This window comes from Colossoma macropomum, unplaced genomic scaffold (assembly GCF_904425465.1).
Source record: "Colossoma macropomum unplaced genomic scaffold, Colossoma_macropomum, whole genome shotgun sequence".
Classification (NCBI taxonomy): domain Eukaryota; kingdom Metazoa; phylum Chordata; class Actinopteri; order Characiformes; family Serrasalmidae; genus Colossoma; species Colossoma macropomum.
The window spans coordinates 267,553-339,641 of NW_023495514.1; the positions used below are offsets into that span (position 1 = coordinate 267,553).

Sequence of the window (72,089 nt, forward strand, 5' to 3'; positions counted from 1 at the left end):
TTGTACTCACACGCCTGCAGAGGGAGACAGTGAGTCAGCTTTTTTACAGCGTCTGCTAGGTTGGTCACATGCCGCAGCAATCTTTTTTATTCGGCTTCAGCAAAAAGCCATTATGTTGCATTCTAAAGCAGCTTTATAATAAAGAAAGTGACTGAGACATATGACTGTTGTTTTGCTGTAGTGCTAGTATTGTCGCTGAGGGGCTGACCCCAGAAAGAAGGCATTCAAAGAGAAGATGATGGCAAAAAGGTCAGTCATTAAAACTGTCTTCATGATCATTTATAGTCGCACTGGACCACACAATTGAGAGACCGAGATGTACAAAATGTATCAGAATTTTTTAAAATACATTTGAATCACTTACATAAATGTCAATATGATGATCGATGTACTCATGGGTGATGCAAATAATGCTATATGTCATATTCTGATGGTGTTATTTAAATGACAGTGACACTGTCTACACACATACCTGAGTACATGTGCCAGTACATTATTGCTTAGTGATTTAAGCCTATCGCAACAAATATATAAAGACAAATTATATCAATAATTGTACATTTCTAAAAAAAAAAAAGACTTTCAAACATATAGTACTATGCAAACATCAGACACCTTTTCATTTATTGTATTTTCAGTCAAAATGGCTGTTGTATTTAACAGAAAACTTGTCTCAAAAACTAAATACAATATTACTTCAGTATTTAATGTGTCCACACTTTGCCTTCATTACAGTTTTCATTGTTCTCATAACAACTTGCTTTCAGAGTTTCAAAGAAATCTGCGGAGATATTTTTCCACACCTTTAAAGTTCAGTCTTAGAGGTTGTTTGCACCGTCTGATTCTCATTATATATTATAAATTTTGACTACTCAGTCCATAAAACCTAATGACACATCTCAGATTGGAGCCCTATTGCAATTTTTCTTTCTTTTTTGTCTATTTCTTTTTCTTAGTAAGGGCTTCCTTTCAGACCCATAGCGTTTAGTTGTCTTCTCACAGTGGAAGAATGGACAGAAACACCTGTGGGTTTTTTCAGATCTGAAGCAAGAGTGGAGCTTGATTTTCTCCTCTCTCTCAAAGATGAAAGCTTAAGCTCTCTTATCTGATGGTGACAGTTATGATGGTCTACCAGGTCTTCCACAATTGTTAGGAGCCCCATTTTCTCTGTGTCTTGAAATCATTTTTTCCCAGTTTTGAAAACTCCTCTGTTTTCCCACTTGTTTTCCTTTGACTTCTCCATTCTTTTTCGAAATGTGTTATCTTTTGTCTAATCTCTCAACTACTCATATTTAATAGCCATTTCAACCAGACATTAATTCAATAAAGGGTGGTCTCTGACATCGTCTTACCGGATTAATCTTATAGTCTAATTATAGTTTACACCTCACATGCTGGTTGTTTCTGAACTCTCTTTTGGAAATTTTGGAAACTTTTGATTTTCACATATTTTCTTGACTTTCCGGTTCTTATGCAAGTAGAACATCTTATATTTCCTTTTGCCATTTTAGGTGCACATGAGAAAGAAATTTGCTAGGCAGCTAAGGTGTTTTTGGGTAGTTGCTTTTGTGACTGTTAGTGTCTCTTTTAAGGAGAACAAAGTGTTACTGAGAGCTTTGGGAACAGCTTTTGTTATGTGGACACAACTGTAACTGGTTGGTTTTAAGATTGGAAGGATAGAGGAGTTAAGTTTGCAGAAGGTGCACAAAAGTAAGAGGTGGACAAATGAAATACTGAAAGATTTGATATAATCACTGTTGGAGCCTTTTGTGTAACCTTTTGTATGTAACCTATATGATTCCTGCTTGTACTTTATGGCGGTTTTGACTGAAAAAAAAATGTGGTCTCTGACTTTTACTGTATATGGACAGCCAATATTTTGTATATATAATTTTTATATAGGGTGCAGTCATAGCTACAAAAACAAATAATGTAAAAATCAAATGGCAAGCCAGTCTAACTGTACTGTTCTGTACAGCATGGAAGGAAAAGCTACCTCTCTCCAGGCCAGCTCCCATCACAGAGCGTCCTCTGAAACTCGCCTCGCATTTGATCCACTGCGGAGGTGATGGAGGGACAGGCCTGGAGGAGAGCGATGAAAAGGATCCGAGTGAAAATTAAATGGCTGTGTCTGGCCGTCAGCTCAGCAGGGGCTTGGGGTTAATCAGAGAGGGAGAGCGAGAAAGACAGAGAGAGAGAGAGAGAGAGAGGGAGAGAGAGAGAGGGGGAGAGAGAGAGAGAGAGAGAAATCTATTCATACTGAAGGACACAGGGACATCAGAGCTGGGTAAAGTGGCCTGGTTGCTCGGAGTTTGGGGAGACCTTTTGAACCACAATTCATCTATGAGTCAGCACCACGGAGCAAGTGCCAAAATGTATGTGCGGGTGCTGGTGACTGTAGGGCAGGATTCAATACCAATCTCCCCTGAACCGGAATCACTACTGTGTCAATGAAACTACAGCACTTCACTACATCACTAATTAGGTCTTCCCTGTTTGCCAATTTATCAACAGAAGGACAGTGTGCACATTTATTGAGCCACAGAACGCCATCACAAATATGCACAAATGTGTGATCAATGTGCCCATCTATTGAGCCTACACAGCACCATGAAAATGCCATGGATCATTTGGAGTAATGGTGTACTTTGGTTAAAAATGACATTACCAGGCAATAGTTTGAAGAAAAAAATGCCTCAAGCATGAAAATATAGAGCTCAAGCATGTGAGCCAGAAAGTGTATGTAAATATTCGTAACTTATACTTTACTGCCCTCTTGTGGCAAGAGCACAAAACGCAGGGAATGTGTCATTCCAAGCTCATGATATGTCCTGTCAATGGGAATCTTGGCACATTTTGCGTCTTTTTTTTTTCATAAATGTAATATATACTGAATGGTTCTAATGCAATTTACATATATTGATAATATTGATTCCCAGAACCTAAAAGAACAAAAATCTCATTTGCAAATTGATTCTGATCACTCACAATATTTATTGTTCATAAATTGATTATATCAGTGCACAGAGATTCCATTCATAACACTTTATCTCGACATCCCACTATAGATGCTTTGTAGATGCTAAATTTGATGCTTAACATTTAACATACATTCAACCAAATACCTATTAAATTCACTTTCATTTTACTTAACATTAATCCTGGTACAAACCCTAATGCTAATCCTAACCTCACCATAAAACCTAAACCTAATCCTAGTATAATCCTATACTAAACTTTGGACCTAATATTAACCCTATCCCTAACACTGTGGAAAACCGATTGTCAGTAAGATGAACATCTATAGATAATATATTGGGGGCTATCCAAATAAAGTGGAACCATTATATTTGGGGAAAGGCATCTCAAATAATTATATATGCTGCAATCATAATTCTCCCCAGTGCTTTCTGTTTAGAACAGTTCAGACTCCCATATCAGAGTGAGAAGCAGAGAATGCCACCAACTTCTAAGACTGAAATGAGGTGTGGAAAATATCTCTGTTGATTTCTTTGAAAAACCTAAAAAAAAGTCCTCTGAATTGACATTAGCTGACCACAAAATTTCTGAAGAAATATCTAAAACAATCTATCATTTCAACCTACTCCCAGTTATCATAACCAGTTTTAAACTTGATCCACATTTCCTAAAATCATCTCTTTTGTTCTATTAACACTCAAAACAAAACTGTTGGTAGCGCACCATTCAACTAAACCCTAGATCTCTTCCCTGTACTTATTTTGGTTCTTCAAAATAGCCAGCTTCATAAACAGGAAGCTGCAGCACTCCCCTACCACAGGAAAGACACTGTGAAAGTTGAAGAAGGGTACTTTGTAAAAAAAAAAAGTACTGAAGGCCAAAAGAACCTCTGCCCTGCTCCAAAGTCGTTTGGGTGTGCTCTATAATGGTGCTCTTACCAAGCACTAATGGTGCTTGTGTATAAATATACAGTAGAAATAAATTGAAGTAGTTGCAATGAGCTGGAAAAACATCTAGTTGTGCAGGCGTACTTCAGGACCAAGCTGGAAACCACTGTCTATATGTCCAAAAGCTTGTAGACATGCTTTCTTCTGATATCAATTTCTATAATAGAGAGACTCATCACTACTGTTCTGGAAAGAGTAGGCAAAACTCTTCTTTACCCCAGAAGAGAAGATAAACTCTTGTCTACACTTCTGGGAAGGCTTCACAATAGATGTAGAGCAATGCTAATTTGAACTGATTTAATTGCATTCACAAGAGCATTATTGAGGTCAGGTACTGGTCTTGGATGATTACTTCTGGATCACAAACCTCACTTCAACACATCCCATAGGTTTAGAATGACGTTCCATAGAATGACGTTCCAAAACCCCACAGGCCAAAACTGGGGACTATTATCACACCAGCAAATACATTATTAGTAATGACCATAAACCAGAGCAGTGTGGCTTTGTCTTGCCCCTGCGTAGACCTTGTCACTGTCTCAGGGAAATGTAGAAGGCATGAAAGGAAGTTCTTCATGTCAAGGAGTTCTTCATATCTGCAGACTAAACCAAAGAGCAACTAGCAGGGACCCTACCATCAATCCATTCATACCCCAATGTCAATGATCTTCACTCAGGTATCACAGGTTGGAGCAAGGCACCTCATCTGGGGAAACTGAAGTGTGAAGATGGGGACATAATCCATGTAAGCTTGCAACTTGGAAAAACCTTCTAGGCTCAGTGGTCAGAGAGGGAGGGGTTCCCAGGCCTAAACAAGCCAGGGCTGGTTACATAGAGAGGATGTTTCCCACCTGATGCAGCGCAGGGTGAGCCAAAGAAGCATACGCTGGGTGTGTGGAGCCAAGCAGTGAAGCAACAAGAGTCTCCCTTAGAGTGTCCAAGTTAATCTGTTGCAGCTGCAGAAAGGCACCAGCGCCAAAGGGATTTTCATCCAGTTAAGGCAGGGGTGCCCAATCCTGGTCCTGGAGATCTACCACCCTGCAGAGTTTAGCTCCATCCCTAAACCAACACACCTAATCCAGTTCTTCTTGATTTGAAATGGCTGTAAAGAGCTGGAAAAAAAACATCAACATATGTAGGGCAGGTGTACTTCAGGACCAGGTTGGAAACACTCTGACATAGTTTCTTCTGAAACCGATGGTGTTAACAGGGAGTTTGTTTTTCCTTCACTGCAGTAACAGCATCGACTCTTCTGGGAAAGCATTACGCAAGATGTTGGAAAATTGTTGTGAGGATTTGATTACATTCAGTTGCTAGCGAGATCAGGTCCTGATGTTGAATGATTAGTTCTGAAAACATCACTCCAAGTCATCCCAGTGGTGTTAAGTTCCACAGCTCCACAGGCCAGTACTGGGTACAGAGCTAAATGCAGAGTTTAGCTCTATCCCTAAACGAGCACATTTGATCCAGGTAATGAAGGTCTATCGCCAGCTGTGTTGGATCTGAATGTTCAAGGGATCCCAGGATAAGGATTGAGTACCCCTGTGTTAAGGTGTTGCCATTGGAATAACCTGACCATTTACATTTACAACATTTGGCAGACAGACTTACAATGGTAAGTACAATAGTCCTTTGTTGTCTACTTGGAAAATGTAGCCTTTGCTTTGTTGTCCACTTGGGAAAAGTCCAAAGGTACTCCTGAGCTAAGACACTACCAGAGACCCCTAAAACCATTATACCTCACTCAATCCATGAGATGATGTTAGGCATCACAGTTCTACTAGTGCAGCGAGGGTAGTGGTACTTCCTATGCAGCAAGGAATGCAATACAGTGCTGTGAAAAAGTATTTCTGATTTCTTTTATTTTGGCATATTTGTTACCTTAAATGGCTTTACATCGCATACAAAATGTGATATAATACAAGGAGAAAATGAGGAAATACAAAACACAATTTTCAAATGATCATTTCATTTATTGAACAAAAACATTTTTCCAACACCTATGTCGCCCATGTGAAAAAAGTAATTGCCCCCCAACCTTAACTTAATAACTGGCTGCAGCTGCTTAAGCAGCAATAACTGAAGCCAAACACTTCCTATAAGTGGAGATCAGTCATTCATATCACTGTGGAGGAATTTCAGCCCACTCTTCTTTGCAGAATTGTTTTAATTGGATGGCCTTTGAGCATGAACTGCCTGTTTATGGTCTTGCCACAGCATGGGAGTCCAAGTTAAGATATTGACTTTTGCTGCACTGTTTCTAGTGGTCAACAAAATACAAAGTAAAAGAATAAAAAAGAAGTTAGCTATGTGGGCTAAATGTTTGCGACCAGTGTTGGTCTAGTTATGCGCTCTTTCACTATTACAGCCGTATTTTTATTATAACAGTGACCTCTCTGTTATTCATAAATTGTCAGAAATGACTTGCACTGCTTCACTATTACTCTCTATGTAGCTTAGCTTACATTAATGCAGCTCTTGTAGATAGTTAGGTAGCTTATACTTTTTTGGCATTATAGTGCACATGCATGTAAAAAGGCACCCTTTTTTGAGCACCCTCAGGAAGGTTCTGCCTTGATTCTAAGTGCTGTACATATAGACTTTAAAATCAAAATCCAGGTTGGATAGTAGAATGAAGCAGAAAAGATGTGGGGAAAACAACGGGTCTTCAGCTAGTATGATGGTACCAGGACTCTGTCTTTTGCTGGAGAGGCAAAGTATGTTTGTTGTCCACTAGGTGGCAGATATCAGCCACAGAGTCTGTAGAGGTAAATCACTGCGAATGAAGTGGTTTTGATAGAACATTTGGTAACACTTTAATGGAGGCCTGCTACATAACATTGACATAACCATGCCATAAATTTGTCATGGAAAATTGTGTCCACTGTCATCTGAAGTGCCATGACAGATGTCATACTGTTGGATGTCATGATGGCTAACTAACACAAATTAGGTTAGTAAACTGCTGTAATAGTCCTGTAATTGCCAAGTATATGATGTTACAATAGCAGTGTCCTACAGAATTGGACTTAAGGAGATGGGCTGGCTTTGTTGCGTCCATGATGGTTCCAAAGTTGATGAACAGACCTCTTTCACTGCCCCCAGACAAACCAAAGAAGCCTCAGATTACTCTCCTTGGCCTCTTCCTGTCTCACATGGGTCAGGAAGAGGGTAATTTACCCTGTTTCATCAGAAAGCTAGCCAGTAGCATCTTGCTGTCTTAAAGTTATAGTTTCAGCATCTGGAAACTGAGGCTTGAGATTATTTCTGGAGGAGCCTGGGGTTAAATGCTTTACACAACAGCTGTGCACAGTATCTTAACTATTTCTTTCTCCAGTGGGACCTCTTAGCATTTCTTGTCCTTTCCAGGGCACAGTGCTGAGTAGAGGCTTGAAAGAACACCCCTGGGGTTAAGTGCCTTGGACAGGAATATGACAGCGGTAGTTCAAGAAGTGACCACTAAACCTTCAGTACCAGGTCAATACTCCTGCTGCCCAGTATGAAATCAAACAAAGACCCCTCTGACTCCACTGTGTTCCGATTTCTGGTGTGAAGCCCTAACCCACCGAGCCACTGCTGCCTGTTTTGAACATTTTACTCAGAGTCAGTCGCTAAGATATAATAATATGCTTGTGTTTGAAATGCCTCCCCTCTGCTCTCCGCTGTGGCCCATTTAGTGGTGCTCAAAATTGAAGCCACTTTGAGCCAGAGTAAGACCACTAGCCTCTCTTTCCACATTTTTCCTGTGGAAATAGGCTGTTTCATGTGTTCAAGTCTTTTTCTTTTTTGTGGTAATCTATAAAGTGTCCTATTAGCATGAAAGAGCAAACAAGGAATAAGAGTGGACATATTTTGGTATTTTACACTGAAGTTAGTTTCTCATCAAACATTGACGTACAGTACTATGCAAAAGTCCGAGACCAACCTGAAATTTGGAAAGAATTTCCACACAATTATACAGCTTTCAATTGGAATAAAGCAATTTTGTTGCTCCAACCTGTTTTACACAAATTGGCTGAACTTTGTCTGCTGTAACATTTCAAGCTCAAACATTTGTTGAACTTAGTATGCAAGAGCTAATTTAACTTATGTTGGTCCAACTTATTTTACTAGAGTTGGTTTTAAAGTCATCACTGCAATGTCCAAGCAATTTAGAACCCCTCCCACAATAGAGAATATGATAACAAGCTCTAATAGCCAACATTAACAAGACAATTAACTAAAATATAGAATGTAAGCATGCACTCAGGAGATGCCAGGGACGAACATAGAAGTAAATGAAGGAGAAAGACATAGTCAACATGCAAATAGATGGAGCCAAGAGCCAATAAAATCTTGTTTCCAGTCTGTCCAGCTGCTAATGGCAATAAACTTAACTAAATTTCAATACACTGATTGAAGATCCTATTTGAATAAATGAAATCATCACTTTTTTAAAAAAGTTTATTTAATTTCAAATCTTTATTTGCACAGTAAAAATAATTATTAGGGCCCAGACACATCAAGCTGACAAGTTTTTTCATTGGTAATGTTTTGTAGAGTGTTTGGCACAGTGGTGCACCCACTATCAGGGTTGCCAACTTCACAGTTTTCCCACCAACTTCACAAAATTATGAAGTTTTAACTGCCAGTGAGTGGCTTTTAAGCCAATTTTAGGCTGGAGATTTTTGCCAGACCTGGCATCCCAGCCCACTGAAGTGGTCACTTAAATACAGCAAAATCCGTTGGTCCAACTTATCTTACTAGAGGTTTTAAGGTAGGCACTATGATGCCCAGTCAATTTAGAACCACACCCACAATAGAGAATATGATAACAAGCTGTAACAGCCAACAATAATGAGGGTAAGCAATTAACCAAAATATAGTATGTAAGCATGCACTCAAGAAATGCCAGGGAGGAAAGAGAACATAGAAGTAAATGAAGGAGAAAGGCACACCCAACATGCAAATTGATGGAGCCAAAACCCAATAAAATCTTGTCTCCAGTCCTTCTAGCCACAACAAACATAGCTGAATTTCAATACATTGATTCAACTCAAAGATCCTATTTGAATAAATGAAATCATCAAAAAAGTTTGCCTAACTCAAAATAGCTGAGTAACGTGGAATATGTCCCATTTTCAGGACAACAGACATTTATTTTGGGTATGCATCTTGTGATAGCAGGTGGAAAAACATAATTCGTGCTGTTCTACTTGATTTACTTCGAGCAGTTTGGCATTTTGGATAATTACATTCTTTCAATGCTAATATTTTAAGTACATTTAAAAAATGAATTTGAATAATGTCAACTTGATTTGTTTGCAGGTACTTGAGCCAGTTCTACCTTTTTAAAAAGATTTTTATTTAATTTCCAATTAATTTCCCATCAAAATTACCATCAGGGCCCAAAAACGCCAACAAGGTTTTTTTATTGGTTGTGTTTGGTACAGTACATGGTACAGGGTGGGCAAGGGTTGTCCACCTTGTACCATGTACTGTACCAAACTGTTTCCCCACCAGCTTGACAAAATTATGAAGTTTTAACTTCTGATGAGTGGCTTTTAAGCAAAATTTGGGCTGGAGATTTTTACCAGACCTGGCATCCCTGCCCACTGAAGGGATCACTAAAATACAGCAAAATCTGTGAAAAAACAGGTATAATACTCATCGTTAACCAATGAGAGATGTTAGAAGTTAATTCAACTGAAAGTTTTATCTTACAATCTTTGGGGATTATCTTAACATTTATTTAAATGAAAAGCAAATCTAACATAAAAAGGGCAGGACTGCCCACTGCATGTCCAGAATGAGAAGTGCTGCAATGTTGCTAACTTGCTAACACTACGGAGATGGGTGTTTACATCATGATAATCTGAATGCTGTTAAATGCACCATCACCACTCTGGTCAGATGAACCCCCCTAAATCAATGTGTGAGAGAGAATGTTTGTGTGTTAAACAGTAGAAAAAATAACTGGTTGGCTTCTAAATTGCACTATATCGACAAACGTTTGTGGACACCTGACTGTCACACCTATTCAAGTTTTTGGATTTTTTTCCAAAACTATGGGGCATTAACATGGAGTTGCCTCCCACCTTTCCAGCTATAACAGCCTCTACTCTTCTGGGAAGACTTTTCACAAGGTTTTGGAGTGTGTCTGAAGAAAGTCGTGCCCAGTCAGTAAAAAGAACACCTGTGAGGTCAGGCGCTGATGTTGGATGAGAAGGCCTGGCTTGCAATCAATGGGTTGAGGTCAGGGCTCTGTGCAGGCCACCAGAGTTCCTCCACACTAAACTAGTCAGGCCATGTCTTCATGGACCCTGCTTTGTGCACAGGCATGATGGAACAGGAAAGGGCTTTCTCCATGCTGTAATGCTATAGCCTCAGCATTACCCTTCACTGGACCGAAGGGGCACAAAACCTGAAAAAGAGTCCCTCTTCCACAAAACATTACTGTCAGCACTATGCATTGCTGTAGGTAGCTTTCTCCTGGCATCCCCAAACCCAGATTTATGCATCAGGTGGCCAAATAATGAACCATGATTCGTCACTTCAGAGATCACACGTCCACTATTCCAATGGTAGCATTCTTTATCCACTCCAGCCGACACATGGCATTATGCATAGTGATCTTAGGCTTATGTGCAGCTGCTCAGCCATGGAAATCCATTTCATGAAGCTTCAATGCACAGTTATGCTGATGTTGCTTCCAGAGGCAGGCTGGAACTCTATGTTGACTGATGCAACACTCACTATAGGTAATTTGTATCCATTACACATTTCAGCCCTCTGCGACCTCACTCTATGAGGTTGTGTCTATCATTTCGTGGCTGGCCTCTCCATGATAACATTTCACAATAATAGCACTTACAGTTGACCGGGGTAGATCTGGCAGGGTAGAAATTTCACAAACTGACTTGTGGCAAGGGTGCCATCCTATGACAGAGTCATGTTTTAAGTCACTGAGCTCTTCAGTATGACCTGTTCTACTGCCAGTGTTTGTTTACAGAGATTGCATGGCTATGTGCTTGATTTCATATACATGTTAGCAATGATTGTGGTGGAAACACCTGTTATTAGGACACCTTCAGAGGTCTTATGTGCTCATATGTAATATTAAATACATTATATAGACAAAAGTTTTGGGAGACACCTCCTAATTATTGAGTTCAGGTGTGTCAGCCACACCTGTTGCTAGCAGGTGGATAAAATTAAGCACATAGCCGTGCAGTCCTGAGGCCTGAATGCATTGTGCCACCTCTAAAATTTGGTGGAGGAGGGATGATGTTGTTTTTCAGGGGTTGGCCTAGGCCCCTTAATTCCAGTGAAGGGAAATCTCAATGCTTCAGCAGACCAAGACATTTTGGACAATTGCATGCTTTCAACTTTGTGGGAACAGTTTGGGGAAGAACCTTTTCTGTTCCAGCATGACTGAGCCGCAGTGCACAAAGCAAGGTCCATAAAGGCGTGGCTGGGTGAGTTTGGTGTGGAAGAACTTGACTGGCCCACACAGAGCCCTGACCTCATCCCCACTGAACGCCTTTGGGATGAACTAGAACAGAGATTGCGAGCCAGGCCCTCTCAGTCCAGCATCAGTGTCTGACCTCACAAATGCTCTTCGGATGAACAGGCAACAATTCCCACAGACACTCTCCAAAATCTTGTAGAAAGCTTCCCAGAAGAGGGGAAGTTGTTGTAGCTGCAAAGTAGGGACCAACTCCAAGTTATTCCTGATGGATTTAGACCAGGATGTCATAAAAGTTCCTGTGGGTGTAATGTGAAGGTGTCCCAATACTTTTGTCCATACAGTGTATTTTGTCTTTGGGAATTTGCCATTCAAATACTGTCAAAATAGTTCAAATGTTCCCATCAGTACTTGCACTGGAGTTTAAATATGACAACCTGCGGGCCAGAGTCTGCCATTGATGTTTACTTCAAGCCTGGCTGCATCCGACAGCCGATAGCCAGCTTCATATCAGGGCCCTTAAGTACAAGTTCATTTTTCAAGAGATCTTTTTGAGAAGATCAGATATAGGATAATCCACATGCATGGAGAAGGGAAAAGTTAAAGTGTGAGTTCTTAAAACAGGAGTTCTAAAATTGATTAAATCAGATACAGAGATTTTTTTCTTAAATTGTAAGAAGCAGAAAATGCAACCAACTTTGAAACTACTTGGAAGATGCTGAAAGCAAGTCTCCTGAAAATAATGACAGCTATAACAAAGACAAAAGGTGGGCACACTGCTTGTGATATTTAGTAATTTAGGCTGTAAAATTGTTGGTTAAATAAATGATTTTTGCTTGTTGTTTTGTAGCACTGAAAAATGGATACCTTGTATTTAATGATAATGTTGCATCGGAAATTAAATAAAATTAAAAAAATGTAAAAAATTAAATAAAATGAAGGGCAATTTCTAGCTTTTTCACATTACTGTACACTTCTCTGTCTCCAATTGAGCCCAGTAGAGCAGTGATAGCCTTTCTGTATTGGCTTTCTGACTGACTTTGCCACGACTTTCTACCCTTGAAAGTTCATCTAAGCAAAGCATAAAAGATGCATCGCTGAACTACATCTTACCTCTGTCAGAGGATATGACTTTCCTACCCAACTTAAAGGCTTAGCTGATGCTTTCAAAAGCACACAACTTTTTTCATCAGTGAGAGAAATGGTCACGTCAAAAGCTCTTAACAAAATCCAGAGCTGCTGTTGAAAACCCTTTTCATTTCTGCATTGAACGCATTTGTTAAATCGCTTACAGTCATCATCCACTTAACCTTTCTTCTTCAAACACAATAATCACAATAGGCGTAGGAGCACAGAGATACAGCTGGAAAGTCCTGAATATCTTCATGATGACTAGCAAGCTCTGGGCTATTTTGTCCAATATGAAAATGACAGTTCATAGCTACAGGCAACTCATCATGTGTTCATATGTATGCACGCAAACACCAACGTAAACACATTCTAACTGTCCTAAAAGCGAGGCGAGTCCTAACATGACTGTAATATCTGACTCGAGGAGTGAGGTTTCCACCAGATTTGCATCCACTCTAGTCTTACAGTAAACAAGTAAAGCGTTTTTAATTGACTTTTTATTTATTTAACTGTTTATTTGAACAACCCACTTCTTTTAAACATTCAGAACCCATTTGATGGTTGAAATGAGGTTTAATCTCAATTAGGCCACTATAACCCATTTATCAAAATACATTTAAAACTAAGTCCATATTTAAAGGCCCTATAACTGATTTATGACCTGAAATAGAAGAGTTGAAATGAATGGCTGAATGCTGAGAAAATTCTAATCTAATTGCCGCAACTCACATACGTATTAGCACACAGATTAGCAACCTCTTAGGATACCATAGCACTGGCATGGTAATGCCTTAGCAACCACCTGGGATACTATAGCCTAAAAACACCTTAGCAGCCACCAGGGATTCTATGGCCTAGCAATGACCTAGCAACACCTTAGCAACCACCTGGGATAACAGTAACATTTTAGCAACCACCTGGGATTCCATAATAACAGCTTTCTCAAGCCAACTTGATTCAAATTTCTTCTAATTAACATAAACAGTATTTTACTGTGTGAAAAACACTGAATTATAAAAGAGTTACTTCCACATGTGAATATAAAGAGCAATAAAACATCTTTCTCAAGATATAGCATCATGTTTACCACATATTTGCAGCCTATTACAACTTTATAACATATTTGTCAGGTTTTTATGTCCTATTCTATTGCTATTTTTATTTTGAACTTGATAAATGATCTGCCAGTTGTCTAAAAGACTGCTAAAATGTCAGACTTGCTGAAATAGCAGAAAAAAGAGCCTGTGCAGATGAAATGCAGTCTACTATATACCAGCAAAATGACCACTATGGTCTTTCATACTAGCATTCAAAATGTTATTTGTCATGGTATGTATTCTGCAGGGCAGCACTGCATCCCTCAACCTCATACGTTTGACAGAATTCATGATTTTGTATCCTCTTTGTGTTTATGTTCAGTGTTCTTTCACTACAATTCCCAGCATGCATTACACAAGTACGTCATACGAGTAGTTTTAACCCCCCACACTGCAATAAAGAAGTCCACTAATGTACCACAGTGGCTATTAAATACAGATGTGATATCTGACTTCCTTCCAGATTTGCCAGCTAGTAAAAAACTTCAAACAGCCAGCCCACAGAAATCCACCAAGCAGTTGTATTTTTTTTTTTTTTTCAAAATTTCATCCACCTTCAAGATACATCATCAGAAGGTGGTTTTCCTAGTCTTTAAACTGGAAAACCTCATTCCTGAGTCTAATGTTTAACCACTGTAGGAGGCAAGTAGGCATGTTTACAACAGATGCCGCAACTGTTACATTTTTCATTTTTGCCGGCGCAGAAAAAGGCACAGAAACAAAAGCAGCATGTTTGGTACGCACTTGGTTGATGGTCCTTCAAGGGTCCTTTGGTGAGACAAGTTTATTTATATAGCACCTTTCACAAACTGCAGCCATTCCACGTGCTTTACAAATAAGAAAATACAAAGAAAATTCTAATTAAAATTTAAAAAGAGTCAAGGCACTGGTTCTATTTAGAACCATGAGTTATATATAGAACAATTTTATGCTTGAATGATTCTTTGCATGGTGAAATCGTTCTTCAGATTGATGGAGAATGTATTGTATGTGGTTCTATATAGAACCCTTTTGAGTTCTATATAGCTCCAAAAAGCGTTCTTCTATTGTTACAAGCATTGTCATTGTAACAATAGCAGAAGTCTTTTTAGTGTTATATGGAACCATTCTGGCGCAGTGGGTAGCGCTGTCGCCTCACAGCAAGAAGGGCCTGGGTTCAATTCCCGGCCGGGTGACCAGGGGTCCTTTCTGTGTGGAGTTTGCATGTTCTCCCCGTGTCTGTGTGAGTTTCCTCCGGGTACTCCGGTTTCCTCCCACAGTCCAAAGACATGCAGTCAGGCCAATTGGACGTGCTAAATTGCCCCTAGGTGTGAGTGTGTATGTGTATGTCTGTCTGTCTGTCTGTCTGCCCTGCAATGGATTGGCGACCTGTCCAGGGTGTATCCTGCCTTCTGCCCTATGACAGCTGGGATAGGCTCCAGCACCCCACCGCAACCCAGAAGGATAAGCGGTTTAGATGATGGATGGATGGATGATGGATGGAACCATTCATAAAAATGTTCTGTGTGGAACCATGTACAATAATTCTCCATCAATCTGAAGAACCATTTCAGAATCATTGAAATACATCAAGTCAAGGCACTGGTTCTATTTAGAACCATGAGTTATATATAGAACCATTTGCATGTTTAAATGGTTCTTTGCATGGTGAAATGGTTCTTCAGATTGATGGGGAATGTATTGTATTTGGTTCTATATAAAACCATTTTGAGAATGGTCGTATATAGCACCAGAAAAGATTCTGCCATTGTTACAAGTTTTGACATTATAATAATAGCAGAACCCTTTTATGGTGCTATACAGAACCACTCTCAAAAAGGTTATCAAAATGTTCTATATAGAACCATGTACAACAGTTCTCCATCAATCTGAAGAACCATTTTAGAACCATTGAAATATATCAAGTCTAGGCACTGGTCCAATTTAGAACCTTAAGATCTATAGAACCATTTCATGCTTAAATGGTTGTTTGCATGGTGAAATGGTTCTTCAGATTGATGGTGATCGATTCAATATATAGAACCATTGTAAATGGTTCCATATATTTACCGTGGTTAATTTACAATGGTTCTCCATCAATCTGAAGAACTATTTCAGAACTATAGAAATGTATCAAGTCAAAGCACTGGTTCTACTTAGAACCATGAGTTCTATATAGAACTATTTCAGAAATGGTTCTTTGATGGTGAAATGGTTCTTCAGATTGTTGGAGAATGTATAGTATGTAGTTCTTTGATTGTTACAAGCATTGACATTGTAATAATAGCAGAACTCTTTTAGGTACTATGTAAAGCCACTCTCAAAAAGGTTCTTAAAAATATTTTAAATAGAACAATGTACAACGATTCTCCATCAATCTAAAGAACCATTTCAGAACTACTGAAATGTATTAAGTCAAGGCACTAGTTCTATTTAGAACCATTATACACCTAAATGGTTCTTTGGATGGTGAAATCATTCTTCAGACTGATTTAGAATGTATTGCATACGGTTCTATATGGAACCTGTATGAGATTGGTTCTATATAGCACCAAAAAGTGTTCTTTAGTTGTTACAAGCATTGACATTGCAATAATAGCATAACACTTTTTGGCACTATATAGAACCATTCTCAAAAAGGTTCTCAAAAATGTTCTATACAGAAACATGTACAATGAACCATGTCAGAAATGTTTCCATTTCACAATGTTTCTAAATAACACAGAACAATTGAAGAACCTTCTTTTTAAAGCATAGTAGAAACTGGTCATGAACAAAATGAATTATGGCTGCTTTTCTTACATAAAATAACAGACATCATAAGTGGACAAGTATAGAATATGGACTCGTTAAAGTGACCAAAGTGAGTTTAAACTGAGACACTATTGACCAGTTTTAAAAAGTTTTAAACTAAGTTTTGAGAACCGTTGGAATTCGACATCGCGCGTTGATAGAGCCGTTCGCGCGAAACATCAAAGCCAAAGGTGGAACGAGCGACAGTAAACAGCAGAGCAGACCAAAGCGGCGCGAGGGCGAGACACGCCGCCTCACTTCAAAGGCATCAAAAAGCGCAAGTCACGACAGTTCCACCGACAGGAGGAAGAGCTTGTTCTTTTTCCCCGTGGCTGCGCGCGAAGGGACAGCAGTCGCCTCTGATGCGCTCGAGCTGGCTGGACGCGCGGCTTCATGCGGCCAAAGCGCCTTGGTCTTCTCTCGGTTTCACTTCGGACGGGGCGACTTACTTTCCTTAACATGCGCGAGAAGGGGCTTTTCGGCGCTGCGGTGTTGCTCGCGACCCTGCTCTGCTCGGGGAGGTCTCGAGGACACGGGTTCGAGCACTCCGCCGCCTTGGACGCCGGTGGGAGATACGTAGTGAAGTGGAAGTTTGATGAGACGAGCATCACGTTTGAAATCGAGGCGGAAACGATGGGCTACATAGGCTTTGGCTTGTCTCCAAACGGCGCCATGGCTTCAGCTGATCTTGTGATTGGAGGTGTTGCCAATGGGATACCTTACCTCCATGTAAGTCCGCTCGCTGACCACTCTTAACTTATGTTATTAACTTCTGTGCGGCACTGACCATCACTACCATCAACAGTACGACAATTGGCATCTAATATTAACTCTAAACTCTATACTATTACTATAATAATAATAGGTAATAAGAATAACACAGTCTTATGGTAAATATGGTAAATGGTTAATATGGCGTTTTGTCACTTTAATGCACATTATCAATGTAATAATTAAGATCAATCAATTAGAGATTGACCCTCATGAAAAAAATATGCTCTTCTTCATCTTCATTCGTTCTAATAATCTGTAATCACACAAAGCACATTTTTGGTTGAACTGACATATTTTTTACATTGTATGCATATTTCTTATGTTATTGTATGGGAATTCCATTGTTGTTTCCAAATTTCTGCCTAATTTAATCTTTAAGATGTAAATAAAGTAATTCAGATTTGTTTGATAGGTTGAAGTGTAGCATTTTGGAGAAATTACCAGCTCTGAATTCTTTACAGTGGTGGTGATAGGAACCAGTGTCAATGTCTACAACACAAATATAACTATTTATTTACATTCATTTACTTCAGTTTTTATGTTGATAAAATCTCAAAAAAGGAAAAAGGAAGGAAAGAATGTCTTAGCTGTTGATGTAAGTTAACGTAACTTAAAAAAAATATTTTGCAATTTCTTTTGGTCTATTCGTCACACAGTGAGATTTGTAATGTCGGCATCTGGCATGAAAAAAGGCTCTGATAAAAAAAAAAAAGTTTTTTGTTTTTTTGGGGGGGGGATGGGGGGGGGTATTTTGCCTTACAGCACCCTGCATGCACCTCTCTGCCATGATTTTAAAAATACATTTTAGGCAAATAAATAAATACATTCTCAGGCAACATATTCCTAACCATTTCAAGTAATCATTAGTGATTGCAACACTATTGTTTTCTGATTTATATTCATCTTCTTCTTTTTTTCTGCCAGATTTTTGTCCACTAACTCATGCAGCAGTTTTAGAGGTATCAACACCATTTTAAATGTGGAATGTTCGGTCTGATCAGGATTGTTATGCTTGTATATAGCTTTTGGATCAGACGTATGATTTTTGTACAAACTTTGTTAAATTATGAATTTTTCTCATAGAAGCAAATGGCAAGAATTTGTGCACCCAACTTATTTCATCCATTAGTAGCATCCTATCAACCAAGTTGGGAACTATAGCAACTGCCTAACAAAACCCTAGCAACCACCTAGCATACCAATCATAGCAACCACCTAGTAACACCCTAGCAACCACCTACCACCACCCTAGCAACCATCTGGGATACCCTAGCAATCACCTAGCAACCATCTGGGATACCCTAGCAATCACCTAGCAACCATCTAAAGTACGATAGTAACCATTCTGCAACACCCTAGCAATCACTTGGGAACTGCTTAAGCTGCACAGCCACTCTGCCTTTTTATATAGAAAATGCACTTTTCTAATTTTCTGTGAGTTTTCCGTGATGTAGCTTTTAAAGGCATTAAACTTTTCAGATGTCTGGTCACTATCACCACCACTGTAAACAGTTCTGACTTGATACGTTTCTCATGTCAAACCACTCTGATTGACTTAATTTACATCTTAATGATGTAATTGTGCAGAAATTTTGAAAAATCAGTGGGATTCCCTTTAAAAGGCCCATATCCTTCTTTCTTGCATTTTATTTTTTCCCTTGAGGTCTTATGACATTTTTGTGGTTTTATGCACCCAAAATGACCGTTTTCCAACCTTATCATTTATTCATTAGAATTAAACAGGCTGTTTTTGTTACCGTGTAACAAAAGACAGATATATGTGAACGACCTCAGTTCTATTGGCTGCCCTGAACTGTGCGTCATTCAAAACACTTAGAACTTCAATATGAATGCACAAGGCTTCTATAGGCTGACTAGGTGGATATATGTAAATGAGTTGGTTCTCATCACAGAAACAATTAATTCAACATTGCAGCATGTTTTTTCTATTGTGGACTGGGAAGTGAATGTTATCTTTGAAACTTTAACAATATTTACAGATCACTTTAAAGGCCAAAAGAGTCAGAGAAATTGTAAAGTGTTAAAAAACTCTTAAAAATGGTTTTACAAGGGTTCTTTAATAAAGGCATTGAACCATGAACACTTAAAGAACCATTTGAATGCATCAGTGGTTCTTTGCATGGCCAAATGGTTCTTCTCTGTGATGTAACCCAGTTGTTCTTTAAAGAACCCCCTTAAAAATGGTCTGATACACATCAACAAGGGTTCCACTATTGTTCTGAGTGAAAGAACCCTTTTTCAGCACTATATAGAACCCTTTTTTGCGAAGAGCGTATGTTGTTATGACTTTGCAATTAAAGACCTGCTTTCAGTTTGATAGTCAATGAGTTGATCTAAAAGTCCAGATCAGTAACAAACAGACCCGTTATTATGCTCTTACCTTCTACGTTTTCAAAGCAAGTCATTTTACACCCACAGTCTTTTATAAAACCACTTTTGTTACCTCATAAAACTCAAACAAGCACCTTTAAAGCAGACTTAATTTACTGGTGTTCTGAATGCCCTCCAGAAATCTATCAAAGGAGGTCTTTCCAACAGTAGCCCAATGATCAAAATGAGGAAGCCAGCCCGTTGTGATCTGGATTGCCATCAAACACTCTTCGCACAGCGCCAGAGGATCACAGACAGTGCTGGCTTGAACTGTTGCCACATCTTACAGCCTCTGTATCTCTCTGACTACAGAGCACGCAAGTAAATATATTGCAGTCACACCTCCTCTTATTTCCCACATAAGTATATGGTCTAGTGTCAAGGTTTCTGTTAACCGTATGAAGCAATACAGCATGTCATGTTTGAGAATTTTAATAATTGACAATCACTATCATCTCTAAACCACCAGGTGAGGGAAGTACTGTTCAAAACAAACATTACATTCAACTTCTTTGTCATTGTGCAGAGTACAGGTACAGAGCCAGTGAAATGCCATAAAGAGTGATCACAAGACACGCCTAATGTAGGGCTTGAACCCACAACACTAAGATTAGGAGTCTCATGCTCTACCCACTTAGCTAGCCGGGCATACAACCAACAGTGAGAAGGCTAGAAAATGTGAAAAGATGTTACTGAGGAAGATGCAATGCCTCACACATGATATCCTGATCATCTGGAGGATGGTGCCTGGGCCTAATCAGATTGATCATAGGCCTACTAGGGGTTTCACAACTTCAGATTTTTTAAAGTTGACAGTCATGTGATGAAAGTCGAGTCGACATTGACTAATCACTGATGATATTGTGTATAAAACCTCAGGGGATGGCAATGGTTTGCAACAAGCGAAAATTTGTGACAAAGCCAAACTCTACATGTCAGTAAAGCATGATGTGCCCTTTCCAATGAGCCTTGGATCACATTGCTACCCTTCAGGGAACCAGAGATATGGACCCTGGGAATTGTGCAAATTTGTATCTAACTTAGGCACACCCTAGTTGGCCTTGCTGAGATACTCACCTGAGGTTTTAAGATCCAGAGATCCAGAGGAATTTAGAAAGTCATAATTCAGCGACAATAAGAGTAACTGACTTCTCTACAGCGACACATGGCTTTTTTATTGTAGCCTTCAGACAACTAGATATAATGGCGCTCAATATCTGATCTTTGAAGTACTGTAGATTGGTGAAGAAATGTTAGAACATTAGGTCAGTAGAGCGTGATGTGCTCTGGACTCTCATTGCTAGCCTTCAGGAAACCAGAAATACAAACCCTGAAATCACCAGGTTGTAGTCTTCTCTGAGGTATCCATGTTGTTGCTGTCATAATCACATGATCAGCAATTCATCAACATCTAGTTGAAAGTATCATCACTGAGCAGTAAAGTCAACAAGCTGACTAGTCGACTAATCCTCACAACCCCTAAGGCCTACCTAATCAGATAAGGGAAAAACTATTTGTCAAACCGATTTAAAGTTAGTGAAATTTGATTTACCTTTCATTGTATTATGACATTTAAAAGTGAGAAAGTTGTCTTTTACAACAAAGACTGAAATGGGCTTTGTGAAAATGTCAAAGCAAACATCCAACAATACTTCAAAGATAAGACATGAATGAATTATGAACATTTTTATGCCTGCTGTGGCAGCATGTTTTTGGCCTTAATGACTAGTTTTAGGTTTGTACGTCTGCCATGCTGTTTGAGCTCATCTTTGCACATCTTAACTGTATGATTTATTTCTTCTTCATTGGGCAAACATGGCTGTGGCGAAAGAACTTTATGGTTAAATAGTTACTTTATAGACTTTAAAGTGCTTTATAGTAAAGATTGTCCTCCCACTTAATATTGTCTCTAATAACAGTGTAGTTACACAAAGCACATGCAACAACAATGTAACTACTAGTGATATATTTGCTTTTACAGATTGATTACAGTAGTAGAGCTTATGTAAATACATACGTTTCACCTTCAGTTTTTTCCACTTCTTATTAAATAAGTGTATCATATTGTTGTAACAGCATATTTTCATTTATGTATATGTTACACATATGAAAAAGGGTGACTTGCATCTGCACAGGATGTGGCTGTAGGAGTGTGCTTGTGTTGTGACATGATAACCAAAGTTCTGGCCTAAGACCGTTCGGTAACTTGTTGCAAGGAACATGTGTAATTACATGTTCAGTAAAAACTGAAGTTGATAAACATGAATTTACCTAAGCCGTATTACTGTAATCCATCTGTAACAGTGAATAGTCACTGGTGTTTTATTACTGTGTAACTACACAGTTATTAGAGACACTTTATACAAAGTGGGACCAAGAATGTCACAGTGTTTGTTGTGTTTATGTGAATACAGTAATTTGGTTGATTACCAGCATATGGTAGGTGTGGAAGTGTTATAGTGTTGTAATATGTAGGGTGATGACAGCATGCTGTCATGAATAGGCTATAGCCTGATGTAATGACATTGCCAGATATTTGCACATTTGGAAGTTGTATCTACTAAACTGGCCTATCCACTTTTTCACAGGTCTACCAAAAATGTATTTCTTTCTATGCCACTCAATTAAACTAGGAGTGGGCAATATACAGAGTTTTATCATAACTGTTATACAGGTGTGCCACACATAAGTGTAGATAATGTAACGTAAGTAGTGCAGAGACGTCTGTTGCATCTGAAGTAGACCACTTTGTTTTCGAGGCAGCGCTCATAAAGGAATGGGTGGTCTTTTGAGGTTAGCTTAGCCCAACATAATAATAAGGTGATCGCTGCACTTCTGTTTCCTCTCGTACTACCTGAAAAGCTACCTAACTTGGTCAGCTGCATCAGACGATTTCATGGTCACTAAAATGTATATACATTTGTGGCCATATAGTCCACATTGCTCTGTAATGTTATTAATCGGTACACATCATATTAAAATGATGTCTAATGTTAAATAACATTACAGAACAATGTTAGGTCAGTTGGCTAGCTAGTTAGCTTTTCTTTGCTGCTGACAGCTCAATAAATCAGTCAGATTAGCCAGGATTGGACAGTGCTCACATGCTAAGTTTGCCGAAACATCTCATGTAAAAGATGATGAGTCCTGATCACCATCTAACACTGCTGTCTAAAGGGATTATTTACAGCATTAGCTTTAGTATTAGGTGAACTGAAGGGGTGTCTACCATTTCCAGGTTTGACTAAGGTAAATGTGCTTTTTGTTCGCTTCAAATTGGCCAACATTCACATTTTGTCAGTTCTCAAGCATATCTTTTAAATCTATTTTAATTTTGAACGAAACGTTTCAGATGTTTCTTTGTAGAACTAACCCTTCTTAGTCTGCTAGCAAAAGTGCTTTGAGTGCTGCCAGGTAGACTGAGCTGAAAATTTGACTAAGACTAACTCACTAAGGAATAACTAAGGAAGGTGGGACTCCAAATTCTGCAAATCAGTTCTAAGGTGGTGGTCTGATTTCCCCTGCTCTAGCTCACTAGCTTAAGCTCATCAGCTACTCATTGAGCTCTTGAGGAGTTCAAGCAGGGAAAACATGAAATGATGATAATTTATGATTTCTAAACCTATCCAACCACATTCTGAATTGAACCTTGGTCTTTCAGTGACACATCAGCAGCAGTTGAATCTCAAACTTTCATGTTCAAAGTGCACTTAACTCTGACAGTGGCATGATGGGGTGGTTGAAAAATGGCTCCCCATCTCCACTAACGCAGAGACTGCTCTTATAGCCACGGGAAGTGGATGTTTACTTCCACAGCTTGAGTTAGACCTTGCCCCTGTCCATGTAGAAATCAAGTATACACCAGATGTGGTCCCACACAAACAACATGAGACATCTGGGGTATGCAGTGGACTCCAGCAGAAGCTGGACAATGATGTTGTTTTGCCAGCACTTTGGATTTGAGATAGGATATGTAATAGGCTACAATGACCATTAAGATTGAATGAAAGTTAATGGCCTATTAATTCATCCTAGACCACTTATATACTGTATATAAATGATGATAACCTAAAGTGGGTGGATGTAGGTGCAAGTATGGTCATATTACCATTACTTACCAGTAATAGTAACATGACATAACTCATGACAGCATATGATATCTGACATGTCTATGAGTCGGCTATGTCAATATTATGTAATATGGTTGAAGTGATATTATATAAGGTCAAATGCAGAAGCTAAAAAAACAGTAAAACCATGAAATATATTTGTGCTATACTTAAAATGTATTAAGTTCATTGTGTTAGGAGAAAATTGGCATTATTTGAAGCAGAATTGAGAATTGAGTTATAGTAATAGTAAAAATGCTGTTCCTTTAAACTACTGTGCTGGGCAGCACAGATGGATTCAAACAGTTTGAGCAGCAGCAGATCAACAGCACAGTTTCTATGAGGGACATAAGAGGGACATTTATAATTTCTGTTCTTTGAAAACAACACCCACAAACCTCTCCATTAAAAGTTGAAACATAACATCCCATTAAATATGGAGAATGCAGTGAAACATAAGGAGCAGAAAGGAAACCCCCTGTTAGCATGCTAATGGCATCTGTGTCTTGAGTTTTTGAAATGATGAAAAACTGTCACAAATGACAGTGCCAAAGTGTGGAGTATGACTGAGACATACAGGAAATCACTGCCTTGGATGACCAACCATTCTGTTTTTCAAGGACAGTGGATTTTGTATACTGTAGCCTACATACTTTAATGATTGTAATACTTTTTTATGTATTTATTTATTTATTTATTTTGTAAATTGGCAGTCTTTTCTTTTTCGGGTCCAGTTTTGGCCAAAAATTTTAATGTTTCATTTAAATTCTTAATTTCTTAATTTCCACCCAAGATGCCACCCCAAAAATTGGCTTCCACCCCCTTGGGTCAAGTGTTTGCACCTTTAATAGAAGAGTTGTTCCGCTATTACCAATCAATGGAACAACTGTCTAACCCTCTCCACTCTCTGCCACCCCTTTGCCACCCAAGGAAAGTTTTTTCTAGATCCACCACTGATTACCAGACCTTATTGACCCAATCTGTAGCAATGTTCTGTCATTCTGGGTACATTCCCTGTTAATGTTCAGTCTGTGGTTTAGCCATCTATCTTTCCTGCTGTTTTGCTGACACTTACCCTTCCACTCAGTCTTCATCAAGAGTTTTGGATTTTAGTTGGATGATGTAATTGGCCAGCTTAGCCTTGCAATCAAAAATTCTCAGTGCGGTCTCTCGATCTGCGGTCACATTATCAGTGAACACGCAAAAATTACATATCCAGGCTATACTTTCTCACAGACTGAAATGTGGCATTTTCTTTTTGTCCAATAACCCACTGCTTACAGCTCTGGTACAGGTTCAAATTTGAAAAATCAGCCCATTAGACTTCGTACCAGAACTATGCAGGCTCCTTTTGGCACTTTCAACAAACATCAACTGGGTTCCTTTATTCCTAAGCAGGGTTTTCCATCTCCTGGGGTTCTGGAGTGGATTTTTCACATCTTTGCCTAGACTTTGGTGGGTGTTCCTGACCATTGCATTTCCTTATAAATGAAATGATTCTTTGATCTTTCACAATAATGGTCTTCCTTAGTCGACCAGAAACTGAAGCAAAAATGCTGTGAGACGCCTAAAATCTAATGTGGCTATAATGACTTCTTATGAGTCTCAGCCTCATGAAAGGCAGCTTTACTCCAGTTGATCCTTGAGTCTGATGCCAACAGCACACAAGCCAAACAAAAGCCGAGAATTGAGACTAGACTACATGCTCCATCCTGAAACACACCTGCGTAATAGAGAACAGCTACGAAGCAAAGTTGTGCAAGTGTGCAAAAGTCAGAGACCACCCTTTTATTCCTTGGATTTCAAGTCAAAACAGCCATTAAAGTTACTTATTTTCAGTGTCAGGGAAAAAAACAGAAAATATATATTTAACGTGAAATCACACAGAAGCCCCAACAACTAAATATAATTATTTTAAGCATTTAGTATCCACCCTTTGCCTTTATTACAGCTTTCAGTTTTTCAGGATATTTTTTCCACAAGTCCAAAGTTCAGTCTTAGAGGTTGGTTGCATTTTTTACTTTTCACAATCTAAGTAATCCCAAATGTGTTACAAATTTTCCTCTTTGTTGTCTATTTCTTTCTCATTGAGGGCTTCTTGACAGCTATGCTTTCAGACTTTTCATAGCATTGAGTTGTCCTCCCACAATTTCTTTCAGATCTGAAGCAAGAGTGGATCTTTCTAGTAGGGGTGGGAAAAATGGCAAAAATGTATATGATGCTGTATATGATTCTATATAGAACATTTTTGAAAAGGGTTCTATATAGCACCAAAAAGGGTTCTTCTATTGTTACGATGACAAGCTTGTAACAGTAGAAGAACCCTTTTTGGTGCTATATGGAAGTTCTATATAAAACCATGCAAAACACGATCTCCATCAATCTGAAGAAACTTTTCATGATGGAAAGAACCCTTTAATCATGCATGGGTCATGGTTCTAAATAAAAACATTGTCTTTACTAAAGAATCCTTGAAGAACCATCTTTTTTAAGTGTGTACAACTACAATGATTTTTAATCAATGTTTTACAAACTGCAATAAATTCAGATTAAACTGGCCTAATTACACTCACTTTGTTGTTATTCAGTACTCTTTAAGTACTGATGATATCCACGATAAGTGTATTGTCTCACGATTTATCATGATAACCAAAAGAAAATCACCATATTGCCTACCCCTTTTCTCAAGGATAAAATCTTTTAAGCACTGTTTATCTGATGGGGACCGTTCTGGTGGTCTACCAGCTCTTGCAGGGTTGTTAACAGCTTCATTTTCTCTTTATCTTTCTCTTTATCTTATGCTAAGAAGCATATCCTGAAAGCATGAATACCATGTACAAATGGCCATTTTCACTGGAAATTTAAATCTCTGACTGTATCACAGTACTTTCATACAAAGCTACGCGATATTCCGTACTTTTCTGCACCATTCTAATTTATTCCAGTGCTTCTTTTTCAGGACTACTTTTCAGATAGCAGCAGGGTGGTCCATAAAGACCCGGTGCAGAGCTACAAGCTGCTGTATGGGAAAGAGAACCACACACACACTGTGTTGGCCTTCAGCAGAGACCTGCAGACCTGCGATCCCAAAGACAGAGACATCACGGTGGGTGAAAATGACCTCATAACACCTCCACTTCAGCCTGTGAACCTTTGTCTATTATTGTAGCACTATGCTGTTGTTTGCCAACTCATATGAAACATTTGAATAATTTAGGTTCAGGTTAAATTACATTGATTTTTCAAATTTTTAACATAATCACTGAGATTTAAACAGTGTCATTCAGAGTAGTTTGATTTTGGTTCATTGTTGAGAAACTTAGGGACTCTCAGTGGTGGTGTTAGGAACCAGTGTTGTCAAACACAAATATAGCCATTTTATTTACTTTCCAAAATGGCCAGTGTACCTACACGTCTTCTGAGCTTCCATAGGTAATGTTAATACATGCAAAATAGTAGATACATACAGTTTTATCGAATAAAAATATATTTTCCTTTGACTTGCAATGTATCTCTACTCCATAAAATATCTGTTTAATTTCTAGACCATTTCTTGTAATAGTTTCCTGTGAGAAAGCTTTTAAAGCCATTAAACCTTAGAATGTCCTGTTCCTATCACCACTGTTGTGACAATTCTCACTTGGTAACTTTCTCTAGAATGGCACATTTCAATCACAGTCAGTATCATTCCTATGGATCTTCAAATGGCTTGTCGAATGGTTGATGCTCACAGTTGACTTACCAGTTAATTGTATTACATTAATTGTTAAGCTGTTCATTTGATTTGATTTAGCATCTTAAGTGTCTTAAAATAAACACTAGTTGACTTTGAAGAGTGCAGATGATAATAATGATCTGAGTCAGATGTTGAGCGTTGATGTAGATACAGGCATGTATTTCCTGGCAGCTGTAATGCAATGCTTCATGAGTAACTGCCATGGGAAATTTTAATACTCTGAAAAGCAATTAAATCAGCCGCCCACTAGGAACCAATGCAAGCAATCTGTTCATCCAAGGCAATGAAAAGATCAGAAAAATACAAGCCCTTTTCCAAAAAAGTTGTGATGCTGTGCAAAATGTAAATAAAAACAAAATGCAATGATATGCAAATCATTTAAACCCTATATTTAGTGGAAAACACTACAAAGACAACATATCAAATGTTGAAACTGAGAAATTTTATTGTTTTTTGAAAAATATTTGCCCCTTTTAAATTTGATGCCAACAAGACCTTCTAAAAAAGTTGGGATGGGGCAACAAAAGGCTGGGAAAGTTGTGTAATACCAAAAAAACACCTGGTGGTTAATTGGCAATAGGACAGTAACATGGTTGGGTACAAAAAGAGCATCTCAGAGAGGCTGAGTCATTCAGAAGTAAAGATGAGGAGGGGTTCACCACTCTGTGAAAGTCTGCACGATCAAATAGTGCAACAATTCAAGAATAAAGTTTCTCAAAGTAAAATAGCAAAGAACTTTTGCTTTTCATCATCTACGATATATAATGTCATTAAAATGTTATTGTATCTATTACTGAACAATTGATACATGTTTTGGCAACATATTCTGCCATCCATATGATGTCTTTTTCAGGGAAAGCCTTGTTTATTTCAGCAAGACATTGTCAAACCACATTCTGTATGTATTACAGCAGCATGCTTCCATATTAAAAGAGTCCGGGCACTAAACTGACCTGCCTGCTATCCAGACCTGTCACCCACCGAGACCATTTTGCACATTATGAAATGAAAAATACTGCAAAGGAGACCCTGAACTGTTAAGCAGCTGAAATCCTATATCAAACAAGGATGGAAAACATTTCACTTTCAAAACTACAGCAACAATCTCAATTGTTGGCATCACATTCAAAAGGGGCATATATTTTTCAAAAAAACAATAACATTTCTCAGTTTCAACATTTGATATGTTTGTAGTGCTTTCCTTTAAAAATATGATTTACTTGATTTGCACACCACAGATTTTGTGGATTACTTTTCTTACTTAGTGTTCTCCATCAGTCAGCATTAAACCTGTCAGCTTCATCAGATACTAATTTTCATCAGATATAACAGCTAACTTTTGCCCTTTTTATTAATGTGTTATTACAGTGTATTATTTGATTATTATAATCTGAAATATGATTTCAAGTATTAATGACCTAATTATTAACTATTAATAAACTAAATGTAAATGATTTATAAACTACTTAGAAAGGTAATCTTATTCTAAAATGGTACTGGAAAATATATTAATGGCATTCAAAAAATTATTTGCATTAACAATTCATCGTATTAGCATGTTATTCATAAGCAAATATTTGCAAAAGTTTGAAGGTCTGTGTCAAATTATATGTTTAGATGACTTTCAATGTGTAAACAGGTTTAAAATATTGGGTAAAAAAAACTTTTTTCAGTATGTTAAGTTCAGCAAATAAATTGTAATTGTGGATTAAAATGCGCAGAAGTTAGTTCTTTGTAGAGGATGTGTACATCGTTTGACCAGAGACACCCAAACTTTTGCATATGACAATTAAGTCTTTTATGAGATTTTGAAAACAAAGAATAGTAAAACATTGAGAAATACAAAGGAAATATTGATGATTCTGCACTATTTCTAGGAAACTATTCAAATAAATACATTTGCAACACTGACCACTGTTAACATCTTTGTACAAAAAGGTCAGATTTTAGTCTTATATCTTCCAAATGAAGCACATGTTCAGAGAACTCCAGGTGGTGCCAATACCACTTAAGTACATTTAGGTGCTTCATAAGAGTTGTATTTCACATCAATGACACTGCATGTCCTTAGTGCAGGTTAATATGGGTTTATTATTATTCTGACAAATCTGAATACATTTTATTGTACAGAAAAATAAAAACAGAACTGAACAATATACAGATAAAATATGACACATGTGCATAAGCATGGGGTGGCTCGCTGTTTCACATAAAAAATTCTGAAGTTATTTGTATTATCCATGTGTTCCATGCACCTGTATTTACATCTACAACCTACAGACACTGGTGAAATTTGGAATTTGGAATTTGGCTCTTGCACTTAGTAGTATCTGATCTTTGGCTCATTGTGATGTTGGGAGAATCAAGTCTGGAGTCCACAGCATTGTCTGATATGGCTCAGCAATGGGTCCTTAATGTGTGAATTCATACAATACAGTATGCAGAGCGGGGGTACTCTAGGACCACAACTAGGAACCACTGATTTATATTAAGACGTGCTCAAGAAAGACATCATTTTAAATCCATGAACAGCAGCTCAGATCAGCTTGAGCTACCAAGACATTTGCTGACGTGTCACTAATTCTATAACCTCCCATGCTGTTTTTCCACCCAGAGTGGTACGATGCGGGTGATCTGGGCGCTCCACAGTGAAGATGTGGGGCCTTCAGGGCCGAAGTACCATGGCATAAACAGAGGGAGGAAGAGCTTACGCTTTCTAAACCCTGGAACCAGCAGAAAGGTTCCACCTGAGACAGCCACCGTTGACCTGCTGAACGTTAACGTGAGTAAAGTGAACTAAAGTGTGCTAGGAAGGGATGGAGAAGAAGTAGAGATGATGGATGAAACAAGTATGGTTTAGTAGGTTCCCAAGAAACATCATACCATGTTTGATTGCAGTGTTCTTAAGTGTTTAAGTGTAAACAATCTGAAAGCTTCATTTCAGGTGATCTGTTTTCCTCCTAAGACAGGTTCCAGTACCTGACAAGGACACAACGTACTGGTGTCAAATGTTTAAAATGCCAGAGGTGCAGAAGAAGCATCATATTATCAGAGTGAGTATGAGTTTTCTTACTTGACTCAAGCCCAGTGAGTCTACACTTTAAGACAAAGTCAATAGCTCATTAATTCATTTCCTATAGTGGTTGTGGCTTGGGACTTGGACCTGGGTTTACTGTAAAGCTACTTTGTTGCAACCCCTGTTGTAAAAGGCGCTATGTAAATAAACTTTGACATGACTTGACTTGTGAAGCAAAGGGCTTTACGCTGGTTAAACTAATTCATCAAATGTGTCAAAAGGAACAGCAATAATACTACTGGAGCTTCACATGGCTGTTTCAGCTGTTGTTGTTAAATGCAGTGCAACAGCTTCTCAACATGCATGAGCATATATTCTGACCAAGATCAGATCGTTGAATTGTCAGAAAGATACAGTAATATGCAAACTTTAGAGATCACCCATCATTTACTTCATACTTCCAGTCAAAACAGCCTTCATTCATTTTCTCAGTAGATATTTTGGTGACACTTTATTATGAGTGGTTCTTTTAGATGAAACAAACACTCAATAGACTCTCATTAACATGCCAAAAACATATGAGGGTTAGGAATAGGTTTTGGGTTGAGGTTAAGGTTAGGGTTAGGATTAGGGCCAGGGTTAAAGTTAGGTTTTGGGTAAGACTGGAAAGGTTAGGTTTTGCACAGTGAAAGTAACATATTAACAATACATCTACTTAATGTAAGTAATGTATCAACAGAACATCTTCAAGATATTTGCTTCAATGTATTTAGATGCTTCACTACTGCTACTTCATAGATATGTTGTTGATGTGTTACTAATAATCTGTTAAGAGCTTATTAATCATCCAAAAAGGACCACTCCAAATAAAGTTTCTGAGAAGATCAGATATATGATCTCTTATATAAGACTTGGTAGACCAACAAAACTGTCCCCTGTCAGATCTTTGAGAGAGGAGAAAATCAAGCTCCACTCTTGCTTCAGATCTGAAAAAAATCACAGGTGTTTCTGTCCATCCTTCCACTGTCAGACGACAACTCAGCACTATGGGTCTGAAAGGATGTGTAGCTGTCAAGAAGTTACAGAGAAAGGGAAATACGGAAATCAAACAAAGAAGCTGCTGATGGTTTCAGAACAACAGACTGTCCAGCCCAGAGTCCAGATCTCAACATCATTGAATGTGTTTGGGAATATTTGGAATGTCAGAAGCAGAAAATGCAACCAACTTCTAGCACTGAACTTTGGAGGTGTGATTTGATTTATTTCAAAAACTGAAAGCAAGTCTCCTTAAAAGAATGAAAGAAGTTATAAAGATGAAAGGTGGAGACACTAAACACTAAGTTATATTTACAATTGAAGCTTCTCTGTAATTTTCTGTAAATATGTTTTATGCTTTTTTTCCTAACACTGAAAAATGAATAACTTGTACTTAATGGTTGTTTTGGTGGGAATTAAGTAAATGAATGGTGGTCTCTGACTTTTGAACTGTAACATACATTAACATGTACTTGAAGAAGTTTATTAGTTCTGATATATGATGTCCAATGGCCCCATCAGCATAATAAGACCGGTAGAATTAACTGAAAAACTGAAAACTTTTTTTTTTTTTTCAGATTCTTTTCTTTGTTTTTAACTGACTTATCAGTCACTGTTTGCTGCTCAAAGATCCCTTTCTATTTTTTCTACCCTCTTTCTTTCTCCCTTATGTCTGCTCTGAGGCTCACCTGCTTATTATTACTTCAGAAGCTACTATTTATAGATGACGCATCTGTAAAATTACAAGTTCCCACCGTGATTAAGCAGCTTTTCTCAAAACACAGAGCTTTTCAAACATTCATAATTAAAAGCAGGGAGATTTTCATCACCAGACAAAAAAGACAGGACAAAAACATGAAAGTGTCAGCTTAAATCATTTCAGACGTGACTGACGGTGACTGTATATTTTGGAATGTTTATATATTTTATGATAACCGTGGGTTGTTAATTCTCCATCATCTTCAAAAGTGTTCACACTTTTGAATCATGGAAGAACCAGGCATTCAAGTTTCCATGGCTGTAGTCAGTCTTTATTTGTGCATTACACAACACTTAAGCTATGGCCATACAGTAGAGTACAGTAGTCCACTATTAGAGAGGTCATGAGTGCAACCCATTCAGCGGTTAAAGGGCTGAACAGATGCACACAAAGAGTCCACAGTCTGTCCTTTAACTGAGAGTGTCTGTTGGGACGAATAGTGAATCTGTATGGACTTTTTGGGGTGAATATTTTACCTTTTAGGTGGTTAATTGTAACTCCAAGGCACATGTTAACTCCCCAAATCTTAAAGGGCCATTTCAATATGAAACTAGCTTTTGATATGTTATTTGCCATGTTATGTTATATGTTGTATTGCATCCCTCAGACTCATCATTTGACAGAATTCACAATTTTGTATCCTGTGTGCGTTGTCATCCATCAATACAATACCCAGCGTGCACTGCACAAATACATCAAACAACCATTGGGCAATAAAGAAGTCCACTAAAGTACCACTGATGTAGAGGCTAATCAATAGTTTGCACCAAAATATTTACAAACGCTTGTAGTTTTTCAAAAGTTCCTTTCAAAATGCATCATCAGTAGGGTTTTTTCCTCATCTTTAAACCAGAAAATCTTGCTTTTGAGCTAAAACAGTTGTTCAAACCAAGCTATTCTGTTTTTTTGGTACTATGCAAAAATGCTCTAATGAATTTAGTGATGTGACCCAACCTCACACTGGCCTAACCCATTGATCCTCTGACCATCCCCAGAGTAACCCCTGCCCTCATACATCCACCCCAAAGCCTTTATAACTTTTCAAAAGTTCCTCCCACCTTCAAGATGGAACCAGAAAGTCATGCTCTTAAGACTTTTATGGCACAACTGGAGGTGAGTAGGCATACAAGGTTCAAAGGGTTTAAGGTGTGAAGTTCATTCAAGTCTAATTTTACTCTATAACCTAGTGTAACCACATATCAAATATTATTCTTACCCCTTGATTGTGTGATTTATTCAGTTATGAGTCTATAAATCTGTCATTTATAGCTATACATAGCTATTTATAGCTATTATGACTGGTTTCACTCTTAACTCATCTTAGCCATCCTGTCCAAATATGACATGAGCATCTGTTGCCATTTTCCACACTATACAAATAAGCTAAGTACAAATTAATTGATGTGACCCAACCACACATTGGCCTAACCCACTGACCCCACGACAAACCCCAGAGAACCCATCCCAGCAGGCTGCCTCTACAGCTTTTTAAGCCAAAGACAAGCAGCTGGCTCTCAGTATTACCACACACTGTGAAAGTGTGTTCCTTCGTTTCCTCCCATTTGCTGTCCACCGCACAGATGTGGGATGGACGGTCTGCTGGAAGTGGAAAATCCCAGCCACAGTGCCCCCGCTGTCTATATTCAGATCATAGTATCATTGTACACAGTCAGGTCATTCCATCCTTGGGTTTTGTCCTTATTAAGTTTATACTTGGAGGGCTTGCAAAGACATCTGCTCATGTGCTTTCATTTTTGGAAATATTGTTTTCCCTAGAGCTGCAGAAGTCCTGGATAAGTTTGCTATTGTTATTTCTATCATCTGTTACTGCAGTGGTATGTCACGGAATTACAGATATTAACCTATGATCTCTAAGGTTTCCACTATAATTCTTCACTCTTGTAGCTTACAGCACTGTTGAAAAGTTTCAAATCACTTTTTTCTATAATGTAAAATCAACATTGATTCTGTGATTCTATGATGCTTATAGTTTAAAGTGTAGATGCTTATTGCTGCTGTCAGAAGAAAACCTCTTATCTCCATTTTTGTCATTTTTCAGTTTTTGACATTGTTTGAAAATATGTTGTGTGTAAATTTCATGAAAAATTGACCAAAAGAAACGGCCCAATATCACTTGGAAAAAAGTCTCGTTTTGGAGATACGAGCTTTTCTTCCAACAACAGCGATATGTTAGTGGATAATACATCTTAATTGAGAGATGTTACTTTCATTGTGCTACACTATTCAAATGTTATTACACCATATTTACATATTTAATTTTGTAGTGAGACCTTTGAGTCTGACTTTTTTTCCATTAGTTTGTAAAAATTAGCAAAAGTGTAAAGAATGCACAATAAAAATTTAACCAAATTCAAACCATAAAAAAGAACTCAAGCACAAATGTGGTATGCATTGAAAGTTTAGAATAGTAGCGGGCAGTATGTCCAAAACTTCAGATCATGGTATATTTATAACATTTCTGAGAGTTTTAGTATTTATCATTAGCAGGTTAACAGTGGTTTATTATTCTTGGATGCCACTTCACTTTTAATAAAAATAGTTTTAATAATCAAAGTAAATCTGATATATTTTATTGAGCAAAATAGTAAATAAAAAATGGAACAACATATGGATAAACTTGTGTCAATATTGCTATTTAATACTAGCCCTGTGCGGGCTTTATTTATTTTTATAAGCTGAAATTGGTCTGTTTGTGGCAGCTTTGTGTTCGAATTTTCTACTCCACCTTACATGAAGCAGCAGTAACATACTTGCACGTGTAAAGGCCTGAATACAACAGCTGCCATAACGCTGGGTTGACACATCAGAAACTCGCTGATAAAAGATAAACTGGAAAGTTTATTAAAAGGACAATTATTTAAATAACACGGTCAACACCAGACCAGTTCAGAAACCAGAGTAACAAAACATAAGATATGGGCGAAGACGATAACTGAGTCAGATAAAGAAGTGAAGGTCATAACCAAACAGCAAACACAGTTAGACTTAGCCAAAGGGACAAATCCAAGAATCACTAATGAGAAACAAAACAAGGTTGTACACAGAATAGCTGTCAAACAAGGGAATGGCTCAGTATGCGCAGATGAAACAGAGGCAATACTTTGCAAAAACAGGGTGCAAACATACCTTTATATACATAGAATATATACATAGAATTGCAGGTGATGATAATCAATGCTCAGTTGACTGAGATTTGATATTGGTTGGTGGAGTCACATAAGGGATTCTGGAAAGTGGAGTCGCAACGGAATGAGACTCTGAATGAGAACCAGGAAGCATGACGGCTATACCATTTAGGGTGGAACAGGAAATTCAAGCTTAGCTGAATTTCTTAAGTCATTTGTCTTACATGTGCATCCCACACACTTTCATCTCCGGCCGTCAGACACTGCCAGAAACTGGAAAATATTACAGTTACAGTGGTTTCAGTACCAGATGGTCCATGGCTTGTTTTGCACGTAAGCCTTCAACCCAAATGTCTGCTGATGCAGCAGACCGAGTCAGGTGGCTTCTCAGGTGGTATGAGAAGAAGCACAGCATAGTGTCCAGGTTAGGCTAAGGCTAACCCCGAAAGACTGGCCGGCCCTTAATGTCTGCTACCTTAAAAACAAAGATGTTTTGTAGATGCAAATGACTAGAAAGTGAAAGGTGATCAAGGATCTGTTGTTTTTTCTTTTGAAACATGACCATCCATGACTCAGCCACTCAACTAAACATGATGGCATTAGCGTGTTTTGTACGTCATGTTATCTGTGCATATTTGGGGTGATTATGACAACGCTCACACCTGAGGAGCATTATCAACTGGTATATCACCCACCACTCGTTTAGAATCTGCACTTTTTACTGTATTTCTGCACTTTTTTCAAAGAGTTATGAGTGAGAAACATTTAATAATGAACTACACCATGCTTTTGTTATCACTGGCAATAATGGAGACTTCAAAGGGTAAAAAAATTAAAAATTATTTCTGCTTCTTTTACCTCCTTCCATCCCATTAAATCCCACATTCATGCTACTGCCATCAGATTAACAAAAACATAACATAGAAGTAAGCAGTCAGGACATTGTAAACTGGAAGGACGCCCCAGATACATACTAGTGCTGCTTTGATGTCTATTTCTTTTATTAGACTTCAGTTGCATGTTTGTCTCCTCCGATTCATCAGGTTTTTAAAGCCTCAGAGCTGAAACAGCTCCCCATGCGCAAATAAGATGAGAGGAAGAGAAATAAAGAGATGTTTGAATATTTATTCAGCCACTGTTTGGTCCTGCGTCCCGCTGCTCTGAGCGGAAACCCTCTGGAGAAAGACACACAGATCAGCCTGTTGGAAAGGCTTTTATTTAGAATTCCTGCTCGGACAGAAAAGAATCCCCGACTGTGAGGAGAGTCTAATTCCAAAATCCCTTATTTCCTATTCCAGAGCGCTCAGGTCCAACTTTAGTTCGCTCGTCTGGCCCCCGCCTTGCACACACACACACACACCCACACAGAGAGGCGCAATTTCAGCCTGTACAGAGTGTGTTGCCTGGCCTATATAGCTTGTAAATTGTCCGAAAAGTTTGTCTGGCCCACACAGATTATATAATCTAATCGGCACTTTAAACATTATCGGAAGTTTCCTCAATAAAGTATTGCGTTCAAGTCAGTATGATACTTTACCTGTGTTTTACAGTTTTATATAGCATCCCGTGTTGAATTCTGGGAAAATGTACTGGTTGATTAATAATAATAATAAGGGGGATAGATAGTTCGGTACCAACATTCCCAGATTACCGTAGGACAGATCTGCACCTTATTCTAACAGGAAAAGAAATTAACCAAAAGCTCGACTAACAGGTAAGTTTTTAGCCTAGACTTAAATATGGAGGCTGTGTCTGAGTCCCGAACACAGACTGGTAGGCTATTCCAAAGCTGGGGGGCTTTGTATGAAAAGTTTCTTTCCCATGACGTAACTTTATTAATTCTGGGTACTAATAATGAGCAGCACCTTGTGATCTCAGTGGCCGTGTCGGTTGATAATAGGAAATAAGGTCACTGAGGTACTGAGGAGCAAGGCCATTCAAAGCTTTATACGTCAGTAGAAGAATTCCACATTGAGTACAAATGTCATTTCATGTAATTTAAAAAGTTTTATGACAAAACATTATATCAGTAAAAACCTTGACACAGGTTTTATGTCAACTTGACAATAAATTTGACCACATCAGCCATTATGACAACTGCCTTTATTAGCAAAAGCCTTTATAAATGTTCATGTAGGTTTATGTCACCTGTCGTGAAAGGCTTATGTCATGTTCTTAGAGCCTTATGAATTTGACCTACAGTAGCCTGTTATTGTATAGCTACTGTTAAATTGTTGTAGCATTATTGTAATTATTTATCGAAACATACAGTATCATCAGCTCATACTATATACTATAAAAGTCAACTCCAAAACTACTTTTCTGAAGCAGCATTGTAACTGTAATTGAGGAAGCTTGCTCCTGTTTTTCTTCATAAAGTGCATTTGCTCTGCTTGCAGATTGAGCCGCTGATCCAGAAAGGCCATGAGAATTTGGTGCACCACATTCTGCTGTACCAGTGTGATAGTTCACTGAATGAGAGCGAACTGGACATGGGCCATGAGTGCTTCCATCCCAACATGCCCGACTCCTTCACCACCTGTGAAACTGTCATCTTCGCTTGGGCCATTGGTGGGGAGGTATGGTATCCTGTCATTTTTCTCTACCTTGCAAGTACACTAAAAACCTTAAAATGTTTACGCATCTTAAAGTGGCTAATTACTGGTGATATTATTAGCCGTGAAGTAATGCATCAATGCATTGTGAGGGATGATCTGAACACTGACACAAAAAAAAATTATACAAAGGTAATGAACTTGGTTGACATGAAATTTTGAGTTCATTGAACTTCTAATACTAACAGATGAATAATTTGTGTTTTATATTCTGTAAACATATTAAGTTTAAAAAATTAACTACGTAAGTTAAAGTTACAGCTTTTTAATTAGATGTTCAGTTTTTTTACAATAATGTGAGTTTATTTTCAGGCAAAATTAAAATTCTGGGGCTGTTCTGAATCATAAAAAATTGTTATCTTGATTTTATTATATATATTCCATCATATTTCTGCACACCTTTCTAAAACAATCAAATGGAATCAAATTGTGCTTAAACTTGAGATAATTTCCTAAAGAATTGTAATCAAATCAAATTGTTGTGAAGACTCTGTAAACAAGCTAAAAAGGAACATTTTTCTATTGCAGGGGTTCACTTATCCGGTACATGTGGGAATGTCAATAGGAACAGACATTGATCCAGTCTATGTGCTGATGGAGGTGCACTATGACAATCCAGCCTTACAGACAGGTAGAGTACTATGGATCAGCCATTGTCTAGTACAAATATTGGCCACAAAAAATGCTAATGTGGCTGGAAGTGAGAGAATGGTACACTTACATTTATGCATTTGACATTTTATATCCAGAGCAACTTTATTTGTTTCATACGTAGGCAAAAGCAGTTTTAGAAGTCTTGCCAAAGTACTGTTGCTCGTATAGGATGATATTCTTGCCCAGGTGGGGAATCGAATGCCCTGTGAAGAGCTGCAGTGTTATCCTGGGGGGACCTGCTACTGTGATCACATTTGGATAATGCAAACTGTTCTCAGTCTGTTTCATTAGCAGTGTTATTTTTATGCATTATATATATTTTCAGAATACTTATTTTTACATTGTTCTTGCTCTTGTTCTTAGTTGTTTCACACTGTTCTTATTGTTCATTTAGAAGCCTTACATTAGCTCATGTTGCACCTAGTTTGGATTAGGTTGAATATGCCTAGTGTTAGGAGGTACCGTTCTCAAAACTAGGACTTTTATTGTGTAAAAGGAAACTTAGTTTAGTGTCATGTCACTGCTATTGGTTATTTTTGGATATGCTGTTTACATCTATCATCAGTACTGTTGCTTATCGTTATGGACGACACGCTGTTATTTATTCCAATTGCTCCAAGACCTAACCCTCCATTGGTTGAAGACCATTGTTGCCATGTGTGTTCTTATAAAGTTACATTTCTAACTGGAGTCACATGCTGAGCGCCAGTTGTTTTCATTCTTTCTCTTCTGTCTCTCAGAAGTGGTGGATAGCTCTGGCCTGCGCCTGTACTACACCCCCAGGCTGCGGACCTATGACGCAGGGGTGATTGAAACAGGTGTATGGGTCAGCCTTTACCACATGCTGCCTCCCGGCATGCAGGACTACATCACTGAGGGACACTGCACTCAGGAGTGCCTGCAGGAGGTAACAAATGCCCAGACATGCTGGCAGATACTCCTTGTTTACACCTTAGACAAAAGAATAGAAAAACAATGTACACAATTTTCCCCTTTACCCAAATGTAGTTGATCAGCCAAGACTAGTCTGGCTTTCAGTTTGCTTCTTTAATTTTACACTAGAGTTATGAGGCAGGCTAAACAAGCATATATTGCCTATAAAAATGACAAAAGTGCAGACAAAATTGGATGAAATGTATTCAGTTTTATAGAGAACATTGCAGTTTGCACAGTGGCATAATTTAAATGTATTTTACTTGTTTTTTCTATATCAAGGCCTGCCCCCAAAATTGTCTGGCAAATGAATAATTTTTTTACTATTTGTTTTCCTATGGTTTTTGTTTCTTTAACTTTCATTGCACTGATAATCTGATAACAGCAGCCAGAAAATCATGAACATGTTCTGGCCATATGCACATGGTATACAGCTATACAATAGACAAAAGTGGAGACAAATAGCAATGTCTAATGCAGAACCCTTGCAATTTGCTTCCTAAATAGCCTTTTTTACCCTATTACCATTACTAGCACTCATGTGGTATTACCTATGTTATTATTTAAGAGCCAAGCTACGGATTATTCACATTGTATGGCAATTATTTAAGATGTAGCTTAAACTGATAATAATTCAACTTAAAATAACTAGCAATTCCTGTCCCTGAAAATTATTGGAGGAGTCTGTTAGCCTGTTAACTATCTGCAGAGCTGTTCAGCTGATTCTAATGAGAATACTATAGAGAATATGGTGTAAAGCAGTTGCAGAGAGCTTGAACACTGATAATATAAGAGTTTTAGACAGCATCTAAAACTCTCATATTATTAGTGTTCAAGTGATTGGAAAATAGTTATAGTGATAGAAAATGGGAGAGAGTAAGTAACTGTGAATAATGTCAAGGCCAAGAACACCAAATAGCTTAAATGCACAGTTTTGGGCAGTTTTTGAGCTACAGGAATGACGTATGGTTGTTTGGCCACAGTGAATTTGTGCATCACAACAGAGATGTGCTCGCACATGGTCCAGACTTCGACCAATCCAGTAACACTATGGGCAGGATATTGTGACAGGTAGCCTGTGTTGATTGCTTGACACATCACATTTATTAAGGGTTTGGTGAATGCCAGGGGAACGTTACCTGCCTGACTGCATTGTGCCAACTGTAAAGTTTGGTGGAGGAGGGATAATCCTATGGGGATGTTTTTCAGGGTGAATGTTAATGCTTCAGCAGACCAAGACGTTTTGGACAATTGTATGCTTTCAACTTTGTTTTTTGGGACGGCCCTTCTCTGTTCCAGCATGACTGAGCCCCTAGTGCACAAAGCACGGTCCATAAAGGCAAGTAATATAAATGAGTTTCGTGTGGAAGAACTTGACTGGCCCACAAAGAACCCTGACCTCAACCCCATCGAACAACTAGAACAAAGATTGAGTCCTTTCGTCCAACATCTGTCTCTGACCTCATAAATGCTCTTCTGGATGAATGGGCAAAAATTCCCGGACACACTCCAAAATCTTGTAAAAAGCTTCTCAGAAGACAGGAAGTTGTTATGGGGGGGGCAAGTCCACATGAATGGCTACGGATTTAGAATGGGATGTCACATAAGCTCCTGTGGGTGTAATGTGTAGGTGTCCCAATGCATTTGTCCATACAGTGTACATTAAAGATTATTCATCACTTGAATGCTTATGTTTCGGCAAGGAGGCAGGTTAAAATGCTGAATACAACCATCGGAAAAATGATAAGCGTGGGCTTTTATTATCAGTCAGCCCGATATTATATACTAAGTCTTGTTATTCAGTAACTACATGGAGTTCAATGCAAACTGGTTGACCTATTCTTATTATGGTTATATTATGGTTGTATGGTGTTATGGTATCTCTTGGTGTCAAACAATGAATGGTTTATTCACTTTTGCAGCCAACCACTTGTGGTCAGCAGGTGCCACTTGATCTCTTGGGTCCATGCATTTGTGTGGTTTGTATGGTGGTATAGCCTACCACTGCCTGTAGGGCACCCCCTCCCTGTACATTTGAACATATGGGTTGCAAAATTCCCAATTGCAGTATACCCTTTTGAATTTGCACGATGCTAATTGTTGAGTATAAGCTTCCATTACATGCTAGCTACATTAGCCTCATTGTTCTATTGCAAAAAGAAAAAAGCAAAAAAGGTCTTTGCTGGGAAAATTGATGTACACTAACTATTCCTTTAAATCGTTACAAAATTAAAACATACACTTTATTATAAAACAGATTACCCATTATTACTTCACAGATTTGAACTGAATTTTAACAATTTCTACCAATTATAGTCCAGTTGGGAGTAGAAAAAAGGGTCACAGCTCTGGTTTTGCTGGTAAAGCACTTTTTAGGGGGCTTAATGGCAAACCACTTCTGAAAAGCTTTGCCTTTCTGGGATTCATATTAAAACTAGCCAATTATTCAAGCTCATGACTGAGTTTCAGTTATCTTTTCATATCAGGATTAGAGCTCATAGGATGGAAAGATAGAGGAGCTTTTCATTATATTTAATTTAGTAGACATGCAAGATATTAAAGTTGAATCACTGCTCTCTCTCTTTCCCTCCCCTCAGTCTCTAGACAGTGAGATGCCCAGTGGTGTGTGGGTGTTTGCGGTTCTTCTCCACGCTCACCTGGCGGGCAGGGCTATCAGGACCAGACACTTTCGCGAGCAGGTCGAACTGCCTCCTCTGGCCTCAGATGACCAGTTCGACTTCAACTTTCAAGAGTTCCAGCCTCTCAGCCCCGAGCGGCTGATTTTGCCCGTTAGTGTCCTACTCACTTGTAGTTTATTAGTGCATCTGCCTTCGTTCTGCCTCTTACATTCAGTGTCTTACTGCCTTGGCCTTAGTTTTCCCTGTTTAACCTACTTCAACATGCTCCTGCTTTGCCTCAGGTTTACCTACTGAAAAGCATGGTCAGTGGATTCTTAGTCACAACACTCTTTGTAAAAGTTGCACAATACTCCTCACACTCTCTCTTCATGCATTCTCAGCCTGTAAACAGGCAAAAAAGTGCATGAAGTGGATCATTGCCACAGCCTAGCCATAGCACCAGTGAGTTTTAAACCATGAGTTTTAAACAGTGAGTTTTGAGTGGTGATAAGACAGCTGTCGGCTAGTTCTAGATCTACATATACCAGCTTAGTTCTTAGTCAGTCCATATCAACATGAATTGGAAATCAGAATGCATTTTCCTCCACCCAATTTTCAAAATGTCTGCAAAATTCATTTATTAAGATATAAAAAAGTCACTCAGAGTGGTTTGATGTGAAATGCACCATTCTTACCAACTTTTGTTCACTGTGGTGGTGATAGAAACCAGATGTCCAAAGAATTTTATGCCTGCCCAAGCTCCAATCTCAAATAAAGGTAATACATGAAATGGTTACAAATCCATTGCCTGATGTCTGCAATATTGTTTAAAGGTAGTTTTGAGATAATGCTTTGGCCTGAAATGTATTTTTACACTTATTTATGGCAGCCCCTGAGAAAAGCATATGTTCAGATTTTTCAATATTTTTTCAGTCATTATTGCATAAAAAAAACTCAGAAGACACATGTAGGATAACTGGTCATTTTGTATAGTAAATAAATGGACTATTTTTGCGTTGTAAACATCATGACCCCTGGTTCCTATCACCCCCACTGTAGAGTCTGCAAAGTGTCTGCATTTTTTTTTACTTTAAGGTTTTCTTCTTAACCATTAATTAAAATGTTAGCAGGCAATTAATAATGCCCTAGTAAACAGAAGCATATCATTTGCAAGCTTAGAAATAGGGCATAAATGTATTTACATGATGCATAAACCCCTTAAAATTCCCATCCTTATTACATTCTAAGGCTTAATATTCAGTAACTAGAGGGAGTTCAGTGCAAACTAGCTGATCTATTCTTAGCTGGGCCCTTTTGGCCTTTTAATGGGTTAATAAAATCAATCAGTCATTAACTGTTAGCTGACAAATGAAATAAATATAAGTTGTAATGTTTCAACTGGAAGCATTCATGAAATGTCTATATAACATATACATGTGCAATGTTTCCTGTGCTACAGGCTCTTACACAACTCCAAAGCATCATAGATCCATCCCCATTGATATTAGCAAGCAATTAATAATGCCCTAGTAAACAGAAGTAAATCATTCGACAGTTGACAAGGTGTTCTTTTCATCAAATGCTGCTCCTTTTCCCCTCTAAACATGATTTGGCCAAAGAGTGTTTTTACTTCATCAGTCTACAGCACTTGTTTCGAAAAAGCCCCTGGCTTATCTAAACATTTTGCAAACAGGTAGGTCTTCCTTCTGATGACTCTTTCTTGCAGATCATGTTTCTGCAATCAATGGCACACAGTAGAGCAGTGCAACACCACTCCTGTGTTGGCTAAACCTTTCTGTAGGTCCTTTGCTGTCATGTGGGGGGTTTGCTTTGCCTTTCTGGTCAGTATATGATTAGTTCTATCTGATAGTTGCCTTTGTTGTCCAGATGACTTGCTAGAACTTTCATAGTTCTGTCTTTATAATATTTTGGATAGTGGAAATTGCAAGATGGAAGCACTTTGAAATCTTTTTATAGCCTTTCCTTGTTTTATAGGCATCAATTAGCTTCATTTTCAGATCCTTAGCCATCTGCCCAGAGAAGTCCATGGTTGCTGAATGTTAGCACAAGGTTTGAAGAGTCAGAGAATGTATTACTCTCTGAAAATGTCATCAGCTGGCAATTGTTTGACCTGCATGACCAGTCCTAATGAGTCTATTGAGGCCTAATGAGTTCATTGAGATCTGAGACATGTTCAAATGTGTGCACATACTGTAGTTATTATACTATATTTCAATTTTCCAGGGGTGTCCAAACCTTAACATACAACTCTAGAGGAATTGGATAAATGTCTTGTTCTGCATATGTGTTTGTATGCTTAGACGATTTTGTTCTGTTTCCAGGGGGACTCCCTAATCACTGAATGCATATATAACACCAAAGACAGGCGAAACATGACTTGGGTAAGATGGTTTGGCTTGTGTTGTGTTTGGCCGTGAATTAAATTAGATCAGCTCTGATTTGTAGTCCAATGATTTCTCATATCTGAAGAGCTCAAAAAGCGTTTCTCTCTCTCTCTCTCTCTCTCTCTCTCTCTCTCTCTCTCCCAGTCATTTTTCTTTCCTTTTGGTAATCAGCCATGCCTGTGAGCAAAAACAGAACAGAAATTCATACAATTATCTGCGATGAGTGGAGTCAATGATGAAAATTAAGTACAAATTGCAAAATGTCATCAAGCTAATCAGTGGCTAATTGGCTGAAATCCCAGTTCGTACTGTATCATCAGCATTGAAATGAGGTGAATTACATTGTGCAATATTTCATAAGCATGCATAAAGAACTGTTCTGTTTTCTGATTCATATGAAACTTTGCCTTATTCTAGACTTGAGTGCTATGTGATGAGAATAACCAAAAAAGATTTAGTGCATTAAGTTGCTAGTGAGCTAGAATGAGTTTGCAGAATGTGGCGGATTATAATGTAATACATTCTAATGGAGCTACAAGCTTGCATTAACCTGAGTCAGGCGGCCAAGGAGGTTAGACTGAGGGGGGTTCAGACCTGTGTGCTAAAGCCTGCTGGTTCTTGGCTGAACAGCACGTCTGCAAACAGCAGATGGATCAGGCCACTGGCACCGGCTAATACAGGCACATCAAAACGAGCTGCAGTGCAGAGAAACAGAGCGTAGACTCTGAGCGACTTTCCCTCTGGAGACGCTCCACCACTCATAAACAGCACGGCCAAAACACTGGGCCTGTATTCACAAAGATACTCAGTGCAGGAGGCTGATTCTGACATAGGATGCAGCTCGCGCCGTACAGCTGGCTGAGAGGAAACCTGATCCCAGATCAGCGTTCAGACTCTGTTGTTAATGCATGTTGTGCAACCACATCAGAGAGAAATTTGCTGTTTAGTGATTATTGATTAGCTCCATCAAGCTGGAAATGTAATGTGATACATTTGTAGCCCTAGCTGGTTTAGTTAAAATAGATTAAAAGAAGAGTCCAGCAATAAATGAAATATGCACAACATAATTAATGTTTCAGCTAATTAACTTTATTGTTTTTTGCATATATATATTATATTATATATATTATATATTATATTATGTGTGTGTGTGTGTGTGTGTGTGTGTGTGTGTGTGTGTGTATACTCAGTACCAGTAGGAGCACACCAGATATCATCAGAAGTCACACTGTTGTAACACATGCAGATGATTTTCATTTAAATTTTTTATTTGCATTGTACTTACTGTGCAAACCTTTTGGAATTGAGTTTGCTGTTAAGAAGGAATAGAGGTTTAAGTCTCTCCCCATACCCAGAGTATTATGTACTTAAGAGTTGTTATGTGGTTAAGTAATCTCAGGTGATGTGTCTACTGCAGGGCGGCTTGAGTACAAGAGATGAGATGTGCTTATCTTACCTACTGTACTACCCAAGAATTAACCTTGCCAGGTGCGAGAGCCTTCCAGAAATCACTGGCCAGCTCAAATTCATTGGAGTTAAACAAATCCAGAGCCCTCTTACGTAAGTACAACCCTTCTCTACTGCCTACATTAATGATATACTAACTTACAGCATCCTCTTTTTTTAAACATCTAGAGTACTGGGCAAAAGGCAAAGACAACCCTTCATTTATTTACTGTCCAGTCAAAGTACTGGCAATTAAGTACAGGGTATTAATTTTTCAACATCAGAAATAAAAGTAGAAAAATATTGTTGGAACAAAACACTGTATCTCCAAAATGGTAATTTTACAGGAAAAGAAAATGGCACTGTTAACTTTTAAAGGAAGTTCATGTAAAAGACATTTTCCAGGTAATTATGGGTAATTTCTATTTGTCCACTCTGGAATTTTCACACATTCTAAAACACAACTGCAGAAAAGAAAAAACAACCTACAAAAATAGAGAAACAAGGTTTTGTCATGAATATTACACAGAAGTCTCAACAACTTAATATATTACCGTTATACAACTACTACATTATACTGCTAAATAAAATACTCATTTTCCCTGCTTTGTTTTCCACTCTTTGCCTTTTTATACACCTTCTATTCCTTTCAGGAGACTTCCTTTCAGTTTCTCAAATAAATCTGCAGAGATATTTTTTCCACACCGCCAAAGTTCAGTCTTAAACGTTTGTTGCATTTTCTGCCTCTCATAATCCAAGTAATCCAAAATATATTTAATGACTTTACAATGATTTTATTCTTCTGAAAACACCAGTTCTTTTGTTTCATTTGCAACATTTCCTCTTTAAGTGCTGTTTATATGATGGGAACAGTTTTGGTGATCTACCATGTCTTGCATGGTTGTTAGGAGTTCCAATTTCTGTGCAGCTTTCACCATTTTCTGAAATTTGGAAACTGAAGTAACTTATTTTCCTCTTGTATTTTCTCCTACACTTCTAAAAAGATGGTTCTTCAAGGGTTATTTAGTGACAAAAATGGTTTTATATAGAACCGTGAATACTTAAAGAACAATTTGCATGATTAAAGATTTCTTTGCATTGTGAAAGTGTTCTTCAGATTGCAGAGTGCTGTAGATGGTTCTGTATAGAACCTTGTTGAAAAAGGCTCTGCTATTGTTATGATATCAAGCTTGTAACAACAGAACACTTTTTTGTGCTATATAAAGCCATTTTCAAAAAGATTCTACAAAGAACCATCTACAGCATTCTCCATCAATCTGAAGAACCTTTTCACAATGCAAAGAACCCTTTAATCATGTAAACAGTTCTTTGAGTGTTATTGGTTCTAAACAGAACAATTTTCTTTACTAAAGAACCATTTAAGGAACATCTTTCTTAAATGTGTATCTCCTAAAAAAATAATAAAATAGGTTGATAGAAAACCCTCAATAGACACTATGTTCCCCTTCAACAAGACCTTAGATACAAGATACAGAGAAAATTGGACTCCTAACAACTGTGCAACACCTGGTAGACCACCAAAACTGTCCCCATCAGATAAACAGTACTTCAAGCTTTCATCTTTGAGAAAGAAGAGAAGATCAAGCTCCACACTTGTTTCAGAAAAATTCCACAAAATCCACAACTCAATGCTGTGAGTGAGTCTTAAAGGATGTGTGGCTATCAAGAAGCCGTTACTGAGAAAAGGGAATAGACAGAAAAGAACATGTGCACTGGAACAGAGAAACAGAGTGTGGAATAAAGTTGTAATTGGGATTACTTAGATTGTGTCAAGCAAAAAATAAATACATAAATAAGTAATCAACTTGTCAAACTGAACTTTTGAAGTGTTTACAAGAAGCATGGAAAAATATCCCTCCAGCTTTCTTTGAAAAACTGAATGCAAGTGTCCAAAATGTAATAAATCTGCAATATAGACAAAAAGTGGCTGCACTAAACACTGAATAAATTGCCAAACAGTATGTAAAGCATACAATTTGTAAAAGTTTAGTTTTTAGAATGTACATTTTCTATGCCAATCAGATGCTAAAAACACATTCATAAAACATGTACAACTCTAACAGACCTGCACATAGTTTGGGAAGTACTAAAAAAGAAGAGACAGTAAGTATCTGGAGTCTTTCATTGTCAATGCTGCCTTTTGGCAGAACTACAACAACCTTCAAGCCCATACTAATTAGGATCTAATGCAGTGCTGGATACTTTGCATTGCAGTTCCAGTTTGCAAGTATTGTAATTTGGAGTGTGTCAGTTGTAGGGTCAGTTCCATTATGAAACTTTGCAGTTTGTTTGTACCACTAGAAAAGTAAACTTCACTTTTATTACTGTTAACTCTATGTGAGTGGCAGATTAACCCCTAACAAAAGCCAGGGCCTGTTGGCAGGCCTAAAGTCTAATTACATACTTCTATAACCTAAGAATAGCCCAACTAGTTGGCATTGAAGTCCCTCTAGTTACTGAATTATAAGCCTTAGTATGTAAAAAGCCTGGGATTTTATGGGGTTAATGAAGCTGCTGAGTTACTTTGTGAATAACATTATGAACTAGTATGATGAACAACCACAACACATTACAGAGCTTGTTATCAGCATTTTCCAGTTTGTACCAGCACAAAAGCTATTGCTTGCAAGGCTTCTTCATCACTGTCTAGAAAGAGAGGACAAACTGTTTGTCCAAGTGCCTGACACACATCTGGTCTAGTCGTGTAAAGTCTACTCGTGTCTGCTGCTAATAAACATCGAGAGCACAAAAGCAGACGTGAACAGTGAAGCCACAAGACTGCATCCGCCCAGTCCAGCCCATACTCATTATGATAAACAGGGCTGTCAGGGTAACTTTGAAGATGGATTCCAGTACTGATTACTGATTACTTGTCTAAGAATGTAATTTATAACCTAATCCAGAGAATCACTACAATAAAGTAATACAATCTTTTTAAAGTAAAATAATTACATAAAGTCAAGAGAAAAATGTTTGTAATAAATTAATTTTACTTTACAAGGCAAACAGGAAAACTGTACTATTTTATGCAGCTGAATGACTATAGGCAACTTAACATTCCAGGCTTATTACATACGAAGGCTTATGACTCAGTATCTACAGGGACTTCAGTGCAAACTGATGGAGCTTTTCCTAGGTTATAGTAGTGTATAAAACTTTGGGCATGCCAGCAAGCCTATGGCTTGGTAAGGGGTTCATGCCTTGTTGAATACCAATGTCAAAAGACCCCTCATTAACAATCAATAAAACTTTTAACTGCCCACCATTTGTGGTTAATATGCAGTGGTTCATAAGGTTTCATACTGATGTGTTGTGCTTTGACTTCAACGATTGCCATTTGCAATGTTATTTAAAGATGGTTTCTTAGCTTTCAGTGGTTTTGGGGGTCCACAGATGTCAATGTGTCCTAAGAGTTTTAAAAGACATTAATTTTCCACTGAAACTAAGTGAGAGTTGAGTCATAGTTACCAATAATGTGAATTTGCACAGTTTAAAATGTATGTACCCACTGTTCGAAAACTATTGAAGAATGAAGTTATACATGTGAAAATGATTACTCATAACTGTCTTTTTCTGTAAATGTAATGGAATCTTTTTATTCTCATTATGTAACTGTACTTAAATGGTCCCCTATAGATTATCTACTAATATTTTTGCCTTGAGGTTTGGCCTTCAGATTAGGGTTAGGGTTAGGTTTATGGTTAAGGACAAATTGAACAGAATCTTTCACACACAACCTCAAATTCAGTTGCATTTAATACATATTTAATAGTAATTTAATAGAAAGTCAGTGGAAAATGGACTGAGCATCTGCAAAGCATCTACAGTGGACTATTCCAAATAAAGTGTAACCTCCATTACTACCCAACCCTGATAATAAAGTATCATTCTATGCAATGGAAGCAGAGATGAGTAGCAACTAGTTACATTGACTCTGTTACAGGTACTTCAGTGCAGTTTTGCCATTTGTACTTTTCTGAATATGTTTTCAAATTGAAATATAGTTTATTCTATTGTTATTTACATGCCATCAACTAGTTTCCAACTCCTGGTGACCAGATGGATCATTTCTCCTGAATATCCTGTCTTGTGTTTAGGTCTTCAGGCTTCTGAATGGCTTATTCATGATTTCTCTGATTGAATCCACCCATACTGTAGTTGGTCATCCTCTTCCTCTTTTACCTTCAAGCACAATAGTCTTTTCCAAGGACCTGCTTCCTCTCAGAATATGTCCAAAGTAATATTCACTTTGATTATCAGGACTTTGAGTGAGGGGTGGGGCTTGATTTTAGATCAAGGATCCATTTGTTTGTTTCTTTGCCATTCAAGGTACTCTCAAAAGACTTCACCAACACCGAAATTCAAAGGCATCAGTATATAAGTCCATAAGGAACCACAGAGAAGACCATGGTCTGGGCAGTTGTGATCTTTGTCTGCAGAGACAAACTGCTGCATTTGAAGATCATTTCAAGCACCTTGTTACTTCTTCTCAAGTATATTTTGTGAAGAAAGTCATCCTTCTACTCAGTTACTCTGTAATCACAACAACAAGCAGAATAAATCAGCGTATCCGCAAGTTCAGTGAAGTGAGAGAGAGGGAAAGAGAGTAACCAGGGGGGTATCTTGGAAACTATGTTAACAAGCATGCATTTTTGATTATATGCCTTAGCATGTGTGCTTGTTTGCGTGTGAGGGAGCATGTGTGTGCATTGGATGGGTGTGAGGTGTGTTTGTTTGCATGTTGGTGGGGGTGGACTATGAAATGGGAACCATCTGATGGGCCCCACCAGTGTGTGTGTTTACTTTGCCTCCTGCTGCTCGAGCTGTTTTGTAGGAAAGAGGGGTATTTTCAAGACTTAGACAAGGCAACCCCACACAGGATCAGTTTCAGATGGTTGAAAAAGTCTGGAATCATTGTTTTTAAAAGTATTTAAAACTGTGCAAAAGTCAGAGATTATCATTTAATTTTCAGTATCAGGACAAAAATAGAAAACATAAATTTAACCAAAAATTACACAGAAGCCTCAACAACTAAGTATCATTCAAAAAAGTTCAGTATTTAGTTTGTCCACTCTTTATTTACAGCTTCCATTCTTTTCAAGAGGCTTATTTTCAGTTTGTCAAATAAATCTGCAGGTATATTTTTCTAGACTTCCAAAGAAAGAAATTAAAGGCTAAAATAAACACTGAAAACAAAACATGTAGCAAATGAAGCCAGGCAAAGACAAATTGAAGCATAACAGCTACTCATGCCAAAGACAAGAATAGAAACCACCTGGGAAAGGAAGCTAACAAACTACACATAGGTGGAAAAACTAATAATAAGGCGGGGATACATGGGAGGAGGCAGGGGAGGGCGGAGCCAGGAACAGGACACTGTGGCTGCATCCAGAAACTTTTGCAACTGCTCTTGTCCTCCTCCCTTCCTACTGTTCCTCTTCTACCCTGGAAAAACACAGAGGAATCGAGGAGAGTAAAGAAGCAGGAGGAATAGAGAGAATGAGTAGGAATTGGGACAACTGATTTCATTCAACATCATTAAATTTAATGTTGACTATTGGCGAAATAAATCAATCTAAATGTTCTCTTGAAATCACCCCTAAGCTGTTACTAAATTGTTAGTGTAAAAAGTGGTTCTAAACATTTGAACTGTAGTGTATCCCAAAAATCCCACTATTTCCTCAGTGTTTATACAGTCATACTCAACAGGAGCTCAACCAGAAGTAAGATCACTTTGAATTCTCTTCCGCCAGTGAACGTAATGAATTTAAGGCACTAAATCCAAACTTTCACCCATGTATTTGAATTACAGAGTGATTGGACGCAAGAGTAGAAGTACAATTGTTTGCTTAATTGAAATAAAATTGAATCCATTTGTGTCCTTTTTAGACTAACCTGCAGATTTATTACATCTACAATATTTGCTTGGTAGCCATATTTTCCATATTTGGCCCAACGTAAATTGACATTTCTATGTGCAGGACCTGGCCTTTTGTTATAAAGAGTCCAAAGAGATACAGCAATCTCTCTTTCACTGAAGCCATGGACAAGTTCCGATGGACCAAGAAGAGAGCAAAGGCCTTCAATGAAAGTCGTGCTGAATCTCCCTATGAATGTGCGCTGCTCCAAGATAGGCCTGGACGAGTGGGCGGTGAGTAGACAAGCAGGACAGGTGGGCCATATGGTTTACATCATGTCGAGCTCTACCTTTCTGTATCAACAAGTTCCTTTGTTGTAGACTTATTTTGTAGGTATCTCCAACCTCCAATAGATACAGTCTCCATCAGATACAGTCTCCAATAGATACTCTTTTACAAAGGTTTGGGCACCCCTGGTCAAATTAAAGGTTTTGTTGATTTTCTGTGAAAATAAGCATCATGCATCCCTCTGGCTCTGAAGCGTCCATGAACTCCATCTTCCAGAATCCTCTGGGGAATCACATGCCTGCTAACCCTCCACAATGCTCCAATCATCATTCACTCTCACCTGAATACTAATCTGGTTCACCTGTTCTTCTGGTCATGTGTCTAGCTAGAGTTAGCATAAAGCTTGTTAGTTTCTTTGCGAGGTGTTGCTTTTTCTTGTGAGAACTACTAAGCGGTTTTTCTGATTGCCCTTCTGTGTTTTTGACCAGCCTTGGATTCTTTGACTTTGTCTTTTTGATTTTGCCCTTTGGATGTGGTCGCCTGGTTTTGTTATGTTTGTCTTTCTTTGTATTTGGATCTCTCTGGATTTGACCACAGCCTGTTCATTCGAGTTTTGCCAAAGCCCCAAACACTAAGGCCTCATTTCTTGTTTTTTACTGAGAGTGTCTGACTGGTTTGGTTTCATTACAATAAGTTAAGACATTGTCTTTAGGGAACATATTTTGTTCATTTTTATTAGCAGTTACTGTTTATGTGCTATATTTAACCTATTTGAAAAAACAATGAAACATAAAAAGTGGCTTGTGCAAAAGTTATGGTGCATTTTTTATATGTTTTGTTTTTAAAAATTTCAGAAAAATGACAAATAATAGTATGTTCTCTATAGAAGATGTGTATTTATTTTCACTTAGAACATCAACAAACCATGACAATTTGAGCAGGGGTATTCAAACTTTAGCATATAACTGTATATTGGTTGGCCAATAATCCCGGACAATATTGAATTCATTGTTTTATCAAGATCAATGAAAGTATTGGCAATAATTACATACTTTTTTTGGTTGTCCATTGCCAGGATTTGAACCCACAATTTTTAATGATAGAGCTAAACCTTTAAGGGTTGTGCCACATAAGGCTTTACTTGTTTAATTATATGACAGTACATTGGACCATGATAAAAACAAACGTAAAGTAAGCATGAAAGTAAATTGTTATGTTGTTTTTATGATTTTGAGAACTAACGTAAAATTTTGCCTCTTTTCAGATTCAAGGCATGATTGTGTCTCCACCGAAACCCAAATCAGTGCGACCTCCTGCTGTTGCCACATGCATGAATGGCTCTGAATGTCAGTGGCATTGTACAATCTCTTATATCCTCATCACAGCTCTTATGGTACTACTGCAGTTTAACTCACAGCTCTAACTTCCACGCATACCACTCTTACCCAAAGCTCAACAAAGATCTGTTCTTCCTCCCAGCATAAACTCTGCAACACTCTCTTCACTTTTTGACACTTCTTCAGAAGCAAATTCAATTCTCCAGAGTAAACTTTGTCACTATGTGCGCGAACACACTGACTGATTCACCCAAATTTAACAAGACGCCATATGAGTCACCCTAGTTGCACTCCTCCCTTTTTAACAAAGAGCCATTTCTATGTTTCAATTGCACTACAAAGCATCGTTTGATTTATCACTAATGCCTCCATGTCGCTGGAAGCTCACAAAGACTGCAGCTGTATCTCAACAGAGCTTTTTCATTCTTGTACTCCATCCTGAATGAAGTAAGTAGAGAGCGTAAGTGTACTTAGCCACAGCACCATTTGGGATTTGACTATATTAGTTTCACAGCTAACCCTGAATACATTCACAGATGATAGTTCGCTGTTTTTAGCGACTTCTCACTCTGGCATGAATTGCAGGAGAAAACTTTCCCTCAGTGGAAGGGTTACTGAAGAGGTAAAAGTGGTCTAGTTTCCTATATTATTAAAAACACCATCTAAAATTTTCTAGTGAGAAATGTTTGGGCCCGCATGATCATCCTTGAGCAGTGTACTCTGCACTCATCATGTGTCTAACAAACAAAGTAAAAAAAACACAAGGTTGTTATTTATGATCTAATAAATTTGGAGGCGCATGTTGAAAGCCACTGTAAAGAATTCAAACAACCAGAGGTACAGTAACAAATGTCAGATACTCTCAGTTAGTCTTAAAGGGGACTTTACTGCTGACTTTTCCATATTTCTGCATAATTCAGTTGGTAAGATGTAAACCAAGTCATTCAGAGTGATTTCATGTGAAATGCCCGATTCTAGAGAAACTTGCAGAAGGAGAACTGTTCACAACAGTGGTGATGAGGGGAACCAGATGTCTGAAGAGCTTAATGCCTCTAAAAGCTAAATCCAAAAAGTTGAAATAGTTATGAATATGCTGCCTGATGCCTAAGACATTGTTTTGCAATAGTTTGATGAAAGAATAATTTGGCCTGGAATGTATTTTTCAAAACCCATATTGCAGAGAGGTACCTGTAGGATTCAACACTTTCTATGAATGTCACCTTTGTAAGCATCTATAAACACATTCATAACATGTTATAATGCATTCATAAGACATTATAAACATAGCTATAAATATTTATAAAAATGCATTATATGTTATAGCCATTTTTATTATGCATTATGAATTGTTAACATAATACATTATAAGTACTGATCATAACAAATTATAAGAGCTCATAAGCCGTATTTGTCCGCTCTAAGTAAAGTGAAGCGTACTGTAATAAAGCCTCCTCCAGTGTTCAGAGTGAGGCTTCAAGTTGAAGTATTTGCTGAAGGATTTACTGAAACACTAAAACATACACAGTAAAGCACATTACAGGCTTCAAATGTCAGAGTTTAAACTAGTGCTGCCATCAGTGTTTTACCCAATGTGGGAAAGGTAATGTACACCACCGTTAGCTTGGTATTTGTCTTTACTTTACGTTCTCCAAGCTGGGACTGACTTCTTTGGCACTGACAGTATGACATGTTATCAACACTATTTATAATGCATTATATTAACAATTCATAATGTATAATAAACATGGCTATAAAGTGTAATTCAGTGTAATTCTTTTTTATAAATATTTATAACCATGTTTATAATGCCTTATGAATACTTTATAACATGTTATAAATGTGTTTATAGATGCTTACAAATGTGACATTCATAGAAAGTGTTACCGGATTTAGATTTATTAAAATTTTATTACTATCAAAATTACACATAAAAACTCTGGTGGTAGGTCTGGTGGTCATTTTGGACATTTAAAAAAGGCTATTTTGCATTGTTTTTCTATCACCAGCACTGTAAGGAACTGAAAAACTTTATTTAATGTCTGCTTCTTAGGAACTCATTAACAATTAGCAAGCACTTAATGATGCCCTTGTAAACAGAAATGCAAAATTTGTGAGCAAGCTTAGAAATGTGTTATACATGTGCTTATATATTGTTTAAATAGGGCCTCTCTAATAAGAATGAACTATTTGTTGACTAATGAGTAAAATGTTAATTAATTGTATTCTTTCAATTGAAATTATATTAATGAAGAAGTATGAACGAGAAATAATGTTCTGAATTTACAGTGACCAAACAGGGTAGTAAATTGCTGCTGCTTGAATACTAATTTTACAGTAGCATGCAAAATGATTTACAATATAGTGGTGGACAATATGGCAAAAATATAAAATTGTGATACACAATATGTCACTATGCTTATTTTTTCAGACATCTAAACAGTTGGAACTGGGAAAAAAGAAGAAGTATTGTTACATTATAAAAAAAGTATTACCAATAACTGTGAATATAATGATTTTATTAAATATTTGGCAATACTTTGTTGCACTAAATCCAGTTAAACAGGACTAATTTTGCTCTACCACTAACGAAACATGCAGTTAGTTAGTGTTCTACAAGTACTGATGATATCCACAATATGTTCAGAAAAACATATTGTTTTGTATTGTGACATAATTTATCATGAAAATGATAAGAATTGTCATATTGCCCTGCCCTATTACAATAACAAGGTTTTCTTAAATTACGGTGTTTCATTGTATTTTGCTGTAAAGGCTGGGAGCTAATATAGCATGGAGATATTATTTGTCAGTACTTAGTAGGCAGTGGCTATTCAAAATAAACAACTTCAAATTCATTAATGAAGATTTTTTCAAAAACGATCTTTTGCCTCATTGTTTTTATAAAGCCCCCCCATCATTCCCGTACCCCAGTTCTGCTCTAAAATTACCCATGCCACACCAAACCACTCTGAATGACTTTGCTTACATGTCAATGACCAGGCTATTTATAGATTTATTAGACAGAAAAATCAGTGGAATTCTCTTTCAATATCATGTCTGAGAGTATCTCTTAACAAGATTCTAACATTATATTCCAAAGAACCATGACTAGTGTCTTAAACCCTGAATCATGATCTTCTGCTTTCTACAAAGACTCACATATCTGAAGCTAGGCACAAAGTTGGGACTTCCCATGAAATCCTAAATGTGTTTCTTATAAAAGAAATGCTGGCATTCTATCAAAAAATATGTAACTTTTTTATATTTTGTGTGATTATGACTCAATAAATGTTTATTTCTTAAACTGTTTTGTTTTCTTATGTGGAAATGTGTCATAGGTCAGGCTATACAGTCAGACTGTTTTATGACGTTTTGAAAAAGAGCACTTGTAGTAATAGCTTTACCACTTCAATCACTTCTTCATTCTGATCTTGTTCCATCTCTTTAATGCACATACAGATATGTATCGCATTAGTAGGACTGTTTATTTTCAGCCTTTTTGCTGGCATTAGTGCAGAATGAAATGTTTAACCCGTTTTTAATAGTAGCCATAAAGTTTGGAGGTCTCTTAGTTGATGGAATATATTTTGATGGAATGTGTATAACTTACAAAACTTTTTTTCTTTTTGTATGTGAGCAAGTGAAAGTTTATAAAAGTATTTCACTGTGTTTAACTGCTGTTGTTTATTGTGGGTTGTACATGCTTTTTCGATATCAGGACAGCTGTAGTCCCCAATAGGTAATAGCAGAGGGTGAGGACCGTCCATTTGATGGCCAGACATTCTTTTTCAATGGTGCTGTACTTAGTCTCCTGAGGCGATAATTTCCGACTAATGTACAGCATGGGGGCAATCCTCCCCCTCCATCAACAGGGACAAAATGGCCCCCAGCCCTCTGTCTGGCACATCAGTCTGCAAGACAAAAAGGAGAGCAAAGTCAGGCGAATGCAGCAGCGGGAACCCACAGAGACCTGCTTTAACATGGTTCACAGCCTGTTGGCACTGCTCCATCCACTGGACCGGATCTGGTGCTCCCTTTTTAGTGAGATCAGTCAGCGGGCTGGTGATGACCTCCTCTTTGGTCTTGGGTCTCGGACAGGTCGCAATTGCCAACATCTTATCAATTTGGGGACGCACCTGTCTGTGACCCAAGTGGAAGCCCAGATACTGTACCTCCATCTGTCCAATCGCACACTTCTTTGAGTTGGCCATGGGCCCCGCCCATCTCAGCGATCTCAGAAAAGCCCTCAAATGTTGCACATGCTGCTGCCAATCATTGCTGCATATGATAATGTCCTCTAAATAGACAGTTTTGCTCTCAGATCAAGAATGTACTGGATTTCTCTTTTGCTGTTTGAAGGTCCCTCCTCCCAGTACTCTTTAATGATGTCTAGGATGCCCCTGGGTCTCCTCCCATGCAATAATTCAAAAGGAGAAAACCCAGAGGAGCCACCTTCTCTGGGCCTAAAATGGACTGAGGTGAAGTGGAAAAGTGTTCTGTGGTCTGACGAATCAACATTTGAATTTTTTTTCTGGAAATCATGGACACTGTGTCCTCCGGGCTAAAGACCACTCAGCTTGTTATCAGCATACAGTTCAAATGCCTGTATTCATGATGGTATAAGGGAACATTAGTGCACATGGCATGGGTGACGTGCACATCTGTGAAGGCACCATTAATGCTGAACAATAAATACATGTTTTGGCAATGTGTGCTGCCATCCAGATGACATCTTTTTCAGGGAAAGCCTTGCTTATTTCGACAAGACAATACCAAACCACATTCTGCATGTATTACAACAGCATTGCTCTGTATTAAAAGAGTCCAGGTGCCAAACTGACCTGCCTAACTTTTTTGGGATGTGTTGTTGGCATCAAATTCTAAATGGGTAAATATTTTTCAAAAAACAATACACTTTCTTAGTTTCAACATTTGATTTGTTGTCTTTGTAATATTTTCCTTTTAAAATATGGTTTACATGATTTGCACATCATTGCATCCTATTTTTATTTACATTCTGCACAGCATCCCAATTTTTTTTGGAAATGGGGTTGTAATTCCCACAGCATTAATCATTTTACAGTGGCTAACAGCCAAATCATTCATGATGTGAGAGTATGACGTCTGTAAAAATGACTGACATGGCAAGTATGGAGGTGACGCTGATAGTTTCCCATCTTTCCATGTTATCCTTTGTGAATAGCACTAAAATAAACTCATGAATAGCTCAGATCAGTTAATCCTTTGATTATCTAGCTGATCTATAAGTATTCTTAGCAAGCAAAATCGGTTTTCAGAGGTGTTACAGACTTCTCCATGGGTTAACATTCAAGACGACACATTAACACAGCCCTCTGAAAAGGTGATTAGGTTTTTCGACTGACGGTTTATGGTGATGTGATTATGCTGGAGGCTCAGGGCAGTTTTATGTAAGTCCACTGTTAGCGCCTGGGCGTCCCTGGTACAGCGCGGATCGCCTCGCGCCAAGGCCTCCAGGTCCCCCGTGCTCCCTCGCACCGGCTGCCCCAACTGCCCCAACTGCCAGCATTCTTTTCAGTGCTACTAAAGAAGGCAGACTCTATCATTTCTCTCAGTCTACCATTTCTGGAGCACTGCTGGAGATATCTGAGGAGTTGCAAAGAGAGCGGTAAGGGGGGCATTTCTTGTCTTTGTTTGTTTCATTTCAGGGGGCTAAAGTGGGATTATGGTCCTGGAGGTTCGCAGCTTTATAGAATTCCACCACACCTGAATCAACACAGCATCTCATTATCAAGCCATTTGTGAGGCATGTTAGAGCAATGTAATTACACAGTTATTACATGGTCTTTTTAAATTACATTTAATTTACATTTTTATATTTGACTTTTTCTTTTTAGTTTCAATAGCAACAATGGCTGAAACAGGGCATAAATGTAAAGCACTGCTTTTCTTAGCACAAATCAATCACAAAACAACTTTTCATCAAATATCTTTTGCTTATTAACATGAATGTAGTGATTAAAAGTTAGAACTACACTTTCGACAGAACTTCTCCACTTGTTTCAATGAGTTATGAGAATGTAAAATCACAACTTGCCTTTGTTAACTCCTTGAATGGCTCCTTGAGGCCCATCAGCAGGCCCAAAGTTTTATTACACACTTCTGTGACCTACGAATAGCACAGCCAGTTTGCATTGAAGTCCTTGTAGTTACTAAATAATAAGCCTTAAAATGTAATAAGCCTGGGAATTTAAGGGGTTAAGGCAAGTTATGGCTAAGAATTAGACCATAAGAAACCAGCCTTGCAGGACTGGAAGTGGACACCTCTGCAGCTGCAAGAGGCATCCCAGTGAGAAAAAGACTGTGGTGAGCCGTGGCAGACGGAGAGAGGAAGTATGATCCACACTTCTGTTTATTCTCCCTGATTTCTCTCCGAGAGGGTCAGCAACAACAACAGAGCAGTCAGTGTGTCGGGCCCCGCGGCTCTGCTGCACTGTTTTTCTTGAGGTTTTGGACCTCCTTTACGGGAATGCCATATGGGATAGAGGAGCATGCTTAATGAATTCATACATAGCTGTTTTCGGTTAGCGTCGCGTCTATGGCACGTTTGGCTGGAAGTGGGATTTAACACGGGAAGTCGTGAATAAAGCAAACAATAGGCTTGTTCTTCAGGCTACACTTGTTCTCTACTGTGGGACAGACTTGTAAGATGTATGTGCCACTCGCGTCACTGCGCCAAGCAAGCAGCCCATAATAACAGCACAAGGGCAGAATCTCAGTCAGAACTATAATAAATACCCTCATTATGGATTAGCAGGAAAGCAGAAAGTCTTAATCAGTGAAGACAGTTATTGTGCACAGTAGAGTCGTGTGGTGGATTTACACAAACTTTAGTGTACAATTGTGTCGTCTCAGCACTCAGTGTTGGCTTTGGGTTTACTGTGAACTGATGACCAGACAGAGAACATCTCTCTCTCTCTATCTCTCTCTCTCTCTTTCTCTTTCTGTCTCTCTTTCTCTTTCTCTCTCTCTCTCTCTCTCTTTCTCTCTCTCTCTCTCTCTCTCTCTCTCTCTCTCTCTTTCTCTCTTTCTCTCTCTCTATCTCTCTTACTCACTTTCCCCTCCCCTTTCTCAATCTCTCTCTTGCTTTTTTTCTACCCTTTCAACTCTCTCTCTCTCTCTCTCTGTCTCTCACTACCTCTCTCTCTTTCTATCTCTCTCTCTTTTTCTCTCCCCTTACTCAGTCTCTCTTTCTCTCTTACTCTCTCTCTCCCCCTCTCTTTTTTCTTCTCTCTCTCTCCCACCTTTTCATTTTTCTCTCCCCTTTCTCTCTCTCTCTCTCTCTCGCTTTTTCTCTCCCCTTTCCCAATCTCTTTCTTTCTCTCTCTCTCTCTTACTCTCACTCTTTCTGTCTCCTTCTCTTGCTTTTTTCTCCTCTTTCTCAATCTCTCTCTCTTACTCTCTTTTTCTCTCCCCTTTCCCTCTTTCTCTCTTTACATCTCTCACTTTCTTTTCAACTTTCTCTTTTTCTTTCTCTCTTCTTTCTCTCCCCTGTCTCTCTTTCCTTACTATCCTCTGTTGTTCTTTCTCTCTGTATTCTCTATATTGTCTCTCTCTCTTTTTCTCTTCTTGCTTTTTCTCTTTTGCTAATTCCCTCTCTCTCTCCCGTCTCTTCCTTTCTCCCATCTCTTTCTCTCTCCCATCTCTTTCTCTCTCTCTCGCAAGCACTTTTTCTGTTTTTTCTCTCCCTGTATTCCTCTTATGTCTCACTTCCCTCTCTCTTTTTCAGTCTCTCCTTCTTCCCCTCTCTCTTTGTTTCTCTCTGTCTTTCTCTCGCTCTCTTTCTTTCCACATCTCTGTCTCTTTATCTCTTTGACAATGTCTCTTTCTCCATTTCTCTTCCTCCCTCCCTCTCTCCCTCTCTCACGTCTCTTTTCTCAGTCTCTCTTAACATCCGCTTATTTCGCAATCTCTCTTGATCTTCCCTTCTTCCCTCTACTCATACTTTCTCTCTTTCTCTCTCTCCCCTCTCCTCTTTTTCTCTTTCACCCTCTCTCACTCCACCTTCCTTTCTCTCTTTCTTTCTCTCAATCTCTCCTGCTTGTCCTCTGTGTATCCCCTCCACTTCTGTCTGCCCACACAGGTTAAGCTGAGTGTAAATGCTCGTAGTGGAACATGGCGAGCAGGTGAGAGAATGGCACAGCAATGAGAAAGCTAACATGACCTGTTCTGTAGTGCCAGCAGTGCCAAGATGACTTCCTGTCCCCTTTTTGCTGTCTGGTCTACTGTAGCTGCTGATATGTAGTCCACCCTGTGGTCAAAACCAGGGATTTCCAGTCTGGTAGCCCTTTTAGAGCACAGAAATGGCAAGGAATAGCACTTTTGTAAACTGTCTGAAAGCCATTATCCTTAAGAACCAATGGGAACATATAGTAACATTACGTCTTATAACTGTCTGCTTGTGTTTGTACCATCAAAAACAGGCCCTCCTGTTTCATTTAAAACATATGCATTTCAAAATATGGCCACACGATGGCATTGCAGTGCCTGCAGATGGTCAAACATGTTGAATACATCACTGAAAGAAACATTCACAATTGTAGGAAAACTAGCCATTTGGTTTGCATTGAACCTTAAGATTACATTTGTGTGTTCCTTCCACCTCAGACTACCACATTTCTACTTGGTGCTTTTCATGAATGTTCTGATAGCAGGTTGTTGACTTTTGGACGGCTTCTTTTACATCAATAAATATGATTGTGCTTGCAAACCCTCACCTATGGTCATGAGCTTTGACCGAAAGAATGAGATTGCAAATAAATAAATAGCAAAAAATTTCATAAAAAAAAAGCAAGGTGGCGGGCTAAACTCTGTGTGATAGGGTGAGGAGCTCGGTCATCCGGCAGGAGGTCTGAGTAGAGCTGCTACCCACATTGAGAGAAGCCAGTTGAGGTGGTTCGGGCGTCTGATCAGGATGCCCCCTGGATGCCTCCCAGTGGGGGTTAACCAGGCACAGAGACGAGGCCCCGGGGTCATCCTAGGACCCGATGGAGGGGTTATATCTTTAAGTTGGACTGGAAGCAGCTAGGGGTCCCTTGGAGTGAGCTAGGAAGTTGTGGAGGATAGGGTCATCTGGGATGATGAATGAATGAATGAATGAATGAATGAATGAATGAACAGGAGGCTTCTTTTACTTTAAAAATATTGTGCTAGCAATTAAGCAGCAAAGTTGTCAATCACCTTCTTAGTAAAAATATTAGCAATGTTTAAGAATGGCAAAAAAATCATCAAGACAAGTGTAATGATGATGTTCAGTAGAGATCATGTGTGGGCCTGTGTGGGATGTGTCTCGACCTCCTGGTTTCAGCTTAAAGGGGAAATCTGGCCAAAATCAAAAATGTAACTACCATTACATTTGCTGTAATTACGCCTTCTTGCATCATACAGTAGTGCCAGAGTAGTCTGAAGAGTAACATTTTCTCATTTAAAGACTAGGAACCACTATCTGATGATGAAAAACTACTTTTGGAAAAATTACTTTTTTGCCCCTTGTCTAAGAAGAAAGCCAGAAAGCTAACATTACTGCCAGAAGCATCTCTAATTATTAGCCTCTACATTGGTAGTTGACTTGTTTATTGCTGTAAGGGGTGTACCTAATGAATTATGACATGTTTGTGTAATGCATGCTGGGTATTGCAGTGAAAGAGCATTAATGAAGAAAAAAGTTGTGAACTCCGTGAAACTGATGAGGCTGAGGGTAGCAATGCTGTAATACAGAATATTGCATAACATGACAAATAACAAATGAAATGTTTGTTTTTAAATATTTAGGCCAGAATTCTCCTTCAAGTCATTTAGGTTCAGCACCTATCAATGCTAAGTAAGTGAATTCTGGCTAGTTCATGGCAATGAGCACATGGCAATGAGGCTGGAGAGTTCAGTTTCAGTGTCAGCCAGGAGAGGGCAGTCTTCACTAGAGAATAAACTAACCTAAAGCAAGCTGGCTCATAAATATGCAGCTCTTTCAGTTGCTGCCAATGGATAGTTGCATACAGACAAAGGTGTCATGCTCGTCTAATGCAGTTTTTTAATCATTTTAATGCTGGTTATCTTTTAAAAATAGTTATTCAAGCATTTCTTGAAGGCTTTTGAAAGAACTTTATATTATGATGCTGTACACCATTGTTCTTTATAAAGATTAAATGGTAGTGGCATGTTAGTGAGCCTTGCGGTCCAAATGTATGAGGCATATTACTTTATTTAAACATGGCTTTGTCTACTTCTTAACCTAATCCTACAGTCTTAGAAAAAAGGGTCCTAGAATATGTCGGAGCAATGGCATGGGAGAACCACTTTTGGTTCCTTAAAGAACCTTTCAGTGTATATTTCTTTAAACAGCCATTCTTGTAAATGAGATGTGTGAGTGTGAAGAACCTTTTTAAAGTTTGAAGAACCTGCACTTAACATAAGACACCAATTAAAGCTTTTTCTAGAACCAAATGGCCAAGGCAAGAACCACTTAGGAACATTATTTTAAAGTGTAGGATATTTAGATAGAGAATGTGGACATCTCTGCTGACTCTTTGAGTTTAGATATTGAGTCAGCAGGTTTTCATAAAACTCTTAAAAATAGAGGTTCCAAATGAAACCAAAAAGGATTCTTTTGAGTGAAGCTGTCAAAGAACCACTCTTGGCTCTCTAAAGTATCTTTCAATCAAGTGTTCTTTAAAGAACTATTTTTTGTGAAAGAGAAACATTTGAGAAATCTTTATGAAGTTGAAAGGACCCCCTCATGAGGTTCTACACCATTTGTTCCTGTAACTGTACATCCAAGCCAAGAACTGATAAGGGACCTTAATTTTAAGTGTAACCGTAAGTTCAGTTGCCTAATGAAAGTGACTGAGGAAAGAAAATCTCATTCAATCCAGAAAAAAGATTTTTGCTAAAATCACAGAACGGTCATGATTTCCAGTCATTCAGTTCCCCACAGAGAGTGAAACAGCACAGGTACACCTACAGACAGGGAAATTTAGATGTCCTTTTGAGTCATCCTTCCTCAGAGCCATGCTGTTTTTCATGTCTGGGTGAAGAGGGTTTTCCTCTGTGGCTACAGCGCTGTCGTGAGGTTGTGTGGAGGCTGGATCAGGCACTGACCTCACAGTCACTCTACTGTCCCAGGCAGTAAGAGCCGCCAAGGAAAGAGCCAATCATCAGACTCAGCTTGGTGGAAAGAAGAAGAGTCATCTGTTGGGTTTTTCATAACCATGCTGAGTCAAGAGAAACTCAGATGGTTCATATGTTAATTTGCTTATGGTGATTTTAGTCTGAATGCCGATTTTATTCATTTACTTTGCCAGTCACACTTTTTGCCCATCTACAAGTGTTCAAATCTAGTGAAACTATCTGGTAAAGAAAGTGTTTCATGCAGGGCAGTACAGTTTTTAGCTCAAAGATACTTAGTGATTCACAGGCATATGCACCATCCTCTGTGTTGATATTATTCGTGGCAGTACCTCTTTTGTCACTGGTGTGGTACCTCCAAGGGTACATCTCAGTAACTTTGGTCAGGGAACATAATTGTACCCTGACTAAGTTGTATTAGCTCCACACACCCCGTCTCGTCTCCAGACTTTTTATTTTATTGTTCTGTTTTAAAACATTTGGTTATAAAAAGGTTCAAATATGTACTTTTCACCTGGGAAAAACTTATTTAAGGTACAAAATTGGACCTGAGGGCACATTTACATTGTTTGTACCTTGATGAACAAAAAATGTACCAGCACAGAACCTTTATTTCTAACAGAAATAGAGAAAGAAAATCACTATGCTTGTTAGTTATGGTGTTCAGTGCACTCATTAACAGTTCTAATGTTCACATGGGCTAGGTGGAACACAATTTGTAGGACTTGTCCTTGAAAAAGAAGTGATATGAGTGCTAGTTTTGGTAACAGTTAGATTTACAGTCCCCTATGTTCTAGGTTTAGCCTGGTAAGTGTGAGGTCGCCAAAGTACTAGATAATTATGTTGGCTAACATAATGGAAAGTTTTGAGACTGAATTACACTGAAATGCCCAACAGATTCTAGCTATTAACTGTTTAAATGGCCAGGGCCGCCGGCAGGCCCACCATTTTATTACACACTTCCATAACCTAAAAGTAGCTCAGCCACTTTACATTTAAGTCCCTGTAGTGACTGAATAATAAGCCTTAATATGTAATAAGCCTGGGATTTTAAGGGGTTAACTGGATAACTATTGCTGTGCTGTGTAACTGTTTCTTTTATAACCCAGATTCAGTTTCATTAATAAGTAACACACAGGTACATACTATATAAGACTTTGTACAGGGTCTGTGCACGATCTTTTACATTACATAACTACCAGGAGCTTTTTATGCAAAATAGTTACATAATACTTTTTCACCACATACTTCATGTTATTTTGCTGAATTTACATTATGACATTAGATGAAAGACAGCAAACCAGATATTCCATCGTTTTCAGTGGAACAGTGAGGGAAAATAGTCTGCAGTGGTCAGTGGCAACGTCAGCGTACCACAGTGGTCAGCAGAACATTCCATCAAGAGTTCATTTTTCCCAACTTTCACTGTTGGCCACAGCAGTGGAATAACTGGAAAGTTGATTTGCATGGGAGCCCTAGATGCCAAAAGTCTAATATAGCAAAAAAGGAAAGAAGTACAAAGCATCCTTCTATCTTTTCCACCTTAAATAAACATACAATAATGTTAAAGCTGTCCTTTGGTAATTATTGATTTCCACCAGTGACAGTATCACCATGGCAACAGTTCTATGACTTCATACTGGTTATATAACGCCAAAATGGCCAAAATGTAAATGCAGCATGTTAGATGGGTTGGTGAAAATCAAAGTGAATTGAGGAGATGTCTAGTTGAATGGCAGTTGATATGAGACAAGAATCTACATTATACTATATACAGTATATATTCGTATGATGTGTCCACAGTGACAAATAACACTATACTAATTCTCTACTAACCTTCATTTGATTACCAAAAAAAAAGACCAGATTATACCTGACATATATTTTTTTGTATATTAAAATAACCTGAGGTCAATCTATTCAGCTGTCATTCCAAATTTTACCTTGTTAAAAATAACTAACCACTTTAGATGTGCTTGAATAATAAGAACTACATACTAATGTATAGTAATTAAACAGTAGTTACAGAGTTATTACACACTATATACACATACATGCACATACACACACCTGGCACAAACTGGAATTTGATAACAACCATGCTAACACATTAGCAACAACCTCTGATAACAGAGCAATGACCTGACAACACCTTAGAAACCACCTGGGATACCATAGCATTGGCCAGGCTACACCTTAGCAACCACCTTGGATAGCATAGCAATGGCCTAGCAACACTTTAACAACCACCCTGGATAATGTAGCAACAGCCTAGAAACATTTTAGCAACCACCAGGGATACCATTGCAACGGCCTAGCAACACAATACCATAGCAATAGACTACCAACACCTTGGCAACTACCTTGGATAACATAACAACAGCATAGCAACACCTTAGCAACCTCCAAAGATACCACAATGATGGCCTACCAACACCTTAGCAACCACAAGGATGCCATTGCGACGGCCTAGCTTAGCAACCACCTGGAATACCATAGCAATGACTTAGAAACACCTTAACAACTTTCAGGAATTTCACAGCAAAGGCTTTGTCAAACCAACTTAAAGTGTATTCACAAACTTTCCTCGTCTAGTTGTTTATAATATTAATATCTAGTATGGTTTGTTTTGTGATTTGTTGATTGATGCCCCTAACACTACTAACAAAAAATCTGTGACTGGTCAGAAGCTCACCTTGATTGGTGCAACAGCTGCTAATTATCTGAAATCCTGAGCAGAGCAGGCTGAATGTGCAGTATAAGTTGTTGTATGATATGGTCCAGCAAAAAGCTGTTGTGATACAGTAAATCCAGGGTTAGATCAAACTAAGCTTAAAGTTATCTGGCTAAGCATGAAATCCAGCTTTGTGTGACAGACCCCAGGGAAGAGACCATCAACATGAGCCTGAATTTGAGTCATGAATTCAGCCCCATAATTTTGGGCCAAATAGGAAATAATCTGCTTGAACTTTGGAACAGTCTGTAATAGTACGTGTTATAAAACAAAGTTATATCACCAGTGGAGGCATGCAAAAATTACAGCTATGGGCAAGCAAGGCAGACCAGTTGGTCCTGCACTAAATATAGGACTATTTCAACCTGTAATGAAAGGTCTGAGTGAGCTTGAAGCTGCATCTTCCAACCTCTCTAATACCACTCTAATAGTATAATTTGGCCTGCATATTTTATACAGAAAAGCAAATATTTGAGAGTTTTTGATGAGGTATTTTTGTTCTTGCTTGAGGGCTGTATGAAACGGTTGAAAACTCTGCATGCCTATGTGTGAGTGCTGCTCAATTCCAGTCAGAATCTCTCCAGATGTTCTGCAGGGTTCTGATGGTGGTATTTTTAGGCCCAGCACTGGGCCCACGGGAAATAAACTTCTGTATTTACCTTTTCCTAAGGGAGAGGAAATAGCCGCCGACCAAGAAGGCCACAAGAGACGTACATTCCTCCACTGGCCAATAAAGAAACCCTGAGTTCTAATATTCACCGCCCAAGCGAAACTTACACAACACACACACACACCGCCGGATACATCGTACCCTCCGCGGAATGCAAACTTTACTTTGGAGCGAGCCTGTTGTCCGCCTTGCAGCCAATCTCTGTGTGCATGGCCAGTGTGTGTATGGATGTGTGAAAGGCCATATTTGAGAAGAGCAGTTAAAAAAGAAAGATTCTCAAAGAATCTCAAAGAATCTCAGCCTCAAAGCTCTGGCACCCTCACAGCACCACTCGTACAGGCAGATAAATATTGATGTTTTTCGGCATCACCTGGCCATCTGAATGGCCCACAGCCAAACACTGAAGTGTTCTTGAAGCTGGATGCTTTCCTCCTGGCCCAAGCCAGCTTTCCTCTAACACCTTCGAAGCCATTTCCTGCGTCTGGGGACATTTTGTGCCCCGGTTTCATTTGTAAAGGCTACACCGACCTCTGTGCCAAGATTTTGTTTGGATATATTGCACTGTATTTTTTCTGGTTTCATTAGCAGTGTTGACGTATTATTATGATTCTTATGATTCTTAGATTCTTTTTTGATTCCTTTTATTGTTTTGGTATACTTTTGAGCATGGCCACTCTATTAGAACCCCCTAGTGATTGTAGATGTTCATGCAGTTTCCACTAGCCATCCTCTAACACTTCATCAATGTCTGTTTCTGACCATAGAGCCACTCTTGATGATGTGATGGACCACTCTGTGCATAGTAGGGACACAACATTGTTAAAACTCTAGCAACACTCCTGTGTCTGATACACTCCTATCAGTACCACTGCTACCATGTTAGTGGTAGGGGTGGTCCTGCTTTGAAGCTGTAGCTCTGGGAAGCACACTGAGCATTTCTAATGATAACATGCATAAGTACTTAAGACTGATCAAGATATGTTCAGTTTGCTGTGCTGTATTAACAATTCCATAAACAATCTGAAAGGTGGACTCATCAGACCACAATACATGTATGCACTGTGCATTAGTCCATTTCAGATGAGCTTGAACCCAGAGAAGTCGGCAGCATTTCTGGGTATTGTTAACGTATGACCTCTGCTGAGCATAGTACAGTCTTAACTTGCATTTGTGGATGTAACAATGAAAATTGTTTATTAACAATGGTTTGTCAAAGTATTCCCAAACCCATGTATTGAAATCCATTGCAGAAACAAGTCTGGGTTTTGATGCTGTGCCATCAAAGGCACACAGAGATTTCTCTGGATTCCCTGGATATCTTGATGATATTATGCACTGTAGAGGGTGAAATACTTAAAATCTTTCCCAGTCCCTGGCTGAGGAACATTTGTTGAACAGTTCACAATGTTCTTTGTCTTAAATTGCTCCTGTCCCATTTTTTTTTTCCATTTCCCATGTTTTGCAGGCATTAATTTCAGAATGAACATATATTTACAAAAACAATGTTGATAAGATAAAATATCAAATATTTAGTCTTTGTACTGTTGTCATTCAAATACAAGTTAAAGTAGATTTATAAATCCTTGCATTCTGTTTTTATTTGTATTTTACTTACTGTCCCACCTGTTTTTGGAGTTGGTCCAGTAAATCAATATTTTTCATGCAGCAAAAATGTGTTCATAGTCTGCCAAATTTAGTTGATTTTTCACTGTATTTAGAGTTTCCAAATTCATATCTGTAGATGTTAACCTGAAAGGTCACAGGTATAATACAGACAAATATGTACAAATATATAATATAATTTCAGTATCCTCAACAAGCTGTTATAGACATGCTGCTGACACCATTCTGTAACTGGAGTTTAACTAGATTTGGTTTTGGTTAGGGTTAGGTTTATGATTAGGGCCAGGGTGAGGGTTAGGATTAGGTTTTGGCTTGAGGTTAAGGTTGCGGTTGGCAGTAGAGCCAGGGTTTGGGTTGGGTTTTGTGTTGAGGTTAAGGTTAGGGCCAGGGCGAGGGTTAGGATTAGGTTTTGCGTTGAGGTTAAGTACAGGGTTAGGATTAGCGCCAGGGTTAAGGTTAAGTTTTGGATACGGTTGGGCAAACTTAGATGTTGCTTAATGGAGTTATCACATTAAGTCTACTTAAAGTAACATATCAACAGTACATTTTCAAGATATTTATCTCAGTGTTTTCAGATACTGCTACTTCACTGCTATGTTGTTGATGTGTTACTGACACTATTAAGAGTTTATTAATCATCTACAAAGGGCATCTGAAAATAAAGTATTACCAAATTACTGGCAACTAGTTGCATTGCTTTTACAGTAATTTACTGTACCACATTAACAGCAAATTGTTCGCAGCCACCTCGACAACAAGATTATTGTAAAGTAGCTGTATTCAGCTGTATACTTACACTTTATAAGCTGTAAACAAAAAAACTTCTGTATTTTTGCATCAAAATGAATGAACATGTATATTTACCATGTTATGCACTGTATATGTGCAAAATATCCCAAACGTGCATTTATGGGAGTATTTTACTGTTACATACTGTAAAATCTTGACTATAATCAAGAGTGAAAAAATGTACCAAATATCACACCCATACAAACACAATCATGGGAAAAGCTAACATCTTCCTCCCTACATCTTCCTTGACCACTGAGAGAATAAAAATATACTCTTATAAATAATGGAATGGTTAAGAAAACCATCCACATCCCCCTCAAACTTCAGATTTTATTGCATTTAAGCAATCTCAAGTCCATTTTGGTGAAGTTAAGCTCCCCTCAATGTCCTCATAATTTGAATGTTAACCAGCACCCAAATAATATTTGGTCAGTTGTGATCCTGTGGACAGAAATTGGCCAGTGATGAATGGGATACAAGGTGGATAATTGGGCAGCAAATTAGGTGTACTATAATTGTACACCTAAATTGTACACCTACAGTTGTGAAGCTCATCATCAAATTGTCAGTGAAAAGTACGATACAGGGGTTTCTAATAAAGTGGACAGTGAGTGTGTACACAGATTAATGTAGTACTTAAAACTATTTAACCATTTGAATTATGACCAAGGCCAGATACTATGATTACAATTAACCTATTAAACCCAAAGAGTCTGTCTGTTGGTCCACATTTCAGTTCCTCACTGTCATAACTACGTAACTACTGAATAGGCAATAGAAGTCACTGAAGAATAAGCCGTGCTTTTAAAGGGTTAAGCCTCAGTAGGGAAAAGGTCTCTGCCTTAGACATGAACAATTTGTCTGGGATTACTTACTGGAGAGATGGGGGGGTTGTAGGTTAGGGTTAGGGTTAAGGTCAGTGCACTATGTGGATTTTTCAGAAAAAAAAAAAGCAGATCCTCATGATGGCGAGGATTCCGCTCTGAGCCATGTGGAATGTAAGAGATTTGAGGTGCTAATGCGAGTGACGCACAGTAGCGAGAGCAAACCAGGAGAAACATCATGTCCTGTCACCATCTGCACCTCCCCAAATGCACTTTTCCATGCACCACACACACACACACACACACACACACACACACACACACACATACACACATACACATATGCTTGCATTCCTCATGCCTCGGGGTAACAGCCACACATATAAACAGACACAATACTTAATCCTTTAAAATCTCAAGCTTATTACATAGCTATTCAGTAACTATACGAACTTCAATGCAAACTGGCTGAGCTATTCTTAGGTTATAGAAGCGTGTAATAAAATGTTGGGCCTGTCGACAGGCACTGGTTGCTTAAAGGGTTAATATACAGTATTCAATTTCCAGGTTGTCTTGGAGAAGTGATAATTCACTTAGCCAACGGACATTTAATGAAACAACAGGACTTTTTAAAACTGAAATTAAACAAAAAATTAAAAGATACAGAGAAAATCAGGGCTGCTATGAACCATACAAGACCTGGTAGACCAGTTATTCTTCTGAGTCGTGGGAGGCCATATATATGAGGCTCAGGCCTCAATATCATTGAAT

At 38.4% G+C, this 72,089-nt stretch overlaps 1 protein-coding gene across 1 annotated transcript; it reads left to right on the forward strand.

Annotated features, from left to right (window-relative positions):
• Positions 1-16,766: 16,766 nt before the first annotated feature.
• Positions 16,767-54,030, forward strand: moxd1 (monooxygenase, DBH-like 1). Its single transcript, XM_036562737.1, is given in 13 exon segments — positions 16,767-17,102; positions 26,607-26,753; positions 29,998-30,165; positions 30,353-30,436; positions 37,740-37,919; positions 38,484-38,586; positions 39,350-39,516; positions 42,140-42,331; positions 44,503-44,562; positions 45,983-46,125; positions 52,014-52,122; positions 52,124-52,183; positions 53,443-54,030. Coding segments are annotated over 13 exon segments (1,908 nt in total). The 3' UTR covers positions 53,602-54,030.
• The last annotated feature ends 18,059 nt before the right edge of the window (positions 54,031-72,089 follow it).